Raw genomic sequence first — 60,948 nt, forward strand, 5'->3', positions numbered from 1 at the left:
TTTCCTGGGCTTGATGTTAGAAGTTCTCCTTGTGAAAGTGGAACCGAGTACTGGTCTCATGGCTGAATTCCACTGAAAGGTCTCTTAATTGTTTTGTAAGAGTTGGAGGTCCGCAGTAGAAGACACCTGCAGCTTCAGAAATTAGTGATATATATATGTACCACTTGTAAAAAAACATGATATTTGAACTAGTAGTGTACCTATCCGGGCGGATTTGTGAGCATTTGCCAGGTCAGTATATACTTTCCTCCAGTTTGGCCTAGCGAAATGTGTCCGAATCTGTCACTCATGAGTCAGTTAACAATATTTTTTTCCCCAAGAGGCAATGATACAACATATAAGACAGATGATTACCCGACTTCCTGAGACAATATCTAGTCCATTTTTGGCATGCTGTAGTGACTGGACCATTGCAATAAGAGCTGATCTTGCATCACCCTCTTCATACACACTGGTCAGGTAGTTGTGCATCTCTATGACATTCTGCAATGAACATTCACTTTTAGTTGATCTGTTACGTGCTGTAGTGCAAGAACTGAAGCCTACTAAAAGTAGCAAGTTTATGCAAAGTACATTATGATCACTCTCCCCAACATCATTCATGACACCTTTGAACCATTCAAAGGAGCCTTGTTCTCTAGTAACCCAGTAGAAGTAAGCCCTTCCTGGACCTTTGGCTTTGATGAGGTCTGCATCTGTTGCATGCGTTCTTTGCAGTTCCTGGATTAATTTCACATTCATGTTAGATGTTCCTTCAAAAATGCCTAGTCATAACTCAAACATGTGTATCTAACTAATTTTACTTCATTTGCTTTTATGTCATTCAGGAGATCTCGCAGTATACTGATAAATGGAGTTGCACCAATGCCAAGTCCGATAAGCAAGAGAATGTCATATTTCTTGTAATTTTGAGCTGGTGCACCATAAGGCCCATCAATCAGGAGTTTTGGGAAGCTGTAAAAAGAGCAATATAACTTGCAATGGTAAATGCTTCTGAAAAGAAATACCTTGTGAGAATTAGAGGAGTTTCTACTACTAGACATGCTTTTGATTACCTAGTTGGTTGAACTTGTGCATCCGCTATTACTGTTGTTTCTTGCCTAACTAGGTTAACCTTTTTCGCAACAACTTCAACCTCACAAGCCTGCATGAGATTGAGTGCATTTTGTGATGCGATATTCTTATATTTGAACATTTCATGGCAGTGATCCTGTATTCAAATCCATAATTATGTAGCATTCAGATTAAATCAACCTTTGCAAATAAATTTCTGAGCTCTGTTGTCCAATCTCCCAAGGTTCGAATGTGGACACTCAAGAAGGGATCTCCTGGGGCAGAAGTGATGGAGAAGGGATGCCTGTTGACATTGCAAAAATATCTTAGCATATTAGGATCAGAGAGAAGAAATACCTTTGCTGAACTGAACAAACCATTCAAAAGGTGAGACATCTGGACACTTGAGAAACAAGTACATTCCACTCTTGTATCTGAATCCCGGCGGCTTTCTCATCTGTATTGAAAGAACATTTCCTGGATATATTGCTGCCTGTGTGACATATTGCAAGATCAGTTAGTTTTCTTCATCTGATAATTGCTAGATATGGCTGATGTCAACCAAGATCATGAAATATCTGACCTTGATAATATTCACATGATAGTTTTTCTCACGAAGTACTCGGGTTAATCTCTCACTAATGTATATTGTTAGTGGGATTGATATGTACATCCATGCCTGCAAAAACCAAAGGAAATGTTAATTGCTGAACCTAGTGTCATTGTGCAAGTATTGTTTTATCTTGAGGTGGGGAGTTGGCTCACCGTCTTCTTGTACCATGTCGTGGTGAGATAAATAAAACAGGAGTGCAAAACAAGGAGGGCATAAATTAGCACCAGCAGGTGGTGTGCATACCAGAATGCGTTGAAACCAGCCAAGTGGTGAAGGGGGGATGGCAACTTTACAACACTCCTCCTAAAAGAATGGGTAGCTAATGTATAAGAGAATACCATTACAATGATCATGATAATGCCAGTAACCCCAGCTATACTGGATATCAGGCTTGGGTAAGTCGGTTGCTTGTAATTGAAATTGGGGCCAAGTGTTCTCATAAATTTTGGATATGGGCATGCAATCAGTCTTGGAAAATCACAGGCCAGATGGGCAACGGTGTGTGAGAAAGTCCCTATTGCAATTGCTATTGCCATGAGCTGCAGAATTTAATAGCAATAGAGATGTTACAGCTACTGCAATATGCTCTGTGATATTTTTACCGAAAGATTGGTTGTATGAGATAATTAATTACCTTGTGGAAGTTGATATTGTCATCAAACGGAATGATTCTACTCAAAGCTGTTGATCTAAGCCTTGTAATGGTGTTCCTGCAAACTGGGAATAGTATCAGTGCCATGTTCAATTTCAAGGTCTCGGCACTGCCCTTGGCTACAGAGACACAATAACCCATCACTTCATATGCTGTTTTTCTCCTGAACTCAATAAACTTCCATGTAAACAAGCCTATATTCAGCATTAACCAAAATGAAAGAATCCATATTCTTTTCCAGTGCTCGAGAGTGAAATCTGCAGCCATGGTTACAAACTTATTGATCGGGCTTCTGTATCGTTTAGGGATCATTGTCTTTGCAAGGGTTTGTGTATTTTTCAAGTTACTCTCATGTCCTTGTGTGCTGCTGCTGACCATCCCTCGGAGTAAGGTTTCAAGTTGCCAAATCTGGATAGTTTGTCAGATGTGAGTGCTATTTCTTTTTACAGGTTGGAAATCAAGCAGGTATTTCGGTACCTCAATGTAGCCATGATGGTCAGGATCAAGTTCTTCCATGATAAGCGCAGCATAGGTTGCGGCATTCGCCTTTAACTTTGCCAGTTTGTTAGCTGATGCACTCAAGATGATCACCTATTGGTCAGAAGACAATGGGCTCTATCCATTAGTATTCAGTTTTCAAAGAGAAAAAACAGATACAATTGGCTAAGAGTTTTGGGTATCAGACCTCTTTCACTTCATCTTCAGTGAGCTTTCCATCGCCATTCTTGTCGCACCTAGCTCAATTGAACAACTTGTATCATGTCAGTATCCTCTAATTATACTGTGAAAGAAGTGGGAATTGAAGATGAGTACATGTCAAAGAATATCTGAAGCCTCGAATCGAAGTTTTGGTCTGACATTTCTTCCCAGAACCCCTTAAGCTGGTCTTTCGTCACTCCATTGTCCGGGTCCAGCATTCTCCGCCTCGCCAACGCATCAAATAGTTCACCGGCGAACTCCTTACTATCAGCCATGCCTGCGAAATACAAAACAGAATCTCAATCTGTATCTGTTACAGTGTCATTTAAACTTAAATCTCATGTGATTGCAGTTAAATTGGTCTTGAGTTTACAGCAGATTGAGCAAAATTATGTGATACATTCATGCTCTCATTTTGTATTTTTGTCACAGAATGCAAACACTTTTGATTACATTGATTACAGAAACAAAACAAATTTCTCTCCGATCTTATTGGTGTCACCAAACAACATTATTAATTTATCAGCATCTCTCTCCATTATCTCTATGTCTACAATAATTAATCCAGTTTTGTTTTCTTTACCTACCACCCTCTCCCTCAATTTTCAATCATCATTAATCCTTTTCTTTAATTTTATTTTACTTACCACCTCTAGAATAATCTTTCATGTTTTTAACCATGAGCTAAAAACAAGCTCTTTTTTTTTTCTTATTAGATATCAGATACATTGTAACTTTGAATTTTGGTAGAATATATCATAAGCTCAACAACTCAAACTAAGAACCAATTAATACTCTCTTCATTGCATAATCTATCTGCTTAACTATCTACAATCACATAAATACATATTTCATCAAAGGATTTGATTAATGCCAGTACTCATTTTACTACCTGCAGATCTACCACTTTTCCTAAAACAATTAACATCAAATTCATCCAAAAACTTCATGAATAATTGATTAAAAAATAAAAAAGAAAACATAAAGAAAGAAGAACACACCAATGCAACGTCCAAAATTCTCTCTTGGAAGCCTTCCATCAACAGCAAGCTGCTCAAACCTCCTCTCAACAGACTTCCATCCACTCCCATCCTTCCCACTATTCTTATCCAAGAACCTCAACCCTTTCAATCCAAGCTCAGCACTTGATCTCAATCTCTTGATCACCGCCGGCACCGCCCGGGCATTCATTGACAAAACTCTCATTGAAGCTCTCAACTTCGAAGGTTGTCTCAAAATCCTGTTTGCAAAGCTCGGAGACGCCTGAACACTTGCCCGCTGCTGCCCGGCCATTGACGTCTCCGGCGGCGAACTCTTCAACTCTCTTGAGAAACATTGCTCTCTGTTGTCCATTTGTGCACTATTAATGTAGTCATTGCTTGTTGCCATTGATATTGCTTGTTTTGCTTCTTCTTCTTCTTTTACTTTTTTTACGTAGTTTGCATGGAATGAAGTGGTCAAATGGAGGTGAAGGGCAAGTGTTATGGGTCTAGGGTGATGCGAAATTATAGATGATGAAAGGTTGGTGGAACTCCATTTAAATCTCTTTTATTTATTAGTTAGTTTGTTAGTTTATTTATTTAAGTTTTAAATATATATATATATATATATTTGTTGAATTATTTTGGAGGAGTATTGGAGATCACGTAGTGGTTGAATTGGCGTTTTCAATTAATCAATCTGAATGTTTTGGACTTAGTTTGAGGTTTTGAATAATGAAGTTGAAGATGTGGTGCAATTATAGTTGAGTACCTAACACATGGTTGGATTCCCATTTGAGCATATAAAGATCAATTTGGCTATTATTTTGCTTTGTCTTTTTTCTTTTGATGTGTTGGCATTCTAATCATTTATGTATTTATGGGGTTGGTTTTTCATTAGCTTCTTCCAATTCTATCTTTTTGTTGATTATATATATATATATATATATATTGTGACAAGTTTGTGGTGGTATAAACATGTCCATTTTTTTTTTTCAATAATATGGATGAGCTATCACTCAATCATGTATTATAATACATGATAGAATTGAAGTTATTGAACCATTGAAATTTAAAATGGGAGTCAAATTGCTTGGGCATTGAGAGGGTGGTACATCTCTATTCTTTTGATACATGTGTGATTTTATTTATTTATTTGTGGGATAGAGGATGGGGACAATGTGGACAATTCCATGCTTTGAAATGATTAATAATACTATTTCCACTTTCATGTTGTGGCAATCAAAGTTGTCAGACCCCGCTCGGGCATTGACCCGGTTAAGGTAAGGGGTCAGGGGTCAATGGGTTCGACCGGATCGAATCGGGGTTGAACCGGAGTCACTAATAAAATATAAAAAAAATATTATAATAATTAATAATGAACAAATATAATATTAAAACTATAATTATAAGTGTTAATTGCCAAATACCCCTTGAAAGTTTCGTTTATATACATTTTCCCCTCTCTAATTTTGGTATCCCCAAAAACACCCTCTTTTTCTCTCCACTTATTTTTAAACCCTTCAAGTCGTTAAGGTGACTAAACGGAGTTGGGTGGGAATTTTTTTGACAACAATGACCTTCATCTACTAACGCAACTTTTTTTTTAATACGGGCTTTTATCTACTTGTAAGAAAGGTCTTCTTCTAACCAAGTCTCGGTTGTCCTTTTTTGGCATGTTTGCTCGTTCCATTTGGAATTTGTGAAATCTCGGGTTGGGTTGGTAGATCCGATCTGGAGATCGGAGTCACGGTGGAGACACCTAGATCCGCCGGCGACAGCGTGGGAGTTCGACGGAAGTGCACCATCGCCGGAGCGGACCTCAATCGTTTCTTGGATTTATGGGTGTTTGCCCTGTTGTTTTATTTTCTTGGCGGCAATAAACGATAGACACAAAGATCAATGGTTTGAAGTCGGAGAACCCTTTAGAGGACTCCGTTGGTGGAGAGTTGGATCTGTAGACAAGCTCTGCTGGTGTTGGGGTTGAGGAGAAAGAGGTCGTGGAGATCGTTGGAGAGGTTGAGGAGCTAGTAGCATTGGAAGAGGAGAAGGAGAAGAGTGAGGAAGATGAGAACTTGGAGAATCATACTAAGTTTCTGGTTGAAGAGACAAAGGAGAGGGAGAATGTAGTTGCGGAGGAGGTAGACAGAGATGAATTAGGAGAAAACTTTAGATTAAAGTATGTTTCTGTTTAAATATATGTGTTTTTGTGTAACTTAGGTATTTTCTGTTTAAAAAAAAATTGTTTATGTTTAATAATATTGGTTCATGTTTAAGTTACTGAGTAGCGTTTAACACAAACATACAATTTTAAACTGAGCTGGGTTACTTTAGCGAAACCGAGTTATTTAAGCTGAAACTAGGTTAATTCATCGTCACACCCACCCCTTCTACCGAGGTAAATGTGGCACCCATCGCTAAAAATTCCTTTTTAACTGGAAACCCGACTACCTCTCGAAAACCAAATCGGACTTACAAATTACAATTTATAACTTTTACACCAATCTGCAGGGATTCAAATACATAAATACAACAAATATAATAACTCAAATTTGTGGAGTACAACCGCTACAAGATCACGATACCAACAAATATAAAGAAAAGTATGGGACCCACTGCAGTCTTGGACTTAACCCCGACTAGCTCTAAATTTGAACAGTCAATCTAGGGTCTTGCTCCCTGCGATTCTAAAGACATTCAGTTGGTCGGTAGTGGCTTAATAATTTCAAATACTCAAATACAGTATATATATAAAGTATATAAATATCAATTTCTCAAATACCATAATTCTAGCAAAATACGTCTTTAAAAGAACTTTTGAAACATAAACTCATCATAAATCAATATCAAATCAATTTTCTAAGAAAATCCAAATCGCTGTGAGAGATCGCCTCCTAAGAGCGACAATGGGCTTCGCCCTCATCACAAACCCAAAAATAACAAGTAATATAAAAACCATTCTCAAATCCACGACCGAAAACTCTTTCCCCACTTAGCCGTCAGCGACTAGGTTTGGGAGCCGCCAAGGTCTTCATAACTCGACGTTGGCCCATCGGTCCCCATGTGGTGACTCGGGATCCCGATGTATAATCCAATCGTGGCTCTACGCTCCCACTCGATCCGGACAAATCAACACTCGAGTCCACCACGCCACCTCTAAAGGTCGGCCCGTGGGGACCCACTATCGCAGAGGTCGGGCCTTAGCCCGCCGTCACCATCCAAACCAACATGTAGATGCAGCAACAATACAAACTGTATAAATCACATCATAGGATCCTTATCCAGGACAAGCATTCACATCACGAAAATAAACATCATTTCCACAAAGCCAATGTCAAAAGTATAACAATGCATAAAACCAGTAAAATCCAGATCCATGATACCATTCCTATTCCAGGAATGAAAACCAATTCCACAAATATTGTTGGTAAAACATTTTAAAATGCTCACATGATTTCACAAATCATTCCAAATCAAAGCATATATAACCATCAAAAATAAATACATGAATTGAATAATTAAATCACATATACATGTATTTTCACTATTCACAAATACGTATAATTATACGAAACTGATGTATCAATACGATTGTCAGGAACATCAACGGCAAGTAAATATACGTATATTTTAACCTTATACGCAAATTAAACATGATAAAATAAAATACTTAAATAATTATTTCCAAAATACTAGCCATTAAACAGTTATTTCAAAATAATAATAATTAATTAATTTTTTTAAAATAATAGCCACTACCAACTCACCTGGTGTCCTTAGGTTCCTTGCTAGACCTGGAATTCCCTCCCAAGACTGAACAACACCTAACAAGAATAATATAATAAAAATAAATAACATATTTAAACTCAAAGAAAATACAAAAATAATAATAGACTCTTTATTGGACCCACTCACTCCAATCGGTTAAAATCCGACCTTGCATAATCCAACTGGCTTTCAATTGTATTTAAACAAACTCGCTAGGCTAAACATCTCTGAATCAATCTGAACCAATCTTAATCTGCACCGAACCAAACTTAATTTCACTCGAACCAGCTTGAACCAACTCAATTCTTATTCAAAAATCCATTGAACCAACTTGGTTCAGCCCAAAACCCTTAGCCCAAATCAACTGAACCCAAACCCAAACCATCTCAACTTGATTTGATCAAGCCCAACTTAACCAAATCAATTCAACTCAACCAAATCAATTTCAACTTGGTTTGATCCAACCAAATCAATTTGGTTAAACCCAACAAATCAATTCAACCATCTTCATTAACACCTTAATCATCATCATCATCAACTTAATTAATCAAACCAAACCCACCAAATACACACACACATACATTCAAGTATACCAATAAATAAATCATCACAATACTTACCAAACAATACTTCATCCTATTCTCCCTCCATCAAGCACAAAGCTCCATCACTCCCATTTTTTTTTTCTTTTTTTTTTAACTCACGGTTTACTGTAGCAGGAAAGAATGAGAAGGAGATGAAGAAGATGAACACTCAAGAGTCTAGATTTTTCTCCCAATGAAGTTTTCAGCCAAAATTTACATTTAGTCCCTCAAAACTTAACTTCTTACAAGTCAGTCCCTGCAAAACTCACAAATGGTCCCTGAATTATGAAATAGTATTCTCAAAAGGTCCTTGGAAACTATCAAATGGTCCCTGAAGTATAACACAATATTTCAAAAAGGTCCCTACCGCCTTACCTTTCAGTCCTTGGTTTCCAGAAATATTTTATATCAATCCTTTTTTCTATTACTCTTTAACCCAAAAATCTTTTTAAAAAAACTTTTTACACTTAAGTCCTCGTTCTCGTCCCACTTGGGGTTTCTCAACAAGATTACTCGTAGAAAATTTCTATCTGAATCGTAGTAATACCCTGAATATATTTTCCAACAGATATGTAAAGGTTCAGGGTATTACAGTTACACACAAACATACACTATTAAGTGGAAGCAGACTAAGTTAAGCTACTAGTACAATAATACATTATATTTTGATTAATTTAGATCCCAAAACTCTTTAGAAATTATTGGATTAAAAATTAAAATTAAAATTAAACTCAAATTCAATTGGTCTTTTTAAATAAATGCTTAAAATAATGTTTAAAAAAAAATATCTTGGAATAAGAACTTTAGGGAATTAGAACATAAAAGAATCGACTTTTTATGGATATATGGATAAATCAGAGACTATTTTTACCATGGATTAATTCTTGTTCTATAAACTTTAGGCTATTTTTACCAAGATCTTTTTAAATCTTGTAAATTCCAATCAATATTCTCTTCCGAAATTAGAAGTACATTAAACATAAAGATAAATTTTAACGTTTTACATTTAATAATAGTTGTTTTTGTTTAAGTTATTTTTATTTCCGCTTATCAATCCGGGTTTTTGTTGAAGCTAACACGCTTTTCGCTTTAATAGCCTCTTGCTATTATTTAATTTACTCGTTTTTGTTTATCCGATTATGTTAGAGTGCATTGTTAAATGTTTTACTTTTAATTTGTTGGGTTTCAATAGTTTTACATTATATGTTAATGCGATCTCGATTAAGTTTACTAATTTTTGTTTAATAGTTTTTGGTTTTTTGTTTCATGAATACACTTTTTATGTTTAACAATAGGTTTTTTTGTTTAAGTTATCTTATTTCGCTTTAATAATTCGGGTTTCGCTTAAGGTATCGCGCTTTCCGCTTTAATAGTCTTGGTTTCGCTTTAACAATAGTTATTTTTTTGTTTAAATTACCTTGTTTTTCTTTTATCAATCCCGGTTTGTGCAAGCAACCCCATAATAAACATTCCGACAATTTCAAATTTATCCATACAAAAAAAGAATCGACATAAATCGGATGAATTTGAATTAAAAACACACACACACATACCTAAGTTAATCCGAAACACATATATTTAAACGTAAACACACCGAAAAGCCACATCCGGACATAAGTTCTAAATCGCTCCTTCCTCTCTTACAAAACAACGAATACCCTCCCCTCCTCATCCTCCTTCCGTTAATCCGATTTCTTCGGGTTCTCTAAAAAGTACAACACATCTCTCATTAGTATATCGATTCTCGCCTACTCTTCCTTTTCAAGGCCGAGCCTTTCCCACCGACTTCATCGCCAAGGCAAACCCAAGAACCCATAGCAATGTAAGGTGGTGATGAAAATGGTCAAGGCCACTAGAGATCCGTGGTGAGGTCTCAAGGTCTTTCAAAAAAATATTTGAAAGATGAGAAAAACCTGGGTTATTTTTAAAAAAAGATGATGTGCTTTTTATCCACCATCGTTGAGGGTAAAAATGGAATTCAATCAAATGAATTAGACGGAATTAGCTGAAAGGGGAAAAAATGAAGTGAAACAAAAAAGGAAGGGCTGTCCGACAAATTCAAAAGTCAGAGGGGTTGTATGTGAATTTTTTAAACTGTTAGGGGGTAAAAAATAATTTTCCCTAATTATAATATAAAAAATTACTCAAATTTGATATTTAAATTGATAAATGACCTTATATGCACTAGTGTTTTCTAATTATGTCATTTATTTTTAAATTTTTTTAAACATTTACAAATTTAATATATTAATATATAATTATTCAACTTCTCTCGGTGTTTTTTATTTATTTGTTTGTTTTTTTGGTTGATTTTATCAGAATAGATAAGAAATTTATTTTACTAATTCTTATCTTTTATATGGATGATACATTTTATCAATAAATTAATTAACTTACCCAAATTCAATTGAGATTTTATTTTGTTTTAAATTTTTTTATATTTTATATTTAGTTAGAATATTTTATTTTTATATTTATAATAAAATTACACTCATTTATTATTTTATTTTTTAAAAAAATTAAATTTTAGAAAGTATTTAGTATTTACATAACATATTAATAAATTTTATTTTTAAATGCTAATTTTTTTGTTGATATGTTTATGATATATATATATATATATTGTAATTCCATTTATTGATTATAAATTAAAAAATAATATTAATAAATATACATGATTTTTTAGTTTCTAATGAGAAAATAATAATAAATTATTAAATATCAGAAAAAAACTCTATTATCGTGACTCGATTGACTCGGCCGGGTCAACCGGCTCCCTGTTGAACTCGCCCAGGGTTATCGGGTTAACACCGGGTTTTTTCCATACCCGGCTCATAGAGATACCCCGGCTGGCCACATGGCTTCCCTCGGTTTTTCGATTGAACCCGACGGGTCTGGTCCCAGTCCGACAACATTGGTGGCAATGGTTATGTTACTTATGTATACTGTTTTGTTTGTTTTTTTTTTTTTTAGAATTAATTGAGAAAAAAAATTCAGTGGGGTTGTAAAAACAAGTTATCAAAATAAGATATTTTAAATAATAGAAGGTTAGGTCATTTCAACTAGTGATTTAAAATTTAAATATTTCTATATATAAGAAACACCCATTAAAAGAGGTCTATTCTTTTATAGAATTTTCAATAACTCAACTGACTGATATGTTTGAAGTTTATAATTTTTAAAAAATAGATAAGTTTAAATAAAAAATTAAACAAGTTAATATTTTAAATTTATATCACATCAAATTAAATTTTGACATGACCTATTTAATAATTCAAGCTATTTAAATTAAAAAAATCCACATATTGAAAAAGAAACTGATTTTTTATTCAATCCATCACTATATATACTTTATAATATATTTCAACTTAACCCATTTCAACCCGGTAACATGTTTGACTTCTATAACCCATCTAACTCAATTTAATTAGTATAAAATAAATAATAAATACATAAATAATTATATATGATCTAACACGGTTTGCAATTTAATAGTTTAAAATGTATTTATTTACAAATTACTCATGATTAAAAAATTTTATTACATAGATAACATGCACATTATATCTTAACCCGGTTATAAATTTTACACTTTCACTGTAAATTTTTACATAGCAATATAAGGGACAATGTAGCACAATGGAGGTTTAATTTTTTGAATAATCACTAAAGTTTTGTAAAATTGCAGTTTGCTCACTCAAGTTTGATTTGTTTATAAATAATCACTGAAGTTACTAATTATTTCAAATAACAGTCACCCGAATGATTACCAGCTTCATTAGCTGACGTGAACACTGTCAAAAGTCCAATCAACATTTAGAAAATTGTGTCCACATCAATTAATGAAGCCTATAATCGTTCGGTGACTGGCATTTGAAATAATTAGTAACTTCAGTGATTATTTAGAAACAAATCAAACTTGAGTGAACAAACTGTAATTTTACCAAACTTTAGTGATTATTCAAAAAATTAAACCCACAATGGAAGGCTGGATCAAGTTAATCAACTTAGCCCATTGGATCAAATAGGCCCCCAAAAAGCCCAAAATTGAAAGAGAGGTATGGGCCTAGCCCAAGCCCAGAACAACCCATAAAAGGCCCTTCTTCTCTTCTCCTTCTCCTAATCCCACTCGTCTTCTCTTTCCATACGTCTTCGTTCTCTTACCCGCGTCTTTCCTTATCTTCACATCCGACCGTTCAATGCCTCTCTCCTCTCTCCATCCGACGCTTGAGAACTCTCCACGTCATACTCCTTCCTCCCTTCTCCCCATCCTATATATACGACCCTTTCCTCGTCCCTCTCGTTCTCGTTGTCGTTCTCGTTCTAGGGTTTTCTGGTATGTTTTTTTTCTCTCGCTCTTCGTTTCATCGATTCTAGGGTTTAGTTTTTCTTTTTTTGTTTGTTTTTGTTTGTTTTTGCCTCTTTTTCGATCTTTTTTTTCTTGGATTTTTAGGTTTCTCTTGCTATTTCATGGCGATTGTGAGGAGTGATCGGGTTGATGTTTCGAGATTGGATTCCTTTGGTCTGATGTCTGATGATGCGGGGACGAGTGGCTCGGAGGATTGTGATGTCTCGGAGCTTGGAGAAGTTGGGACGGAGCTCTGTCAGGTTGGAGACCAAGGGTTCAACATCCCGTTTGAGCTCTGCGATCTTGAGGATTTGGGTTCTGTGCTCTCCGTTGAGACTTGGAACGATTGCCTCTCCGAGGAGGAGAGGTTCCGGCTTGCGGAGTTTTTACCGGATATGGAGCAGGAGACGCTCTGGCAAACCCTAGCGGAGCTTTTTGAAGGTAAAGATTTTCACTTTGGTAGCCCGATGGCGAGTTTCTTTTTTTGTTTGAAAAGTGGGGGTTTTGAGCCAAAGGTCGAGGTTTATCATCGCGGGCTTATCGCCTTTCAGAGGCGACAACATTATTTTTTATTGAAGGATTATCAGGATTCCATGGTGAAGCGTCTTGTTGACATGAGGGATGTTTGGGAACAATATGAAGCATATGCCATTGAAGACAGAGTGCGGCTTTTGAATTCTGTGTGCAATCAGAGGCGTTTGAATGGTGCTGTGGATTTGAAAAAGGGTTTCTTGAAGCAGAGGGTCAAGAAAAGGTCAATGAAAACAGCAAGGGGTGATAGTCCCAAGTGCTATGAACTCGGTTTTGACGTAAATGCTAAGCAACGCAAGTTGCTAATGGGTAGTCATTGGTTGAGTTTGGATCAGATAGATGGTGGTGGTAGTGATTCAGAGGATCTGGATTACAAAGCTGGCATGTATGGAGTTCAGAGCACGTCTCGTGACAGTGCAATTGTTAGGCCCAAGCGGAGCAAATCGGGAAAGAAGGAAGAGTTTTTGAGACATTATGATGCACCTATGCGGCTTGGGATTCATTATGAAGATCACGAAGGCTATGCTCAGTTGGCTCATTATCATGGTGGCAGCAAGAAGCATAGGGATGTTACTGTAGCATCTTATGATGATGAACTCCTTTACAAAAGGAAGAGGGTTAAGCATAGTGAGAATGCTCAGGTGTACTCTGGTGGAGAAGTGGTTTCTGTGGAGCATCCAATTAAATTTGCTGACTTGAACATTAGAAGCCAGAAACCCATGGGAGATGAAGAATTTGGCAATCACCAAAGAAGAATTGGTTCTCATTCAGCTCTTGCATATGGTACAACACCTCAAATACAGATGGCTGACTTATATTCCTATCCTGATCATCAGAGGTCAAAAACATCTCAGGAGCAGTGCAGAAGTAAACTTGCTCGAAAGTGGGAGATGCCCCAGATGCGCATGGATTACTCAAGAAACAGTAGTTTGTTTGATCAGCAAGAGGATGTTCAATATGGTGTATCTGATCTGGCTGGAGAAAATAAACATGTTAATCTTCTTGTGGACCAATATGCATATTCAAGCGAGAAAATGGAGGAGGGCCATTTGGTTGGTAGAATGACGTGTGATCCTAGAAAGGCTGACAAACTCATGAAGAAAAACAAGAAGTTGAATAGAGGCAGCAGCAAACATGCACCAGATGCAGGACCCTATTTTGCTGAAAGCAGGCATCAAAAAGGTGAGAAGCATAACCATTGTTACCAGAGTAAATCCAAATCTAGAGGCAGATCTTTTCTTCTCAGCAGAAAATTGGGTACACTGCCATCAGACATTTACACCCCAGAGATAAAATGGAAGGCTACAACTGAATCAGATCATCCTTGGTCAGTATTGGACAATGAGAAGGGTAGCTTGAATGCAGGAACTCATAATTACATGCCATATGCTCAATCCCGTGTGGCTAGTCACCGTGTGAGGTCAAGTATGCCACTTGCTGTCTGCAATTCTACAAGGAAAGAGGAAAAGGTTAACTTACATAGTATTTGTCCAAATGAGCTAAATGAATCTGTTCATTTCCAATCTACTTCGAATGATGAAGCCGAGCAGAATTTTTTGAAAGATGATGGTAAAAGGAAAATGGACTCCGGATTTGTTTCTTTGGCTGCTATGACTCCTCCATTGGTTACTTCAGATAAAGAGGCAATGGAAACACAGGCTGAATTAGGGTCAGAAAACATGCCCTTTACTCTAATCACCCCTACAGTTTACAACTGCTTTTCATTCTCCATCATACACCTCCTTTCAGCTGTTCAAAGGGCGCTGATTGCTGACACGAAAGATGAATTGGAGTTTTGCGTTCCTCTGCAGAACAATGATAGCCCAATCCATCCTCAAAGAAACATTACTGTCAATACTCCAGACAATTTAGTACTAAAGAGTCTACCTGTTCTAAATGTCTCAGAGATTGTCAGTCGAGTTAAATCAGATCCAGGGGATCCTTGTATTCTTGAGACACAAGAACCTCTTCAAGAATTGGTCAGAGGAGTGCTGAAGATATTTTCGTCAAAGACAGCACCATTAGGTGCAGAGGATTGGAAGGCACTTGTATCATATGAGAAGTCAAATAGAAGCTGGTCCTGGGTTGGTCCGCTGCCTTCGATTTTGTCTGACGAGGAAAGTGATGAAGAGAGAACTTCTTCAGAGGCATGGGGCATTCCTCATAAGCTGCTTGTGAAGTTAGTTGATGCATTTGCTAATTGGCTTAAAAGTGTCCAAGATACACTTCAGCAAATAGGATGCCTTCAATCCCTGCCCTTATCTATGTTTCCGACTTTGGATGAGAAGGAACGATTCAGAGACCTTAAATCTCACAAGAATCCAAATACCATCAGCCCCAGCTCTAGTGAAGTAAGGGCACATTTTCAGAGAGAGGAAGTTTTAAGATATTCAGTTTCAGATAGGGCCTTTTTCTACACTGCTGCTGATGGAAAAAAGTCTAGTGTTGCTCCTTTAAAAAATGGTGGCAGCAAGCCAAATTCAAGAGCCCGTGAACATTTCATGCTTAAAGTTGATCGACCAGCACATGTTTCTATACTATGTCTTGTAAGAGATGCAGCTGCCAGGCTTCCTGGAAGTATTGGTACCAGAGCTGATATTTCTACATTATTAAGAGACTCAAAGTACATTGTTGATGATGTCTCTGATTCACAAATTAACCAAGTTGTCAGTGGGGCCTTAGATAGATTACATTCTCAACGGGATCCTTGTGTTCAGTTTGATAATGAACGGAAATTGTGGGTTTATCTGCACAGGGAGAGGGAGGAGGAAGATTTTGAGGATGATGGCACCTCCTCGACAAAGAAGTGGAAAAGGCCTAAGAAAAACCTTCCTGGAAATTCTTACCCAGAAGCAATAAATGATTACGACAACCATGCCACTCGAAATCCAACCTCAAGTGGTTCTCCGGGAGATTTCATTTGAATCCTGATCTCAATTATGATACTTTTAAGGTATGCTCAGGTGCAGAAAACATCATATTTCACATCTGCTACATTATATACGACTTGTTCTTGATATACCTACTTATCCGTGAATTGTTAGGCCTTTCTATTTAACCTCATGGAATTTTTTGCTTTTCATAATAAACTTGCTAATAAATTCAGAATTTCTTGGCAAATTTGCACGCAAGTATTAAAAGTTCCTGTGTAAATGTATCTGAATGATGCTTGGTTTAGAATTAGGGAAATCCAGAGCTTGCACTACATATGTTGTTCTCTCACATCTTCAATCCATCTTTTTATGACAAACTCTAACACTGTTGTTTATATGTACTCCTCGTTTGGTAACAATCTGATGATTGCTTTGTTTTGCAGTGTCTGGTGGCCAGTCAAACTTTATACTGTAATTTTATCATATACAGTGCATTGTCATCAACATGTACAGTTAGCTGATTCACTGTTGAAGCCCAAAAAAGTAAATTGATGAATTCTTTTACCTCTTAGTGACTCCTTCTCGCATTACGAATTTTTACACTTTTTCCTTTTATTTTTATTGATTTTTTAGGGAAACTATCAATTTTTTGTGTACTGAATAGTAATGCTATTACATGCATTTGTGCAAGAGAATAAGCTTTGTCTAGTGGATTGGAGTATATATTTAGCAAATAATAGTTAATTTGTGCTGATTTCTTTGTCAATTTTGGAAAAGCCCTTATTTCCACTTAACTCTTAGCACGGAATAATGAATTGATAGAACTTGATAATCCATATTTGTTTTTTCCTTAGTCTTTTATCTTGTAAATCTCATGAGAATTAAAGGTGTAAAATATAACATAGTTGAGTGATAGAAACAAATCAAGAAAGTCAATCCACACAATCCTTTTTGAGTATGAATGACATCTGAATGACAAGTTGTTAACATTGAGAACACTACACTCAGAGGTGTACTTATAGCCTAATTTTTTTGGGTAACAGGTACTCTTGATTGGGCCTCATGTGCTCCTGATAAGTGTTTTACCTCTCCATTTACTTGCTTAGAAGCCCAAAACAACTTAAGTATCTCCTCAAAAGCTGGAGTTTTTAGCTCTTCAATGGATGCAATGCTTGGCAAATTTATCAATCTCCTTGGTGTTGAACAACTAGGTTCTTCTACCTATTAAAATAATTAAAAAAATAGAAATTCTGTATGAGCTCCAAATAGTCACAAAAAAGTTATCATCCTGGAACTAAGGTTTCTCACCCTGTATTCATCTTCCAAGCACTTCTCTGTATTTCCTGTGATTTCTGCAACCCTGTGAGAGTGCCTATTCCTTAATTGCCTTAGCTCATCTTGAAAGGCACTGGTCATGTTATCAATTTTCTCATATGTATCCCTGTCTAGTTTCAAAGAGCCTGCCATTTCAAGTTTATCATAAGCCAAAAGGGCAGATTATAGAATTATGATTACCGACAAGATGAAGAAAGTATTACTGTCAATCGAGGAATGGAAACCCTTTTGCTCCATATTGATTTTTTGGAGGGATGTTGAAGTAACACAAGATAACCTATCACATAACATCTGATTGGCTTCCATTCCTCTCCTGCAAAATTGTGAGCAGATAGAGTATTATGTAGTGCTGTTTTTTGTGAATGATATTATATCAAGTCACTGTTACCTGACAACCGAATCCACTGATGATACATTTCCATCTTCAAGTTTCATCAGTGTATTGTGAGCATCTCTCCATTGTTGTGAACCAAGTTGTATCTTTCCCTTGCTGCATGTTTATGGGAAACATATCAGAATCCTAACATTTTATTTGATTCAGCACATAGATCATTAGTTTGACATTTTTACCACTGTTGGAAGCCTTCTTCCAAGCCACCTCTTGCTATTTCTACAGAAGTGGCACCCTCATAATATTGATTTTCAGCTTCTTCTACATAGGCTTTCCATTGGTTTTTGTACGAAGAAGTGCAAATACGAGCTATTGACAATTCATTGTGTAGATTATTGGTCATACTAGTTGAACTCTTGCGTAGACTATCAACTGTAGTTTGAACCTAACAACACAATGCATTTCTCCTTCAAAATTCAGGCATTAAGATGAGAAATTCTGTCTTTGTAGAATTTGGAACTAGCAATTATTTCTGCTACCTTTTCTAGCAATTGCTTTTCTTCATTAAGAGTACTTTCCTGAAGATTTAAATTATGTTAACACTGGACATGATATAATGCAGAGTATATACCCGAGTAACTGAACATGATGATACATAATCAAATAAAGTCACCTCAAACTTCTCTGTAAACTCAATGAATTTATGGTCTTGTACCATTTTTGTTTCTTCTAAATTGTCACTTATTTTGGATACTAGAATATCTAGGGTGCTGAAGAAATCAGTATTGAGCTTTGAAATTGATTGTGTTGCCTTGATAGCTCTAAGATGTGCCTGTTCATAACTAGATGAGAAAAGATGATGGATAACACAATAATAGCATGATGGATAGCACACAGCCAGCTTAGTACTTGCAAACCTCATGCTGCAAGTGGGTGAATGCCACTAGTTTATCCTCTTGTTCAGTTAAGCTACTCTGAAGCTCTATAAACACCTTATCAACTTCTGATACAATGCCTATGAAACACTGATTATGAGGATTGTGGTACTCAATACTTGATAAGACAAAGCTTATTAAAAAAATGAATCTATTTGAACAGTAGAGCGCAATGTTTACATCTTCAAGAGCTATAGCATGTGAGGATACTTGTGAGCTCAACTTCTCAATAGTTGATTGATAGTCCACTTGGAGCTCACCTGCAACATCTTCTAATGTTTTCATCCCATAACAATATAAATCTTTTAGTTTCCCAGCGTGAATGTTTAAATCTTCAGTAGACTGTAAAATTGCAGCGGAAATAAGGCCAAATTCAAGATATCAATTGCATCCATGAAAACTCTTTTTTTTTTTTTTTTGATGATAGCATTCACATTCACATACCTGGACCTTCTTGGAGACAAAAGCATGCATGTCTGCTTCCATTTCTTTGAGTTGCTTTTCTTGTTGAATTACAGAAGCTGACAGGATTCCGTGCAATATATCTAGGTTCCCAGTCAGTTGAGTAAGAAATCTCTGGACAAGAGTTCTATTGTAATCTGCTGTCTTATTTTTAGTTTCTGAGAAGCAACACAGAAAATTTATTTCTGCAGTGAAAATGGGATTCTTTATCTGATGTTACATGCTCAGACCATCAATAACACACCTATTTTAGAAAACAAGCCAGACACATCAGCTGTTGTGTTCTCTAGCTCAGATCTAAGCTCATGAGCACAATCCATCAGCGCCTTTTCTATACGAGGCATGGTAGATTGTGTAAGTGAAAACATTGAAAGGAACATCTTAGTATTTCAATATTGAAAGATTTCACCTGATTTGAGGAGATGAACAATCATATATTCCTTTTCTTTGTTTGAGGTGTTAGCTTGTTTATTCCTATACTCCAGGTCATATATTGTACTCACAGTATCCTCCAATTTCCTCTAATAGCAACAAAATTGAGGTAGTATTTAAGCAACAAATTTATTTAGGTGATGAAAATGAAATAATGAAGACACCTGACCTGGGTCTTTTCAAGGGTTTTACTCAATTCGGTGTTCGATAGTTGCTGAGAAGTGTAAAGTTCTTGAAGGCTATCTGCTTGCTATTCAGAGAATGAACACAATTGAGTCAAGCCACTGCTAACATTTTTATGATAGGAATCATCATGCTAAGTGATGAAACATACCTTATTCTTTGATTCCAGATCAATTGCCATCTGCTCAATTTTCTCAGCCATTGCCTAAAACAAAACTATCAGTACACCATATTGAATCAATCATACCTTACCAGCTTAACTTTTTCTGAGCTTCAATACAACAGTGTGAACAAAAAGGCTAACCTTTTTCTGAGCTTCTTCATACAAGTAACGATCTTGAGGCAAGTATACGCCGTTCTTCTCCCTTGCAGCATATACTTCTGATTGGAGATAAAGATTTATATTAAAGTTTTCGTCTAGTTGAGGTTAACTAAATAAGTTTTGACTATATAGTGAAACACTCATAAATTCAGTGTTCTGAACCTTGTCTAAGACGACTAATTTCAGAGTACAAGTCCTTGATCAATGCAGATTTCATCAGCTTCTGATTAATCTGGAAACATCACAATGCAGTAATTAGAGTTCATGTTTAAGGAAGACAATTATTAGTATAATTCAAAATAAGCAAAATGACCTCAGGCTTGTTTTTGATACTCTTCGCACGGTGTGCATATTCCAAGGTGCTTAATGTCTCTTCTAAGCAATTGATAGCTGGTGATATAGTAGCAATAATACAAGTTTTTGTTTTCCCTCCCAGTGAATCCCTTAACAATCTTGTCAATTTACTCTCTCTGAAAAACCACAGAAACTAAACCTCATCTAATAAATGGAGCAATTTATCATAAGAAACCAAGAATTTGATACCTGTATGGAATATGACCAGAATGCTCTACAAGAGCATTAATAACTCGTCCAAGAGTAAGCAAGCTTTTATTAATCTCACCGGCTTCCCTTGCTCTACCCTGCCATGCAAAGAAGAATAATATTGTTGAGGTTCGAAAGAGATATACCACTGCAAATTCTGAAAATAAACCCACCTCTCTTGCACCTGATCTCATAACATTTTCAGAACCAGCAAGATCAACAAGATTTAGTTTTCAACATTTGATCATCTCTTCCCCCTCATGAGTACTCTCTTTCATATATATCGTTATGGAAAAAATGGAGTGCGATCGGCTACTTTGCTTATTAAGCAGAGTTTCTGCTGTCCGCCTCTTCGACGACCCTCGATCTAATATCTTATATATCTCGCTAGCAGAACAAACCACTTCCTCTTCCAAACCTCGCACGAAAACACCTCCTTTTCCATTTTCCATCAAAGCGATAGGTCTCTTCGACCTTTCATCAGAGAATTTCGATTCTTCGGGTGCCAAAAGATCAGTTAAATCCTCATTATACAACTCAAGGAAAGTTACTTTCATGCTGTAATCAGTGGCTTGCATTTCAAGCATATCAGAAATTTGTTTCACAGCCCTAGGGATAACACCAGCATCACTAGGAAATTCTCCATTCTGAAATTTAATTCACACCAATGCATCAATGTAATACCAAATTTGTCAGAAAAGAAATCAATTCAAGGAATCAAAAACCCTACCTTTGTTTTCCTCTCTCCTTCCATTGTAAAAGTCTTTCCAGTTCCAGTCTGACCATAAGCAAAGATTGTGCAATTATATCCTTCAAGAACTTCATTGACAATTGGAGAGATTGCTTGATCATACAATTCCTTTTGCTTTGATGATGGCCCAAAAACCTAAATCCAATCAAAACAATTGCACATCAATTCACCATTGTCTTCAATTCAAGAAATTGAGACAATTAGAAACCCTTGATCCTCTAAACCTTGTCAAATGTGAAGGTTTTATCAATCTGTTTGTTGGCCATGCTTAGAAATGCAGAAACTTCTCTCCGGATCTCCTCACAAGCTATGCCCATTGGAACGTTTGCCCTAATTTCCTCCTCGCTTAAAGGCCTGAGAAGAAATTTAAAAATTTTGAAAACCAAAACCTAGAATTCAATGAAAACATCTCCATGATTTCTCTTTGCTTACCTGCATCGAAGGAGGACTTGAACATTGAGACCCTTATCTCTATCATGATGCTTGCCATTTGAACTCCCATTTCCGAGCTTCTCGCTTGGCCTAGGAGCATGCGAGGGCGATAAAGGAACCATCCCCGCTCTCCTCTGCGAGCTCTCCATCCCCGGAACTCGAATCCAAGATAAAGGAGAATGAAAGCTTGGATCTTTTTGGGAAGGAACGAAGAGATCAAAGAAGAAGAGGAGAAGAAGAAGAAGGCGCGAATGGAAGGAGAGGAGACAAAGCGGGAGAATGTATTCGCCCGTTAGGGCTTCTCTATATATATATATATATATATATATATATATATATATATATTTCTTTTATTTTTTCTCTTTTAAATTTATTGTTTTATTTATTTAAAAAATATGGAAAATTATTATTATTATTATTGTTATTATTATTCGCTTCTTAATTTTTTTTATTATATTAATTATTAAAAAAATTCAAAAATTGTACATACATGTATATAGAGGTATTTATATTCAACTAAATAGTCTAAATTAAATTAAAAATTGTTCTAATTCCCTCCTCTTTTTCTATTCTTCTTTGTTTTTAATAAATATTTAATCAAATATTTTTCTCTGTTTTTTTTTTAATTTTTAATTTAGATAGTCATGCTGCCAAAAGCCATTTTCCTCCGTACCAAATCTTCATTTTCATACCAAAGTAATTAAAAAAAACAAAGATTAAATATATAAAAAAAATTAAAGAAAATAAAGGAAAATGATAGAAATAACAGAAAAGACAAGGTCCTCTCCCTTATTTGCTTATCAATCTATACATGCAGTTATGTTATATGTAACTCTTGAAATTCATTTATACTATAAAATTCATTATAAGAGTCACAAGACTGAAGTATTCCTGTTGAGCCAATACTATATATATTAATATATATATATATATATATATATATACTTTCATGTGAGGTTGAAGCTGTTTTCCATTTGGTTTATATTGTCATTTCCTTTTCGATCATTATTATTAGCATTGAAGTCAACTTTAAAATATTATATATTCTCATGTGAATAAAGTTCTAGTTGATAGATACTTGATACATGCATGATCCCTTTAATTATTCAACTGAAAATTAATTAAGTTTTAATCAAATCTTGAAGTTCATTACCAACCATAGATTCAGAAATGATCTTGCCTCTCATTATTGGTACCACTTCACCAATTAATAAAAACAATGAAAATTATTGTACTTATTAGATATACTAGTTCCTTGATCATGAGTTAGCCAAGAGTACTTACATGAGTTCTTGATCATTGATATATAATTCTGAACTACGTACAATATTAAGATATATAAATCCTAATAATAACAAAGTCATCAAAACCAGTACATTTTACTAATATTAAATCTTGCAAAACTTTATCAAGTATCAAAAGAACATAGTATGTACATAGGAAATGGAAAGAGACAATTAATACAATTAATATATAAATAAAAGATGATATTTTTCTTCATCTATCTTCTCATATAATCAAAATTCAGAAACTCAATCTGCTACAGTTACCAAAAATTAACATAAAACGAATCTATCCATTAGATCTCAGACAAAATTCACATGCAGTTTATGACCACTAAGAAAGCAGATTTGATTGATCAATCACACCATGACTGATAACTTTCAGACTCATACATATATATATATATGGTTGATTGCTAGTACTAGTTAATTAATAATTTTAAGATATATATATATATATATAGCAACAATAAAATGCTTCCATTTAGAGTAATCTTCTTCTTTAAGTGAAATCAAGAAAACTAAGACTAGCTTTCTGATATCATCCCATGCATCATGCATGTACAAGTGGGCACCATAATGTTTAATATCCACCAGCATACACAAAAGGTAAGAAAACAATGGGCAAGATAGATGTGTTTTTGGCTTGAAGGACCACTGCACCTTGAATGGATAAGCCAAACACTAGGACAAAACTTCACATGGTTCTGGGACCTTTGGAATCCAACTTGATTGATATATCTTTAAGATCCATTATATTTATCTTCATTTTCCATTACTTGAGCTTTTATACTGCACTGCTAGCTGTTCCTTTCAGAGTTCATAAGGTATCCAGGAAGGGAAACTTTATCTTATGATGATGAATAACTTTGAATCAGTACTGTGTTATCTGATTATATATATATATATATATATATATATTCTCCCTGCTTTTCATGATCTGATAGAGCAGTCATTGAATGAGAGTGTACATATTATTCTATCATGGAGAGGTGCAGTATCACACGTGTCGATGATTGGAAGCAGACAATAGAAACAGCTAAACCAGTGTATTTATGTGATCTTGTTCTTCTATTAATAAGCCATGGCCATGTGCTCTTGCTCCAATTCACTAGACTAATTGATCCTTGTCCTAGACTCTCTCTCTATTTCTATATATAGTTATGTATATTTATATAGATATACTTAAGGTTAAAACTAGCCAGGTAGCTACTTGTTAAACATGCACTTGTTCATTTATAGATTTAACTATATATATATATATATAACTTGCTAGTAAAAATTGGAGAACATTACCACATCTCTGTAGAAGGATAGCTGGGCTTTCACTTTCACTTTCTTTGTTAGTTAGACTTTGTACTACATCAAACCAATTTGTCGCCATGCATGACATCGATCGGCAAAGTATAAAATGTAAAATTAAAGAGTAACAAGAACAACAAGCTATCTTAATCTTCAGTAAAGTTGTGAATAAACTATCATTCATTGATCAATGAATTATATTAATTAAACTTCTCTTGATTATTTAAACGAACTGATTAATTAATTAACTCTTGATACAAAAAAAAAAAATAGTAATTACCTATGAATGAGAATTGAACAAGTGGGGGGAGCAGTTTGGAAAACAGGTGGATAAAGAATTAAAACAAAAGAAAGATCAAAGAAAAAGAAAAGAAGGAAAAAGGCAAGAGATCGATTGCTTTGAAGAAAAGGTAATGCATGCATGAATGAGAAAGAAAGACTAAATAATTGTTTCATACTGAAATTAATATCTCTTTATTAGTTCTAAATTGGAAACTAATTAAATGTTTAATAATGCAAAATCATTTGAGTTGCCATTCAAGCTCAAAGACAACCTTTTTGTTTTTGATGTTAAAAGAGAAGTGTGTATGTTTATATATATATATTTGTATGAATGAAGACAAGGAGAGCACGTGCTTTGTTAGTGACTCTTTCTTTCTCTTTGGTTTCTTGTTAAGTCACACTCTCTTTTCCTCTCCATTTGTGTCTCTTTACTTTGGACCAGCTCTCTCAACCTCTTTGATGTCTTTGACATTGAATGCTACACACATTAATGTGTTCTTCATGAGATATCTACAAGCTTGATGTTTCTCTTTGCAAGTTAAGCTGTCTGTGTCTTGTGAATGCAGCTGAACTTGTTATAAATCTTATTTTTTTTTTTAAATTTCTGGCTATCAAAATTCCAACTCTAGAAGTTTTTCATGCATGCCATACCATGTACTTAATTAATCAGCATGCATGTACATTTATTTATTATATATTCATAATATGTGAGTTAATTAATTAATCATGGGAGTCAAAAACTATGTTTAATTTTCATGTTTCATGCATAACATAATCAAGATGAATGGATAGAAAACAGCCACATAAGTATAAGCCTAAACAATAAGCTAAACATTCCAATTCCTTTACATATAAATATAAACATAAATAAAAAAACAAGTTCACGCTCATCCTTCAACTTCATTCCCAACAAAGGACTATAAATTATTCAGTGTGTCCCACTTCTTCTTATAGAGCATCAGGTACCCTGTCGGACAACTCAATCATAAAGAAAGAAAGAAAGAAAGAAAGAAAGAAAGAGCCCCTTCTTTTGTGATTCACCTTCTTTGATTCCAATCCCCATAACTTCCTTTTTTTCTTTTATTTTTTCTTTTTATTTCCTCTTAAATCATTGTTAACTTATTTATATACAAATTCTAAGATAAATAGAGCTCCCATATCTCCAGCGGTGCCATGTCTCCCTTCTCTCCTTACATGCAGACGTGCACCTCCATGTGAACCAATCTCTCAGCATGGCTTCTCTTCTCTCCTCTCCCTCTTTAAATCAACCTCTCTGAAACATTCTCCACCTTCAAAGAAAGAAAGAAAGAAAGAAAGAAAGAAAGAAAGAAAGAAAGAAGAAGAAGAAGAAGAAGTTTAGTGAAGTAGATCACAACACAAGCTCAAGGTACTTGACTCATTGTTATTGTGATTAGTTTTTTCTTTGTTTTCGATGAAGAGAGTGTTTGGAGATTTTCTGTTCTTTGGATGCTTATCTTCTCATCTTCTCTACCACAAAAAATATAATTTTTTTTTTCATTTTTTTTTTTGATTATTTTGATCTGGGTTGGGAAAATGGTTTGGTTTCTAATGTTCATGTGGGTCTCATCTGTTGACAGAACAACGTCTCTTTCTACTTCAATTGTTTTGTCCGACAAAGGGTATTACCGTAATTTTGTTGCTTCTTAGGACTGTTTGGTTAGATCTTTGTTGATAAGAGGTTAGATTTATCTATGTTTTACTTGATTGAGTGGTCTCTGAGCTTAGTAGCTACTTTTATGGACTAAAATGCCCCTTCTGTTCTCTTAAAAGTAGTTCAGCTTTCTTTTTCCCCCCCATTTTTTTGGCACTAGGCCTCCCATGCTGCTGTTCTTTTCCTTAACAAGGATATATTTAAATCTTTATATATATATATATATATATTTATTTATTTATATAAATTATAAGTTTTATTCTCAGGATATTGTTATCCAATTAATTAGTAATTCATCACACGATCAAAGTACTTAATTAGTGAATGTTTCTCTATATTTAAATACTAGCTTGAAGGACAAGTTAGTCCTGAGATCTTGAGCTTCGTTTGTTGGAAAGCGTATTAGTACTTAATTAACGAGAGATTAATCACGTGATCAAGCTCTTTAAATCACTTTCTTACTTGTCAACCAAAGTTCTTACGAAAAGTTTTTTTTTATTGTGACGTGCTCGTAATTAATGCATATATATATATACTTTTTAATTTATTGCTCTTCCCAATATATGTTGGGGGTTCTAAATATTTAAATCTGTTAAGAATATATATGTTATAAATGTAAAGATAGTAATAAGAATAGAGAGCCAGAGTATTTACCAAACACCCAAAAACCCTGAAGAATTAGTTTCTTCTTCTTTCTTCTTTTATTTCTCTCTTTTCTTTCTCTTCTCTTTTCTATCTTCAAAGTATACAAAATGAGGGGGTATTTATAGGGTTACAAGAGTTGAATGAACGGCCAGGATCGATTCGATCCGACGGTCCAAAATACCCTGGTTGGTGGAATAGTAACAGTACCGGCGGCTGCTACAGTACCACATGGGCGGCTGCTACAGTGTTGCGGCTGCTACAGTGATATCTAGAAGTTACTATAGTAATGCCGGCTGCTACAGTGAAATTGCTACAGTAGGCATCCATTAAAAATATTTGTTTATAACAAAATCAATCTATTTTATAATTTATCAGTTATAAACCAGCAAAGAACTTGGCTCAAATATTTATATTAATTTAAATTTGATGAGGCGTGATCTAATGAATAGTTTATAGTTTAATTAAATATATTATTATTTATTAAAATTTTAAATTTAGTGAATGCTTTTTTTTTTTTGAGAAAAAAACTAATAAGTGAATGCTCTAGCCTCTACATATGTTTCTTATTTTTTTAAAAATATTTATTAATAATTTAAAATTAATTTTTTTTGGGGGGAAAAAGGTTTAATATATAAATGGAAGAACGGACTCAAAAGCCGACCTCACTGATCCCGTCTCTTCCACGCGATTCACGAGGTTCTCTCGAGGTCTTCAATCCTTCCACCTTCTCCTCCGCCTCCTCCGCCGCGTCCCGGGCCCTCAGCTCCGCTCCGTTCGCCACGTGGAGCTCCCGTCCCGATCCACGTGTCACCTCGTCGGGCCCACCACCGGAAGACGCCGCCACAACATGGATGGCCATCTCCAGGAACACTCCGGCGGCGCCGGCGCCGACGCCGACGTCCTTCTCCGATCCCATCTCGATCTCCAAGAAATCCTTGGGAGAGGGGTCGATGGGAGACGTCGGCGCCGCAGCGCAGCGGGCGGCGGAGTGGGGACTGGTGCTGAAGACGGACGAGGAGACGGGACGGCCGCAGGGTGTGGCGGTGAGGAAGTCTAGGGAAGAAGTTGGGAAGGGCGGCGGGAGGGAGTCGGGAACTTCGTATAGGAGCTCTGAGGACTCCGATGCAGGACCGAAGGAGCGGGGCGCTGGCGGGCTGCCGAGGGTTTCGGAGGAGCTCCGAGATGCTCTCTCGGCTTTCCAGCAGACCTTCGTCGTCTCCGATGCCACCAAGCCCGATCATCCCATCATGTACGCCAGCGCTGGGTTCTTCAAGATGACTGGGTACCTTTCCAAGGAAGTCATCGGTCGGAATTGGTACGCCTTTTTTCCGATTATCGAATGAATTTATCAGGGTTTAGGTTTAGGGTTTAAATCCAAGCAAGATGATGAATTGCTAATTTTGTATTGGGTAATGGATTTTTATTATGCAGCCGGTTCTTGCAAGGATCTGGAACTGATCCGGCTGAAATTTCGAAAATTAGAGAAACACTACAATCTGGAGGGAGCTATTGTGGTCGCATTTTGAATTATAAGAAGGATGGAACACCCTTTTGGAATCTTTTAACTATTGCGCCCATCAAAGATGAGAACGGCGATGTTTTGAAGTACATTGGGTGAGGATGGAACACCCTTGAATTTTTATATTTTATTTTATTTTATTATTTTTTATTCTGTTTGTTGGTATTAATGCATTATCAGTTTTATTAATCTTTGCAGTAATATTGTTTCAATTACTTTTATGTTTATATAATTTGAATCTTGTATTATGGCATTATGTATTCCTTTTGATTTTCAGCATGCAAGTGGAAGTTAGCAAGCACACTGAAGGAACTAAAGAGACGATTGTCCGTCCCAATGGATTACCAGAGTCTTTGATTCGATATGATGGTACTTTTTGTGTTTGTGTGTGTGTGTGTGTCTGTTTTATTAGTTTGACATCTCAAAAGGTTTGGAATTTATATATTTAAAGTAATTTCTGTTTGGTTAGATTCATAGATAAATTTCTCATACCCATAAGTGGCCTACAGATAGGCAAAAGGAAAGGGCCCGAAGCTCACTCTCTGAGCTTGTAATGGCTGTGAAAGATCCCCGTGCATCAGAATCTGGAAATCGCCATTTCATGAGGAAATCAGAAGGCACTGGAGAGGTTTTCAGAGCTGAAGCAGCTGGAAGGAGAAACTCAGAGAATGCCAATACAGCTAGGCGCAATTCACGTAGTGGGATGAGAAGTTCTATGCAGAAGATTAGTGAGGTGCCTGAGGGGGGGAAAAGAAAATCAGGCATTCGATCTTTCATGGGGTAGGCATTAAACATCACCATCGTCACCTTCATATTTCTGATTTTCATTGCGATTATTTTGTCATCTTAGCAATGCTTGTCATCATCGTATTTGTCAATAATCGCTGGTTATCTACTATCATCTTGCGACAGTATTATATAAATTATAAATATATGACCTCGAGAATCTAGCTGCAACCTAATTTTAATCAGCAAATCTTGAAATATGGATTGTACCTGCTCTACTACACAAAATATTACTACCACATCTGCATTTCTCAACTCGTGGTTTATGAACAATAAGTTCTTGAGCTTTTCCCTTTTGTTTGTTTGAAAGGCTCGGTTTTTTTTTTTTGTTAATGTTTATAAACTACCCCGTTGTAAGACCACTGTAAGCTGCTTAATTCTGCCATTGACCCTTCTTTCTGTTGGCATATCCTCAAATATTTTGTCGATAGAGAAGGGAATGAAAAACAACCTGGAAACAAACTGATTTAGGTGAATGTTTGTATTTATTTTATTTTTCCTTTTTGCTCTAGGCTTATTGGATTAGGTCAAGCACATGTGGAGAAACAAGGCATGGATGTTCCTATGGAAGAAGATATCCTGCTGGAAAGTGATGATGATGAGAGACCTGAAAGCTTTGATGATCAAATACGAAGGAAAGAAATGAGAAAGGGTATTGACCTTGCTACAACATTGGAACGTATTGAGAAGAACTTTGTCATCACTGACCCAAGGCTGCCTGATAATCCCATCGTAAGAATAGAAAACTCATCTGATCGATTTATGTTTTTATGTTGATGATAGCTTGTGTTTCAAATGGATAAATTATTATAATGTGATTATTACTATTGCTTTTCGCAATCCCAGATATTTGCATCAGACAGTTTCCTAGAATTGACAGAATACACACGTGAAGAGATATTAGGAAGAAATTGCAGGTATGTCGTTATGAATCTTAATGTTGCAATATTTGCCTAGTATTTGTATTATTGATTGTTTATTGCAGCAAATTTGCATATGCAATCCCCATTCTTAGCCCACTTAGTGTGTTAACAGATTCCTCCAAGGCCCTGAAACTGATCCAGCTACTGTAAGAAAAATAAGAGAGGCTATTGACAACCAGAGGGATGTCACCGTGCAATTAATAAACTATACAAAAAGTGGTATGCTTAGGTTTTTACTTTGGCTACAAATTCTATTTCTAGGAAAAGCTGATACTTTTGCAAAGTCTAATTTTTTTTTTATTTTCAACAAATGTTAATTATTTTAAAATAATGGATAGTTATTTATTATATGAACGGCTTCATTTTAGCTCTACACTTCTATGGAGTGTATTTGTACTCTTGCAATGGCTAAATCCTTTTGTTGTCACTTCCATTGCACTTATAAAATCCTTATCACTTGTATGTTGTTCTTATTTAGTTTTGACTGGTGAAGCCTGCAACTTTGCCTTTATGAGAAGCTAAAATATGCAAGAACCTAAGGCATGCTATAATCTTGATTGAATGAAAGATGTACATGGGGGGCTAAACTCAAACCTTATTACTCTATCTCCCTTTGTATATTTAAGACAGGCTTGTGATTTACCTCTGACAATTGTTAATTTTATGTTCTTCACAAATAAACATGACTTTATTTCATGTTTGATACATTTTGATGTGTTATAATTTCTTTGGTGCAGGGAGAAAGTTCTGGAATCTTTTTCACCTGCAACCTATGCGCGATCAAAAGGTAGTACCATAAAATATTTGATGATATTCTGCATGGCTACCCAGCTTTATTATTGATGTGCTGTTTCACATGTTTTGTCTTTGATCTTTACTGTGCTTTGCAAACAGGGAGAGGTCCAGTACTTTATTGGGGTTCAGTTGGATGGTAGTGAGCATGTTGAGCCACTTCATAACTGTATTCCTGAGGTTACAGCAAAAGAAAGTGCAAAGCTGGTATGTAATCCTTTTCACTCTTCAAATCTTTTTAAAAAGAGTGTTGGAATAGATCAGAAAGCTTCTTTCTTGTCTTTTCAATTGCACAATCATCTCTACATTGATTACAGAATTAATGCATGTGTTTCATCTCTGCAACATGTCTAATAAAGCACATGAATAAATTAGGCAATCGTTCTTGCCCTTTAGTTGACTCTGCTATGCATTCAAAATTTCTATTGAAAAAATTAAATTTTATCTTCGTATTGAATATTTCTGTCTCATATCCATAAGGCCGTTTTTTAATACAATTTCCCAGGATAGCGGTCTTGAATGAAAAATAATGCATGACCTATGCTCTTTAGTCCATGACTCCACCATGCTTGTCAAGTGGCATAATTGCTCAAAACATTAAATATGTTTCAGGTGAAAGAAACTGCAGAAAATGTTGATGAAGCTGTTAGAGAGCTTCCAGATGCTAATTTGGTGAGCTCCTTAAACTGCTTTTTTTTTTAAAAAAAAAAAGAAAAAGAAATACATGCTTCAAATTTTACATCTTATTATGAGACTACTGGATAATTACATGCAGAAACCGGAGGACCTGTGGGCCAACCATTCAAAAGTTGTTCTTCCAAAGCCCCATGGAAAGAATAATGCATCATGGATTGCAATCCAAAAAGTATGTTGCTCTAAAAATTGAATATGTTTAATCAGCCATTATTTCAGAAAGATATTAAACATGTTGGAAAAGAATTTAGGCTCATAGATCCCATTGACTTCAAAATGAATATTCATATCTTTTTATGCCATTGTTGATAATATTTTATGAATTAAACCTGTTACATGTGATGGTGAATTCTGTAGCATTTTTTTCTTCTTCATTTTTTAGTAAAATGTTCTGTAAAGAAGGCTAACTTATTGGTGTAATTATATAAGTTTGCTTGATGAGGTCACTTTGTATTTCAAATTGTTTTTATTTAACGTTTGTTTTTGGGGATTTAATTTGTTCACTGTGTGTAAGGAATATGTCTTAAAAGAACTATCTTGACTGCTTCATTTGGGTAATCTTTGTATATGCTAACTTATATTATCGTTGTATAAACATGTAATCCAAGGCTAGCAAAATGAACATATAAAAGCTTCTTATTGTAGACCATTGATGTACGACCCCCTTTTTTCTTGTCAAATCCTTTCTTATACTTAGGTGTATATGGCGTATACTATATTTAAATGAAGTCTTGTGCCGTAATCTCTGCTTTTAAATGTTATAAGTAATTGATGTTACTGTTTCAGAGTTGATGGTATGGTTGGAATGTAATTGATAAACAAAATTTCGGCATTTTTTTTTTTGGTAGCAGAACAATTAAGTGTTCATCTTTTCTTGTTTGAAACTTTCTTCATTAGTCAATAACCTATTTGATCCTCAGGTTCTTGAGAGTGGAGAGCAGATTGGTCTCAAACATTTTAGACCTGTTAAACCTTTGGGCTCTGGTGACACTGGCAGGTTAGTGAACAGAATTTTCTTTTTGGTCTTCAAAAGTTTCTTCAACATGTATGCTTGCTTTATAGTTCCAAAATACATCAATAGTCAAGGCAGCTTACATATTTGATTATCTTTTCGATGGATATCCATTTGTTCTTTATCATTATGAGTGACCAATTCTTAATATAAACACAAACAAATTTAGCACATGGGATTGCCTGTCAATATTTTCTTTGTTTCTCACATGTTTTGCTCAATATTGTAGTGTCCACTTGGTGGAATTTATGGAGACAGGAGAGTACTTTGCAATGAAAGCTATGGATAAAAATGTGATGCTTAACCGCAACAAGGTATGGATATTAGGTTTTGGCGTCTAATTACTTTGATGTTTGAAGTTTTGCCAGAATTGTTGTTTTATAAGCATTAGCACAACATAAGAATATATGAAGGTTATAACATCTTTTGTGTAAAAATGCACTCAATCTTCTGTGCAATCTTTCTTGTGTTAGATTAATCAAGGATGGAGCTGTTTTAAATGTCTAAAAGTTGGGTTAATAATTTTCACCCTCATCTATATGATGACATTAGATTGAAGAATTGTGTTAATCATCATGCATGTGACTGCACCAAGAGCTTGTCCTATATTTGTTAAGTTGGTGTATGAGTGTCACAGCTTTCACTTTCTGTAAGAAATGGTCAGAAATAATGCTATTATACAGTTTTATACTTTATCCTCATTACCTGTTTCTGTTATCACTTCAGGTGCATAGAGCTTGTGCAGAGAGAGACATTCTTGATGTTCTAGATCATCCATTTCTTCCCACGTTATATGCTTCATTTCAGGTTTGTTATCCCATTGTTAACTTTTATGAAAACCATCTAAGTTGCTAAATCAGTTGCAGATTCCTGAATTAGTTAGTGTGATTTAATTGCTTTTACCTTGCCACACATGGGGCTTCTGATATTGGTCCAGTTGTAAGATTGTCTACATTAAGCTGCAACATATCTCGTCTTTTATGCAAACTTCACTTAAGTGTAAAAAAAACTTATTGGTGGTTTTAGATGTTGTGATATATTACCTACTCCAAGATTCTGAAGTTCTAAAATGCAGTAGTTTAAATGGGCCTCACAGCTACCAAGTTCAACATATGGCTGGTAGTATCAATTCCTTGCTAATTGATCTGAAAGGTTATTTTGGTTTGGAAGTTTGAAGCTTACCTTCCCCTGAGTTCAAATTGATGATGAGTCATAATTTTAGAATTATTTCGATGTTATCTTTGATTGTTGAGCTATTCAATGTCACCTGAACTTCTCTATTTACAGTTTAGAAAAGAAAGGCATTATTTATTCTTCTGATCCTTGTGTTTACCCATCCAATCCATCTGTGTGTTTCTGTCAAAGTCAATTAAAAGCCCACTTTAACTTTTTTTGCAGACAAAGACGCATGTCTGTCTAATTACTGATTACTGCCCTGGAGGAGAGCTCTTTATGCTCCTAGACAGCCAACCTCTGAAGGTCCTCAAGGAAGATGCTGTCAGGTAATGCTTGTTCTTTTACATGAGGGATATAATATTAACCACAAAAATTTTATACATTGTTGATTTTTTTTTTCGCATCTGTATGTTTGCTGTTGCAGTTTTCTTTTAAGAATGCTCTGTTGTCTCTCCCAGTAGACCATACATCCTTTACAGTAATCTGTCTGCTCCAGTTTAACCTAATGGTCCATCTTTACTCAATCAGCATTGTGATGTCTTTTTTGCCTTTTACCATTTCTACCTCTCATTTTTATTTTCATTTGTTGCTTTACGGCTGGATTTAACGTTTTCTCTGATATTTTTCTTTGTGAAAATTGGAATTTTGCCTTCCCTTTCTTAATGACAGGTGAATTTAGGTCTTCAAGTTATATGCTTGATCCTTAATGATAATACTAGGGCAAAATATGTATTTTTTGGTTCTCTAGCTTTGATATGCCCAGGGCCAACCTTTGTTGAAATCTGTTTGTGGACATGGTTCATAGTGTGTTCCTTGGCCAAACATGATTTCATCCTGTATTAAAATAATATCTGATCCACCTTCAAATTTTGCTAATCAATTTTCCAACTCTGTTTAATGAACTTTGTCACTTAACAGAAATTTAATGGAGATGGTATTTTTTAAGAAAAACTACGATACATATGTTGCCAGACCCATCTTTCTTAGTTTTATATAATAACACTTAATTCATTGATGCATGCCAGGTTCTATGCTGCTGAAGTTGTCATTGCACTTGAGTACCTTCACTGCCAAGGTATGGGGCTAGCACTAATATTATGTTGATGTATACACTATTTTCTTTGCTTTGCTATTTGATACTTCTCACGGATTTAACTTCTTACTAGGCTTGTAAGCCTAACTGTACAATTGCAATAATGGTTACTGCACATTTGACCTTAATCATCCAGCTGACGACCATTAACTGCTCTAGTTGTCATATAATGATTTTCTAAATGTACTGACCAATGCTTTCTGCAGGTATAATATACAGAGACCTGAAACCAGAAAATATCTTGCTTCAAAGAGATGGTCATGTATCTCTGACGGATTTTGATTTGTCATGTTTGACATCTTGCAAACCACAGGTTGTTTTAATATCTGTTGTCAGCACACATACATAACTGGCTCTAGAGTTAGCCTTTTCTAGAAAGATGTTAAAATTAGCTCATTAATCAATAAGGTGGTTTACATTTATCATTTTTGAATGTTCTTGCATATGCTTGTTCTAGCTCCTCCTTCCAAACACACAAGATAAGAAAAAGCAGCCCAAAGGAAGAGTGCCTCCAGTTTTCATAGCTGAACCAATCAGGGCATCAAATTCTTTCGTTGGGACTGAAGAGTACATTGCACCTGTATGTGTTCCCTTTGCTAAAGCCAAAAACTTAAATTTTGTCTACTTTCATATATTTCTTGACTCTGGTATGGTTTGTCTACTCACATGCTTATTTGACATTGTAGTTAGCTACATTTCTTTTCTTGTTGACTTTGTTTTTCTTTTCTTACAAAGTGCCATTTCTACTTTTTGAGTAAAAATGACAGATAGAATTAACACCACAATGCAAAAGTTATATGAAACCCAAGGTTTAAAAAAGTCACCCTTCGATGTTTTGCTCTGGATCATATAAATGGCATAATTATTACTAATTTCCAATAGTGACTTATTGGGTTATAGAGGAAGATTGCCACGGAGCCTGTCTTATTTTCAACTTACATGTTGTTACAACTTTTGTATTTAACTGGCAACTCTATAATTGATCAAACTTAGCAAAATAGAATTTACACAAATCCATGTAATTTTATCTGAAACAAACTTCAAATGCATTGCATATAAAGGGTAGCATTATATTTTTGCCCCATTTTAACTACACTGCCATAGTTCAGTTCAAATATAATCAATAAATAGAAGCCTGTTGTGTTGTTATGAATTCTCCTTATTTTATTTTAATTTTTAAAATATTGTCTGGGCCGTATTGCTAGCACGCATGCACTGCCAAATCCTAACTTTCATTTCTTCTAAGTAAATGATTGTGTTAAAATTTTGTGAAAAATATTATAATTCCCAATTAGCTTCTTGTTTTACTGGACCTGGTATAATTTTCCCTTGGTGTTTATATCCATGTCATTCAATTCTCCAAGTAGTTTAACAAACTGCAAAAATTAAATGGTGAAGTAGAGTACATTTGATCTATTTCAGTCTGTTTAATGCTAAGATTTCACAATGCAATGTTTTTATAGTGAATGGTTGTGATCCTTGTGTTAATGTACTATAGCTATCATTTCATTTTCCACAGATATCTGACCTTATAGAATTTCTTGGTTACATTTGTGATGCAATTACAACCGTTGATACTGTTGTATGAAAACAGTATTTCTGTACTATCTAAGCCTTGATAATAATTGCAGGAGATTATAACTGGCGCTGGACACACTAGTGCTGTAGATTGGTGGGCACTTGGTATGTTACTGCTTTCCCCGCAAAAATAAAAATAAAAAATAAAAAATCACCGGCAAAACAAGTGAATATCTTATGTGCTAAAATTTTCGAAGCATTGGATAACTCAAAAGATATCTAAATAAAACATTGCTGATTGAAGCAAAAACTACCATAGTATACCAATAGAAAGTTTTTATGGCACTTCATTGTTTATTACTTAATGCTTAGAAAGGGTACAGAAAACATTGAAAGTTGATAAGTTTTTATATGAGGATTGCATCAATCCCGAGGCCTACAACTTGAGCTTGTAAAAAAAGGGTAGACAGAATATTAATAGTTATAGCCAAAAGCCTTGTAGGATGAATATAGGATGAGAACAAAATAACAGAATATTAAATAAACAAACTGGGATATGATGAGTCTTTCTTGAGCCTGATGTGCGCTGGAAGGCATTTTGTGCGACAAATGTTATTGCAAGCAGCTGGAATCAGTAATCTACTGTTATCATCCTAATGGTTGTCTGAACTAATTTTAGAAAGTAATCTCTTAACTTGTCTCCTAGCATCAGCAGGTAAAGATTAAAGAAGGTTTTGTCCATATGCTTTGTGCAACCAGCTCATGCATCTAAATTTTGAATCATGAGACTTTCCTTCACACTTGTGGTTACTCATATATATGCTAAAATTTCTAGGCATCCTTCTTTATGAGATGCTTTATGGATATACCCCATTCAGGGGCAAGACAAGGCAAAAGACTTTTGCTAACATTCTTCACAAAGATCTCAAATTTCCTGGGAGTAACTCGGTGAGTCCTATCCTACCATCTTGTTATATATTTGTTTTTTAGAATTACTTAATATTTTTGTATGTTCACTGCTATGATTTTTCGTCAAAGCTGAAACCTGTTTTATTATTTATGTTCCCACCATAAAATTTTCCTTGAAAAACAAGCTGTTTGTTGATTTTTGTGTATACCTGTTTATTACTCTGCTTGGAAGGTGGATTGCACAAATTTATATTTTGGTCAATTAACGAAAATTCTCAACAGAAAAGGAATAATCTCATGCATGATGAAATTCCCATTAGATTAAATAATGACAAAGGGGTGTCCTCTTTGTGTAAGATGAGTATCCAGTTAAGTAGACAATGATGTAAATGGTGAGAGAAACAGATGATTTGGATTGCCATTAAGCCAAAAGGAAGTGAACCATCAGAGTTTAAATTATAACTAATTTCCAAACATTAGTGAATCATCTTGAAAGATGGATTCAAAAGTTTTGTTTCTGGTGAATGTGGGTATAAGCATGATCCAAATATATGCACAGTACATTTCAAGTATGATCATGATCGAATTATTGCCATGTATATTGATTGGTGAATTTAATCTTGTGCAACGATTAAACTCTCAATTTCTTAAAATTTTTAAGCCGGAAGGGTGTTTGGGAGTCTACTTAATTACAAATAGGTCCATTTCCATTGAAACTACCTAAAATATCTTGACTCAAAACAAAATAAGTAGAACAGTAATGAATCTCTATTTATCTTTAGATTTTATGCTACCAACGCTGCTTATCTCAATGCTAATGGATTTTAGGCATTATGAGCACATTCTCCATTTTAGCTATATCTATCATCTAGATCTCTAATGTAGCTAAATTACTGACCTTGCATATTACCTTTTGTTTGTGTATTATGAAATCTGATAAAGATTTTCTTCACTTGTTATCTTTGTTTAATGTAGTTTATTGCTTTTTCACCTGTGCAATGCCTATATATATATATATATATATATATATATGATATGCAATGCCTATATTTAAGGCTAGCAGTATCAGTGTTCTATTTGTGCCCTGCAGCCAGTGGCATATACGAACTAATATATGTTATGCTTGTGTAGGTGAGTCTCCATGGTAAGCAGCTGATGTATCGCTTATTACATCGGGATCCTAGAAACAGATTGGGTTCTTCTGAGGGAGCAAATGAAATTAAACGCCATCCATTCTTCCGTGGTATTAATTGGGCTCTTGTACGATGCATGGTCAGATTCTCACTCTCCTTCTTATGCCTAGTTTACTCATCTTTCTCAAGAAAGCCTTTTAGTTACTGTGCTGAGATTGATTGGATAGCATTGACTTAGTCTCCTTTTGATGGTCAGATTCTCACTCTCCTTCTTATGCCTAGTTTACTCATCTTGTACATAGCATTGACTTAGTCATAAGCATGTTGGATTTTATGAATCTATCTACTGGATGTTATTTTATTTATTATTTTTCTTTTGAAAATTTTTGTTTAAGCGCCAACAGATGGCTAGTGGATTGCATTATTCTAAGCTTCTTCTTGAGTAACACTGACTAAAACTGCAGTCATAATAAGAGAATAGTTAATCAAGAGTATGATTTTGTCAGTGTTATCTTTTTCTTTTCCTGATATCCTTCTTGAAAAGATCTTCTTGTAGACGTAAACATGAAAATTATCATAATAATCTTTGTAATTATAATATTATGCAAAAGCTAGTCATGAATACCGTAGAAGTCATCTAATATGACCTTTCCCTTTACCATGTCGACAAAGAATGCAAAGAGCTTTGATGACCTAAAACTTTGAGCAGTTGTGCTTCACTTATTTCTGAGTTCTGGTTCTAATGGATTCATATGCATGCAGGCTCCTCCGAAGCTGGATGTGCCATTATTTGGCGCCGAGACGGGGAAGGAAACAAAATTGGTTGATGCTCAACTTGCTGACCTCCAAGCAAATTTCTGAAAGGTACTTTCAAGTGCATTCTTTTGGATAAGTTATACCCCAGTCAGTTTCCTATCATCCTCAAATCATTTTTGCTTTCTTATTTATGGCAATTGATTACTTTCATGTTCAATTACCACCTTTAACATGTAATATTTCATTCTTTCATTCAGCTTTATGCTCAACTTAGCCGCGCGGCATGCATATTCATTGGTGATTTTTTTTGGCGAGCATTATTATAATTGAAGAAAATAAAGAGGAGCTTCAGATTTTCCTTGTATTCCGGTATCTAGTGTCATCTATACTGTCTCCTGTGCGGTATCATGCCCATCATCCTGGACAACAATTATCATTTTCTTTTATTCTGAATGTAAATCTAGGAACACCAATATTTTGTTTTATGATATCTATATTTGTGCATCTTTTCTTTGAAATCTCTACTCTTTTTTCCGATAATAAATTTCTAAGATAAATATGTAATCAATGTATATGAATAATATAAGATATAGTTAAGTATGACAGGTCTCCATTTTTTTAGTTCTCATCAATCTTACAAAAAGATACATCTTGGGAAGTTTTCAACATTATTTTCCAGTATTCATGCATAACAAAATGAGCTCAAAAATAACACAATCAATGTCACTTAAGTTTTTGTATCTTGAATCACTAAAATTAAACAATAAATTGACTCAGTTCACAAGTATCTACAATACAACCCATCCTACCAAGACATTCCACAAGCACTGTATACACAAAACCATCAGGCTTGATTCCATCAGCTAACATCCTATCATACAACATAACTGCTTCAATTACCTTGCCAGCAACACAGTGCCCACGTATCAATATTCCATAAGCCACAACATCAGGCAACAAACCCCTACCAACAGCACTCTCAAATGCCACTGATGCCTCCTCCATTCTCCCTTCCTTGCAGAGACCATCAATAAGAACACTATAACTAACAATGTTCGGCTCAACACTTTTCCTTAGCATCTCCTCATGGAGTGCGATCGCATTCTCCGTCTTATTTGCTTGAAAATTGCCATCTATCAAACAAGTATATGTCACGATATTTGGCACCGGGCCCTTATCGAGCATTTCATTGAACAACTGCATTGCATCATCCAGTCTCCCTTCTTTACAGAAAGCGTGTATAAGTATTGTGTAAGTAATGGCATTCGGTCGAACATCACCTTTAACCATTCGCTTAAGAAATCCTACGGCTTTGTCTAATCGTCTCATAGAACAGAAGCCGCAAATCATAGTGTTGTAGCTCACAATGTCAGGCTCTATTAGCTCATCGAACAATGCCTGTGCATCTTCGGCATGGCCTTCCTTGAACAAACCATTGATAAGCACATTATATACATAAACATCAGCATCAATTCCATTTCTAATCATCAAATCATAAACCTTCAATCCATAAACCACACTCTTGTGCTTGCACAAGCCATCAATCAAACTGCAGTATGTCACAACATCAGGCACAGAGCTCATCTTCAGCATCCTAAAGAACAACATCACTGATTCAATCACCATTCCTTTCTCAATCATTCCTCTGATAAATACAGTAAAAGTGATCACATCAGGCACAATATCGTTTAATTGCCGAAAAACCTTCAACGCATCTGCTAATCTTTCAGCTCTACACCATCCATTCATCACTTCATTATAGACGACAATGTTCGGCTTTATACTCGACTTGAGAATAAACCGAAAGGCATCACGCATTCTTCCAGCGTCGCAGAGACCTTTAACAAGCACACCAAGAACAACCTCATCAGGGGCACAACCATTGCTCACCATGCACTCATAAACCTCAAACGCATCTACCAACCTCCCAATAATGCAGAAACCTCTGATCAAACTACTATAAACCATAACATTCGGCTTAATCCCTCGTTTCACAATCATCGAAAGCACGCAAAATGCTTCGAGAATTCGATCATTTCGACATAAAAAATCAATCATTATACTGAAAGTGATCAAATTGGGTCTCAAATTCATTTCTAGCATTGCAGTCAATAAAGCAAACACCTTGTGCGCATGACCAACTCTGGCATACCCATCCATGAGTGAACTGAAAAGCACCACGTCCGGCTTGATGCCATTACCCAAAGCCTTGTGAAGCAGAGAATGAGCTTCATCAAGCCTTCCTTTTTTGGAAAATCCATCAACAAGAATGCTGTAAACGATCAGGTCTGGAGTTATGCAGTTGTTTACCATCAATTGATAGAGTTGCAAAGCGTCATTGAGGCGACCATTGGAGCAGCAAGCACGGATCATGGTGCTGTAAGTGGCCACATTGGGTTCTAGGGTTTTGTCACGAATGGCGTCGTAGAACAAAATGAAAGCTTGGCTGATTCGGTTCTCCTTGCAGAGAGTGTTGAGATGCTTATTGAAATAGTAAATCCTCGGATGAGCAGCAAGGTCTGGTGAAAATCCCAGGCGCTTCGGCAATGGTACTGGGAGCGGTGGTCGGCGGTGGCCGGAGGTTTGAGAGGGAGGTGGGAATGGGACGATACCAGGAGGGAGAGAGGAGAGGAGCCGAACGCGGTGGCGGAGGAGCTCTCGAATGGCAGCAGAGGCGGAGATCATGAGAGCGTTTCTTGAGAGAAAGCATGCTGCTTGATAGCGTGTCTGGCTTTCGCCATTGATGCGAGCTTCATGTGCTCGGAAAAATGCGTGAATGAACGATGGATTTTTTCCATATCAAACACTGGAAAAATTAATATTTGCATGTGTATAATTTTTTTTTTTTTTAAATGCTAAGATGAACGTCTAAGCCGTTAAAAAAACAGAGGTTTATACAAATCTTGGATCGGACAGGCACACACGTTAGTGTTGGGATTATCCGTACACAATTTCGCTTTCATAAATACGCGAAGAGGGAACAGTACACATGAGTGTTAGGACCATTCGTACACAATCACAACTCATTTTCACAAATACATCTTTACGGGTGATCGAACTTTCACCATTTATGAAGAAGAGCTCAAACAAATTTCAGGTGCCAATAAACCACTTGGTCATTAATTAGGAGGGATTTTGCAGACGTACCCCCAAAAAATAAATATTTGCATGTGTATTGTTAATGCCGATCAGAGTGTTTAGAGAAAGATGAAGTGTGCATATTAGACCACTCTTTTAATCTTTTTCTTTCAAATCCAGAAATTTTTTAGTTGAAAAATATAAATAAAAATAACTTCGAAATTCTATGAGAACAATTAAACATATGCATTGAAACTGGAACACAGTTGTTAAGAGTAAAAATGTCATTTTACATGTTAAACAATATAAGAACATGGAATGTGTTATTGCAATCAATAGAGGCTGAGATCTTCGTTCGCAAAGTTTGTTTAACAAGGCTGTACATAGCTTATTAATCAACAGAGAAATGCAAGATCAGAACTATATATAACATTCGAGTGAAATGGATCGACAACAATGTTTCAAGGAGCTGGAACACGGCTTTTGTCATCGGTCACTGACCGTATAACTCTTTCGGAGAGGAAACAACAGCTCTTCTTTGGTCTACTGAGTTTTGTAGTTGCTGTTTGACACGCCGGAGAGCTCTGAGTACCTCCTGTGCATCGTTTCTCATTTCCGGTTTCTTTGCATTTGTGTTGATCCACATGTTTGATGGAACTAATGCTAGTGAATCATCTTCGTATTTAGTCTGATCTTCTGCTGCTTTTAGCTCTTTCACACTGTCATGTTGTTGTCTGATTGAAGATGTGAAAAAATAAAAATCAAGGAAACACTTTCATGAGTTAATGCCGAAGAAAATTTAAAGAAACATATGCACATAGCTTTCGGTGGAAACTAAATGTTTTCTTAGATGAACAAAGATTATCAAATTATTGACAGATTCATAAAGTAATAGCAATAGAGACAAGCAACTTCACATCATTTAAGGAGTAAAAGACATCACAATGTCGCCTGATTGAAGATCTACAAAGAAAATCAATAATACATCTTCATGAGTTAATGCTAAAGAAAATCGAATGAAACATATGAACATTGATTCTGTGGACACTGAATATTTTCTGAGTTGAATGACGATAATCAAATTACTCGGAAATGCATAATGCAAACATTGGCAGACTCTTTGTATATGTCTGGACTTTTTGTATATGTCCGAGCTTGGTTTATCTATCAAGAATAAGGTAGAAGGGGAGGATTCATGTGGCCGATCCCAAATAGGTGTATTCAAGACACCATTCTTGCAAATATTAGAATCAAAGAAATCACAATGCCCTCAGTATTGGATTAGATGCTAGAGGGAGTAACCATGAGACATTGTCCTGATAAATATATATCATTGTTCCTTAGGCATCATCTGCTTATTTTCGATCTAAACTGCATATAATCCGTGAAAGGTGGAGAACACAAACATAAACAAAACCAAAAGAAAACCCCTCTAATTATAAACACTATTATCAGTGAACGATAACAATCAGACAGACAATGTCTTGTATGATTTCTTCAATACATCCAAACACTCGAGATTCAGAAAATGAAACCATTGTGAATGAATCAACTAAAAGTTCTTAAAATCATACCTTGAAACATGAGAATGCTCTTCCTTGGTATGAGAATGCCCAGTGCCCACTGAGCTCCAACTCCCTTCCTGAGAACCTGATTGAATAGAGGAATCAATTGAGGAAATACCTGAAACCTCCTCACCATCTGATTGTCTGGTTTCCAGCTTTCCCAAATCATGTTTCATCAAGGAAACACATTCAGAAGAAGAGCTCACAGAACTTCCAGAAACATCAAAAAGCTTCAAAGATTCCAACTTCTTCAGAGCATTCTTCAACCTCCTTTCAGCTCTGTCCCTGCTCTCAATCTCTTTAGCAATGAGCTTCTCCAATTCATCCAACTGTTCACAACAACAGTGAAAAAGATTTGAGGTAACAAAGAAAGTAAAAAAAAAACCACAAAATGTAGAAATTTTTTCAGATCAAAAAGAGACCTTTGTGGACAGTTGCTCCACTTGAGCCTTGGCAGCTTTGGATGCCACTCTCTCAGCAAGCAACCTCCCTCTCAAACACTCCACTGTTCTCCACCCACCATTTCCTTCATTCCTCATCAAATCACTTCCCATTTCAAAACAAAACCACAAAAAACATTAAAGAAATGATATCAAGAACAAGAAACAAATAGAAAGGCACCACCTTTTCCCTTGTTTTTCTATTTATAACTAAGTCTAAGATTCAATGGCTCAACAATGCCTATTCCTCTTTACCTCCATTTCTTGTGAGATTGCATTCTTTCACTGTGTGCTTCTCTCTCTCTCTCTCTCTCTCTCTCTCTCTCACACGCACACTCTCACTATATAATATCTATGAGTGTCACTCTTTCTCTCCGTGAGCTTGTTCCCCATCAAATCAAAGCAAACATTTATAAAAGCAAAAGAAAAGTTAAGTTTTTGGACAAGTGTGTGGCTTTACAACATCACATTAAAAAAGAAGATGGAGCCATGCCCGGGTGGTTATGCAATTTGAAAATTTTACTGGGGATTTATGCTTTCATTTTATTTTATTTTTTACTGTTTTGGAACTTTGTTATTCACGTGAGACATTGTTTTGTTTGCTCTTATTGTTGGTTCTGTCTGCATTATTTGTTTTTATCCAACCTTTCTTATCAGTAACAATAATGATTTTTATTTATTATTTATTTCATTTGTTTTTTCTTTTTTTTCTTTTTTTTTTTTACTTGAAATGATGAGAAGTTTAATTTTAATAGAGAGAGTGGATGACCAATGTGGTACATCTTCATGATGTTTGGTTTAGCTTGGCTTGCAATCAAGGTTTCAGTAGTCAATGGACCACACACACACACACAGATCCATTTTGAAAAGGCAAAATTCATTATAATAATTAATTTGAATTTTTAACTGTATAAGAATCTAGCAACAAGCTCATTTGCTAATCAGTATAATTAATTTATATAATATATATATAAGAGAGGAAAGGAAGTGATGATAGGATGAATATTGAAAAGATTAATTCAGGGATCATGATGCCTAAGTCAAGAATATTCAAAGGTGAATAATATAAATACCTTTGAAATACATTTTAATTTCAATATAAATAATATTATTGATAATGAAAATATAAAATAACAACTTTTTAAAAATTTACTTTTTGACAAATGTAAGATTCAATCCAAAAAGAATCACTCTCAATAGACAAAATCCACGAGTCTCTCGAGCATTTGGATGAGACTTTTTAAAAGCTCGAAGTGTTTTTTATAAGTTAAGACTTCCGGGTTCAAAAAATTGTTTGTATTGATTTTTTCGTAAGCAGGTGTAAAAAAAGCGAAAAACGTTTTTAAGAAAGTTTGAGTCATAGCGAAACACGAAAAAACTGCATTTTTAGCTTTATTTTTACAACAGCTTTCTAAAAACTAATACAAATATAAAATATAAAAAAAATGTTTAACTTATTTTGGAAAAGCACTTTTTCCAAAAACTAAACTTAAAAACATTTTTTGAGAAACCAACTCAAACAAGATCTTAGTTCCATGCCTGGTCAAGCACTTGCAATATAGCAATTGAACCTCGGGGATATCACCAACTACTTTCATTGGTTCAATCCCAAAATTAAAAATAAATAAATAAATAAACAGAAACAATGGATTTCTTTTGGAAAGACTATAAACACTACCAGAGAGTATGACAAGAAAGGAACAAAATATCCTCATGAGTTCTTCTATTTACCAGGGTACCACTAATCTTACTTTTTGATAATTGTGCCACTTGTCTTTCATGCTGTACTTTACCGCAGAAAAAAAAAAAGAGTATTTGAAAGAGAATGTCCAATAATAATAATAAGATGAACTTTTACATCTATTTCAAGTTTTCAACTCAGGTAGCATGATTTTTCTAAATCTCAACTATGACTGGTAATTCAAATTTATACGTACTGCTATTCAATATTATCAGCGTAGCATCATACAAGATTAATAACTGGTTCGCAGAAATACAGGCATTACATTTTTTTTTTCTAATTTTCACAATAACAAATAATTCAAAGTTATGTAGGTATAGAATACTATTAGCATAACATAATATACATAAACGAAGTTAGTTCAAAGAATAGCTTTACAATTGGTTCCATAATCATTAAAAATAGAGTGAGCTACAGTTATGCTGATAGATAAGATTGTAAAAACATCTCATAAGAAGATAATTCTGTCCAAACAGAGAAATTAAAATGAAGAGATGAACAAACAACAAGAACATGGTCATGATAATAGTATGTGTGTACACACAAGGATGCCAATTCTAGCATTCAAGAAGTTTTTTTTCAGAATAAATGAAAAGCTTCTCAGTAATCTAATTTCTGAAAAAAAAAATAGTTACTTCTGTCCAAACAGAGAAATTAAAATGAAGAGATGAACAAACAACAAGAACATGGTCATGATAATAGTATGTATGTACACACAAGGATGCCAATTCTAGCAGTCAAGAAAAAGCTTTTCAGTAATCTAATTTCTGAAAAAAAATCAAGGAGATGAACAGCAGTGATGCCTCCTAAAAACAACACACCTTGTTGGTTTACATTCCATGCCAGATAGTGCAATTTCATGTACTTATACAATGAAAATTTGAGAACTTAAGAACTTTGCACTCATATGGAAATTTGTCATTTTGATCAAATCTCTAAAACCTCCCAACCATCAGAACAATCTCAAAAGCCTTATCATGTTAAACAGCTCAAGCAAAAATAAGAAAGAAAAATTCTTCATCAGAACTGATAATGAAAATTTCATAGATTAACCAAGTTGATATGAGCACACACTCATAAAATTTACTTAAAAACCACAATAAATAGAAGTCCTAAACACCAAAAGAAGCTTGTGCATCATGAACCATCTTTTCTCCCACTTCCATTTCCAGCTCAATCATCCTCATCAAGCCTATTAATCAACTCTTCCACAAAGTGTGGCACTCACAGCATGTCATATTATTTGAGCAACAAGAAGACATCCATGCAAAGTCTATAAAAGAAATAAACAAGTAATCATTCATATCAATCAAACAAGATCACTAGCACCATAAAAATCACAACAGTAAAAGCAAAGAGTGAAAAACAACAGTATTAGCAAGAGCATTAGTACCATAAAAATCAGAACAGTATCAGCAAGGGTTTAGTTTACCTATTGAGATCAAACAGTATACTCTTGCTCCAAAAATCAAAACTTTTTTTTTTCCAATCACTTGCTCTTCTTCATGAATCCCAGAATGAGCTCCAGAACCGCATTGCGGAGATTAGCCACAACCACAGTATCCACCTCCTCATTCAATTCAGAAAACCATAAATCAATCCCTCTATCACACTGACCTTCAAACCAATCACACACCACTCTTCCGATCCTCATCACATAGAGCCCACAATCATAAGCATTGGTCTGCTGTGGCGTCTGCCCTTCTATGAATCTCACCTCCTCTGAACCATCTCCGAGAAACCCCTTCACAGCCTTGAAGAACCGTCTCGCCTGCGATCGATTCATCGGTGTCAAGCTATCGTGATGCACAACCACATTATTCGCTCGCTCATACACCAACAAGCTCCAGTGCGCGCCGCCCTCGGCCTGAGTGAAATCCGAGCTGTCATTGACTGTGAAGACCACCAAATCCCTAGAAAGGAAATTGAGGGGATTGACAGCCTCGCGGAGAGATTGGGAATCGGGGCAATTGGCGATCCAGAAGGAGATGGAAGGCGGGACGAAGAGGATGCGGTCGGAGATGGTGGTGGAGAGGTAGCTCCAGTAGAACTCAATGATGCGATCGTTGATGTAGTGAGGACCTTGAAGGATCTCGAGGTCCGATCCCCGGAGAACCACATCGTTGTAGCTGAGGACCTTCTCCTCCGCCATTGTTGCGTTGTCGATGTTCCAAAAATTAAATAAAAATGTAATTATATTTTTCTCGAATAGTTTCTCGAATAATTTTTTGAATAATGTGCCATATCAGCATTCATGTCATTCAATCTTTATTTATTTTAAAAAAAAATTAATTTTTTTATTATCTAAATCCTAAATTTAAATATTTAATCATAAATGTGTAAATGATAAATCGAAAACCCCTCCCTAAACCCTAAAGTGTGATTTCTTGTTTAGGATTTAGGGCATAGGATTTAAGGTTTAGAGCTCAGGATTTAGAGTTTGGTATTTATTATTTAGGGTTTAAATTTTTAGATTTTTAGGGTATAGATTTTGTAGTATTTGGGTTTATGATTTTAGATATAATTTTATAATTTTTTAAAATTTTAAGTATTTAAAAAATTTTAAGGTTCAAATTTAAAGTTTATATAAAAAAAATATTGACGTGGATGAGGATGACAAGTTGGGTATCCACGTCATTCGGAAAATCCGGTAAATCTATTTAGTAAAAATATCATCACTCTTAAAAAAAATAGTTATTTACTGACATTCACATGTGCAAGGCACGTGTCATTGAAATAATAATTAATAAACTAAATAAGATAAATAAATAAATATAAACAGTCTCCAATCCAAAATAACAATGTTAAATTTATTATTTATGAGAAAGATAAGGTTATATATAATTATTATACTTTTTTGGGTTATTGTAAAAAAAATTTTAGTATATTTTTTTAATCAATTATTTTTCATGTAATGGTTATGGTATATAGAACCTTTCTTTAAGTGGGTTTAAAAAGTTTAAAAATGTATTTATTAAAAAAACACATTTAACAGAATGGTATGTTAGCAATGATGTATATATATATATATATATACAAAATAAGGTTAAAATTGTAGTATAAAAGACAAGCCAAAAGTATGAGAGTTCAATTTTCAAAGAAATAAATATATAAAACAAAGGAATGTTATCTGATAACCCCAAAGAAAAAAAAAATCAGGGATAAAATTTAAAAATCTCATCAAATATTAAAACTTATCTCAAAATATCTAATCCATTCTTCATGCATGTAATTATGTAAAGCAAGAAAATATAATGAAATAAAAAAAATAGAAAATCATGTAAAGCAAGTCACAAACAATTAACTGCAGAAATGAGTATTGAAACTGAAGTATTGCTTTGATGTACTCTATAATGAGAGATCCTTACAAGCAAACAGTTCCTATGATAAAAATCCACCACTAGTTTCACTAACATTTCTGAAACAAAATGTAGTCAATTGGTATCACTCTGATCCAGCTGAAAATCAAAGCAAGTTACTTGTCATCTGATGATAGACCTCAAATGTTTTCATTGAAGATGAAAACAATGGAGATTAGTACTGCTTAACAACTAATTGTATTTGTATACATAATGGTGGTTGCACCATCCCTCCAATTTGAAAGAAAATCACAAAAGGTGGAGATGCTGCTTGTTCCATTGCTTGATGAATCATAAACTGAAGAAAAAATTTCGATCAATCTACATATAACGCTGATAATGTGATGTAGGTTTTGAGTTTAGTTTTGAGCTTGCCTACTCTGCCACTACTTCAACAAGACTCTCCATATTTTCTTCATGTAAACTGCTAATGACCAGATGGCGAGGCCGGCCGAAATATACAGCAGTGTCACACCAGAACCAATTAATAGTCCAGGTGCTGCTAAACTGTATGATTCATGAAAGAAATGTGATTAGCATAAACAAACATGTTTATGTGATTTTAACTCCAATTTGAGGTTGTAGGGAAGTGGTAAACCTGGGATCTCTGGTACCAAGGAGAATTGTTATTGCCACCATTTGTGTTGCAGTTTTCCACTTTCCCAAATTGTTTACAGCCACAGCCTGTGAACATGAACAAGAAGTCTAAGTTCTGGATTTAAAAATGCGGAGATGGTTCAATAGTGATATCATTTAGGTAGTGAAAAGAGACAGAAAGAAAAAAACCTCGAGCACTTTAGTATTCTGAGATGCTGCCCATTCTCTTACTGCTGACATGGTTATCTACAAGTGAAAAAGAAGGCTGAATTAATTCCCATTAAGTAATAACATGAAGCACTTCTGACAAAATGGAAGATTAACGAGGGTGAAAGTGATGAAGTTATGTTATTAACATATTACACAAGTGGGCATTAACAATAATCATTTAGGACATGCAAAATATGTGTCCAAAGTTAGTTAACAACTTTGTAACTCATTTTGAACACAAGAGAAAAGGAAAGGTCTCCGGACGCCATAGTAATTTATCATGTCCTATAACATCTCACACAATAGGTATAGCATAAATCAATGAAACGGTTAAGTTGAAATGGTTAGACAAATACAAAATCAAACTGTTGTAGAAAAAGATGAAGGAATATATAATTTACAACATCTCTCTACTGATTTGTTTCTCTATCAAAGAAAAATATGGAGTTTAAAACAATGTTTACCTCTCTACCAATGATTGCAATTGAAGGCACCGTCAAAAGCCATGATACATCTCCATTCATACCAGTATGATGAGGTTTGGTGCACAATAATACTAATGCGGCAGCAACCATTAACTGCACTCAATAGTCAAAGAGTTATTCTTAGGAGAACATATACAGCAGAAGGAAAATTGCCGCAGGGCAAGCAGACTATATGAGGAAAAAAAAAAGCATTTAAACAAGTAAACACCTTATCAGCTACAGGATCAAGAAATGCCCCAAAAGCTGTTCCAAGTTGCATCTGGAAAAAAAAAAACACATACAAGAATTTAGACTAAAATACTTGTCACGACGTGATATATATGATCATGGTCAACAGAAACAAACCTTTCGAGCAAGATAACCATCAAGCCAATCTGTGATTGCTGCACCAACAAAGATGCTTGTGGTCACAGTTGTTGCCCACCGGCCATCCATGTAAAATGCTAGAACAAAAGTGCACATGAAAATCATCAAATGCATAAACTTACTGAGACCACTCATCACTAGATGACAACGATACTGGTAAAAAGTTCTGCTCTTGTTCATAAAAATCAAATAAGATGAACATTTGACAAATAATAACACCATTTAAGAAACACCACAAGCTTAAAACACATATACTCGCCAGTTATTGAAAAGAGCTGATCATATAAGCATCTTCACCGACAAATCTATTCCCTTGTTTAGCCCAAGATGGATTTAGATATAGTCAAGATTATAAGAGTTAAGGTACTCCATAAACAAAGATATTGTATGCATGGCTGATCCAGATGTCCACGAACAAAAGATAAAGTTTAATAGCGTAAATCACAAGCAAATTGGAAAAAAATAAATGCCCAAAGGATGTCCTAGATGATAGATAATATATATATATGACAACAAATGAAATCGATCCTTAAACAAGATTAAGGAATAAAAACGATAGATTTTCAAGAAAAATCATATGAACATAGTCTCTCCCTACGAAAATTCAGAACACCTGCCAGTAGATCTCAATCCATATTTACAAAACACTTTTTTTCTCCCAATTTGAAAGGCTGAAGATTCACGGTGATAATTTCAACAAAATCCCACCTTTACCTAAAATTTAACGCAAAAAACACAATAAAAAATAAAAGAAAAGAAAGAAGACCTACTGCCGATGAGAAGCGGAACAGCAGCGACCCGGCCAAGCGTGAGCAGTGTTGGCAAGGTGAGCAGCCTGTTCTCCTTACCCTCCTCCTTGCCCTCTTTCCTAAACCCGCCATCAATCCCCTCCACCTCCGGCGGCGAACCCATTGTGCCGCTCCTCCCCGTGGCCTCCCACTTCCCGGGTCCGACTGAAGGGGGCCCATCCCCCGCGACAGCCGCGGCCGCATATGGCGCACGCGCAGATCGGAGCCCCATCAACGCCGCGAATCGCGCAACCCTGCTTGCTCCTCGTTGCCCCTTGATCCCAATCCCAAGAGAAGCAGTGCCAAAAAAACAAGTGCAAATCGTTGAAGAGGAGGAGAAATAGTTAGGATCCGCAAAGCGAGGCACTAATCGAAGATGCCTTGGATTGTTGGCATAAATGAGAAGATTGGGAGATGAGGTAACGCACTTTAGAAGGGTTGGAGAGATGAACGAAGTGGAAGGCATCGAATAGATATATGTAATTTCCAAATCGAATGGAACGGAAAGGAAAGAGAGAGAGAGAGAGAGAGAGAGAGAAACCAAAGGGTCGACGTTCGCTCGCTGTCGGCCTTTATGTTAGGAAAGGTTTTTTTTATTTATTTATTTATTTAAATGAGTTATATCAATATTTTTAATTAATTTGTAAAAAAATTATTATATGGTGATTATTTAAAAATAAAAATTAACCATGTAAATTGCACCATATTTTTTTTTAAAAAAAAATAGATAAACCATCCATGCATTATGAAAAGCGGAAACCAAGTAAAAGTGAAGCACGAACAACATACTATGTTACACCAATTGGTTTAATAGATTAAAGAGAGTTATTTTTTGTTAATGAGTTATACTATATAATTTAATCAATATTTTAATTAAATCAAATTAATAGGTTTTTTTTATTTTAATTAATTAGTGATAATAAATGCTTATTAATTTAAAACTTAACATTTAGTATGTATATAATTAAATAAGAAGTTTCTTAGAAGATTGTTTGAGAAATGGGTTTTATCCCAAAGAAAGTACACTTGTAATTTTGGAATTTTACCCAAAATCGAACATGCAATCTGTCAGTGTATTGCTTAGTCTTTTGAAATGTGAACCCAGCTCTCTTGAACAACCCATACATAAACATCATTTGTTGGAGTAAAAAATAAAAATTAGAAAGAAAAACACAACTAAGGTAATTCCCAACAATGCAAAGAAACGGAAAACGGTGGAGAAAAAGCTAAAAGTAATTCAGGAATGTAAACATAAGAAAGAGAAGGGTATTAGCGAACAAACAGAGTGGCTAATTAAGAGTAGAGAAACTAGATATCCCAGCAATAAGCAACAAGCATTAGACAGAGGAGTACTACTTTTTATTGTTACAACTGAAAGCTGCCCAACTCCCAGGGCCACATAGTATAGCACCTTCTTGCACTACTACCAACTCAAGAAATCAAACCAGAAAACACTACCCAAGTCTTGTTCAAGATTATTTCTCAAAACTAAATATGACGAGCATTTTGCATCCTAACTGTCTGCTATGCATTTGATGATCTCCTCATGTTGTCACCAAGTTTTAATCTCCTACGTGATGAATTTTTTATGTACCCGATTAAACAGCCAATGGGTAATCGTCAGCTGTCTGCTTCCCGGCGTTTGTCATCATAAACGATCTGTCTCACAAACTGTCCACGAACTCGCGGCCGCTGCTCTGCCAGTCTCTTCCTGCTTTGGTAACGCACCTGAAAACAAAAGACAGCACAGAAAGACCACTTCTCTCCAAATCTGCAATGAACTTAAAAAATAAAATGCAGAGAAGCGAAACATGGCGAATGGAATAGTGCATGGTTTTAGGCAAAATGGTTGTGTAATTTGTTTGAATTTCATAACCCAGTTACCAGTGATGGTTTCACTGTTTGGAAATTTTGAGTATTAACTGAGATTGCTGCTGCTTCACCATGCAACTTTCAATGCCATGTTAGTGTAATCACTCAACCATGAGTTTTAAAGAACACATGAGAAATGCAGAAAACACCACAGCTTGTGAATGAGAATCTAGACATAAACCAATATCATAAAGGCCATTACCTTCTTCTCAAAATTCCGCTCTTTCCTTTTCTGCCGGAATTTGTTCAAAGCGGCCTCTCTCTGTGAGGAAGCGTTCTGATCGGCTCCACTTCCGTTCCTGCCCCACCCCCCACCACCATTGCCACAACCACTCCCACTTTCTCCTGCAAATGGGTTATAGTTATTCATGTTAATTCCTGCATGATTATGCATGTGGTTAATGCCTGATATAATTTTATTTAAGCTGAAATCTGTACCTTCAATTGGCATGACAAACACATTGGATGATCCACACTGCAGAGCAGCAGCTACCATGTTCTTAAGCGGCAAGTCATCATGTTCTGGAGGTTGCTGCATTTGCTGTTGCTGTTGCTGCTGTTGCTGTTGCTGTTGTTGTTGCTGCTGTTGCTGTTGCATGCCGTGGACAAGGTGATGATGATGATGATAATGATGATGGTGGTACAGTACTTGAAGCTGAGGGGACGTTCTAGAATGTCCAGATATTCCAGAGGCTCCAGCTTCATCAACTTTTTCTGGCGCCACTTGCTGAGTAGTAGGAGTCTGATGTTGAACTGGATGGAAGGCTGATGTGGGGCTGGCACATTTGATTGCCAGTGTAGATGGTAACTTCTCCTTAGTGGCTACAATTTTAGTGAAGGCAATTTTAGTGGAAGACCCCATGTCATTGTTGTTACTACTGCCATTTGAACCCTGCTTCAGAGGAGCGCCATTTGAATTAGATGTCATATTGTATGTAGAATCTGTCTTCACTGCATCAGAGCTGTTATCAAGCGGAAGAGAACAGCTTCCTTTGTATCCATTGGGAGCTTGGACAGAAGCAACAGAAATATTGTATCTGCACGTAAGTAGAGCTGCAGTAAGGTTTAATCTTTTCCAAATTCAACTTAAAATGAAATTAATATTTTTCACTCTCCACCTGGAAAATGCTGACTGATTTGAATGTCTCAATATATTGCGCTCATCATAAGTGGCAGTTCCATCCTCATCACTTGATCTCAACCTCTTCAAACTTAGCTCTAGGTATGGCAAATCATTAGAGCCAACAACAGTGCTTTCTGAGATTTTGGGGAAGCCAATGGGATCATTGACAGATCCAGTAACCATTACAACTTCAGAAGTTTTGGCTATTCCACCAATCAGATCAGCAGCTTGTGTGCTTCGTTCACCAGTATTATCACTGTTATCTAGTTCCATTGGATTACCATTTACTCCCCTCTCTGTGTTATTATCATGCACTTTATTCACATTTGGGTCAGACTGATTTATAGCAACCTTCTCACCCTGATGAGATTCAGTTCGTACATCTGTTCTCGGAACCCCGAGTTCCAAGTCCTTGCCCATGGAATTGTTGTCTAGAATACAAGTCAATTACAGTTATATCACGAAATGCAATGGGGACAGAAATGAACTTGCTGGTTTGCATATCTACATACCAGAAAGTTGCTTTTGTTGTTGGCCGTCCTTGGTGGTAGGAAAAGGCACCCAACCATTGCAGAATGATTCAGGCTTTGGATGGATGACCTGCGCACATGTACTATCATGTGGATCAGCCAACTGATCTGATGGAGACATTGGTTGGGGACTGTCAACTTCAACAGCGCATTTTGTCCATGAGTTCTGCAAAACAAACTTGATGTCTTTACGTATATACATTTTGTCCATGACCAATTTGAAGTTTGAACATGAAGAAGCTTAGAAGAGTCCTACCTTAACATTGATGTTATTTTTTTTTTAATACACAGCTACAGAAGCAAAATCTTCTAAAGGAATGCATAAAGTGGAAGGACTATATACTAAAAAATAAAACATCACTACAACAAAGGCATTTCTTCTCTTTATGCTTGATTGATATAATCTAACAAGTAAAGAAGGTCCAAAAGTTCCATAAATAACAAGATGAGGTATGTCGACATGGTGATAGACATGCACCTGCGCAATAAATGTAAACAGATATAGGACTCAATACAATTGACAAACCTGCGTCCCACTTCCATTATCACTTCCATCCCTCGCATTCAAGCCAATACTTCCATTATCATCCTCATCATTGCTGCCAGTATGGTTGTCTGAATCACCAACACACTTTTTGGCAGATTTTTGAGTTTGTATGCCACTTTCACTTCCACTGCCACTAGACTGGAAAACAATAATAAATGAATGAAAAAGAACCTAAGTAATTCAAACTACATAGGCAGCACAAGAGGAAATAAAAGAGAATGATGAAACAATAATGATATATTGATGGACAGTCAATGTTATATGTAACTGAGCCACTCCACTAACAGAAACTTTACCCTATGCTATTACATAATTGCATTAGAAAATAACAGCATGATCTTTGTAGAGGAAAACAAAACAGGTTGGCAAAAAATAACAACGTACACTGCGGCATCTCCTCCAGACATGTTGCCAAAGGTTTTTTAGCTCATTCTTACGAATAGGTTTAACTAAAAAGTCAACTGCACCTTTTGACAAGCATTTAAAGACTGTTCCCATAGAATCATTTGATGACATCACTGCAGACAAATCTCACCAGGTGTAGCAGTTAAAAGTATCAAAAGAAAAAAATAGAAAATCCACAACTAAAAAGTTTTGTTATAGTGCAGGAAGGATACTCACTAATCACAGGAATTGTCTTGCAGGTTTTATGGTTCATTATCTTACACAGAAGATCAATGCCAGACAAACAAGGCATTACTACCTCAGTCAAGACAAGATCAACATGATTTGTCAGATCTTCCAATAGTTTCCAAGCTTGCAGACCATTTTCAGCAGCAGTAACTGCAAGGCATTGACTAGCATCAGGCATGTGTATGATGTGAATAATGTGACCATGGTCATATTCTTCCATGTAATGGAAAGTAAAGAAACTGTTACTTTTAAATATAGGAAAATCATTCACTTTATTAAAATTTGCCTAATTTATTAAAAAAATCTATAAGTTAGAAAAGAATTGGCGAGTGGCTCACATATGCCACTACCATAAAGGCTAACCGGTACAAACATAAGCACAACAAGGCACAATGAGTAATATAATTGTAGCTAAACCACTGAACACATGATTCTTTCCATCATACTTATGGAACTGAAACATAAGCACAAATGTACAGGCACAAATCAAAAATAGAAAATAGAGATAGATCAACCAAGAACCAATAGAAAGCAAGTAGCAGATGGCTGTATTCTAAAGTTTATGGTCCTTACAGCAGAATGTATGTTGAGCTGTCAATTTTACGACCAATAACCACTGATTTACCTTAGCATTCTACAACAGGGGGTCAAGAATTTCAAGTTTATCCCATGCATACCCTTCTTCTATTTATTTATTTATTTTTATTTTACTATAGGAAGAGAACAAGCATAATCATAAACATAACAAATCCAATGTTCATTAGCAAGGAAATTAGCTTCATTAAACATTAAACAAAAATTGTTAGCAAAACACATCCTTTTGACATTAATCAATAGATTGACTAATTAGCAAAATCACAATGCACTTCTGACCAACTCAAGATGAACGGATAAAAGGGATGATTAGACAAGGAACAAAGGCTGATATAAATGGTTGAACTAAACTAAATTGTTCCTACAATCACCAGCATGAACAAATTAAAATCCGTGATTTATCTGATGAACAACATGGTAAATTAAGTATAGTTTAACAAGCACATGTGAGAATGGGATAGGATTAAATGTACATACGACATTAAATCAGGAGATAGTGTTAAATTCTGCTGTAATTAAAAAAAAAAAAAACTTGTAAAGCAATTTGTTGGATGTTCTATGATACCAATTGTTAACAATTCCAAGCTAAATAAAATAAAACCAGGATGAAAAAAATTTTAGAAGTCCATCTTATCACGCAAAGCTTAAAGACAACCTATCTTGTAAGCAACCATAGCCAAAAAACAGAAGACAGAAAATTTAGATCTACAATGCATACTCAGCTGGATTTTGCGATAAAATTTTTGGCAGGTCAGCTTTTGTAATTAGAAGTAGAAATGGAAACCTTGCAAGTACAGAGAATTAGAATATGACATACCTTCATAGCTACAATTGCGAAGTAAGGCACACAGAACTTGACGAGTGGAATCATCATTTTCCACAAGCAGAACCTTGAGAGTTCTGACTGGCAGGAACCTCTCCCAACGGACAAGTGGCCCCTGTGGCTGCTGCTGTTGCTGCTGCTGCTGCTTCTGAGCTCTACACTGATGGGCCACCTTGGCTGCCACATCTTCTTCACTTCCTTCAGTCTCATCATCAGCTAATTCATTGATCTTGGATTCATCCTCCTCCGAAAGTCCTTGTTCCTCCCCTGTGATGACATCCTGAACCTTGGGTTGATCCCGGATATGGAAGTTAAGTTCTACCAGCCCCTCCTTGCCAACCACAGCAGGGTTCAGCTGACTGATGGTTCCCATTAGCCGGATTCAAATAAGCCAGCAATTACAAAGACGCTTGATTGAACTTCTATCCAACTGGAGAACTCGCACATTCCGATGCCTTCAAGAACTCCCAGCTTTCAATCCAACCACTCCCAATCAATCCCAACTACGTTAAAACGCCACGAATGTCAAGGAAACACCCAGAAGTCGATCTCGCCCATCGTTTTATCAGCGATGCAGACCAACGGTGACATGATTAAAACCACAAATCACCACCAAACACCAACAATATTTAGACTAAAAAACAGATCGAGAAGAACTGAAAACCGATCAAAAAAATTTACAAAAAAAAAAAACAAAGAAATCACAAAGGGAACAAAACCATCTGCAAACCCTTCATCCCAAAAACGACTTTCCAATTCATAACCAGAAGCAAAAAATTACCAACCAATAAACCACTCAAAAATCAAAATAAAAGGCTTTTCATCCATGAAACAAAGATATACGACTAAAACCCTAACCTCAAACCAAATCAAGGGTCAATAAACCAATCAATTGATCCATAAACACCAGGAAACAAAACAACAGATCCAGAAACAACTAATGTTACTATTCCAAACTCAAAAACCAATAATCCAAACAAACCTTCCATTAATTGAACAAAAAAAAAGCCAAAGAAAAACAACAAGAAATGAAAGTCCAAACACCATACCTCCCGTGGCCGTGAGTAATGGCTCCAAGAGCTACAAATCCGTCTCAAAACGCTACAGAGAAGGTAATCAAAGCAAGAAACCTAGATTTCAGCTCATTCTAGTCAATCAAAGAACTAGGGTTTCAGAGTGGAGAAGGAGAAGGAGGAGGAGCAGGGTTCGTCCGGGGGGATTGGGAGGACCATCGGAAATATATCCACTGAGAGGGAATGAACATGGTCCGTGTTGGCGGTGCCTTCATAATGACGTGGATCGAAGGGAGGCGCAGGGACATCCACGTGGCGTAAGATCAGAAGGTGGGGCCAATCCGAGGTGGACGAGATCTAAAGCCCGAAGCTTACGAGCCGGTGCCGCATCGGAGAGGATCCATTGAGATTGGGAATCATGCCCACGTGGAGCCTTTACCTTTGTTTTCGTGGTGGGGACCACCATTAGATGCTCTCCTCTCTTAACTTATGTTTAGTTTTTTTGTAATAATAATAATATTATTATTATTATTATTATTAGAAGGAAGGATAAATAAATTATGTGAATTTTTCTTGGATTTTTGATAATTTATTCTTCAGAATAATGATACTAGTAACGAACGGTCTTGATTTCGTCTCAAGCTCTGATGAGTTTAGTGACCACATGACGTCAGCATCTCCATGCTATTGAATCCTAACCATTTTTTTTATTATTATTTTTATTAAGAAATACTTCATTTATAATATTTTTTTTTACCTGGCCATTAGCACTAAATTAGTTTGGTTCACCCATATTTTTCAAAAAAAAAAAAAAGTCTAGATCAAGGTACTAGAAGGAGTATAAAAATATTAATTTTTCTTAATTATCATTTTTTTATATACACAGTGATTCGAGCCGGAAACCACTCGATTCAAAATTTTTTTTATTTGGAATCAATCCTATTGGTAAGTTTTTCTTTTAAAATATAAATATAAATATGTATATATATATATATATATGTGTGTGTATATTACAATAGGTGGATATTCATTGTATGATAAAAGTAGATACGAAGAGAAAGAATCCGAAAAAGGTAGGAAAAAAACTAATAAGAAGAAATTGATTCCAATCCCATGGATGGAGGGGTTACAACCAAAGATCATCACGTGGACTCAAAAACTTTGCATCTTCTTTTACTTGTATGTGGCTTCTTTTCACCTTCTTTCATTCCTAAACTTTATGTTCATGGTTTGCTTCATAGTATGAGGATTCTTATCTCTTTTGACTTTTCATTTTCTAGTGAACCATCTCCACTATCTATCTATTTATCTTTGTGTGGTACCTTTTTTTTCCCCTCTTTCTATCCATTGTTTTGATATTCCATATCCAATAATTGAGCAAATTTGTTGTTTAGATATACCAGGTGCCTTCATTTGTCCCAGAGAAAATTCGATTCAAATACTCTTTCATCTGCACATAGAGTGCCAGTATGCTATGAATGTCGTTGGTTAATTGAACAAATTTTAGTATGAATATATATAATTTTTATGAAACCGTTTTTATGTTATTTTGAAGTCGGAGTTTTTAGATATACCACACGTATTCACTTGTAACATTGAAAAAGATTCGACTCTAGTCTTCTCCATAACATAAGGTGCTAATATACTATAAATATCATTGGCTAATTAAGAAAATTTTAATACGAATATATATAATTCTCATGAAATCTTTTTTGTTATTTTGAAGTAATATTTATAAGGTTTTTTTTTCATTTCCCCAGCGTATCGTAATATATATATATATCTTCTCATTATTAGTAAATTTTGATTAACTTAAAGGACAATATTGCTTGTATTGTTTTAATTTGATAAATATTTTGTGAT

The 60,948-nt window shown here is 35.5% G+C and overlaps 9 protein-coding genes across 13 annotated transcripts in view; 2 read left to right on the forward strand and 7 right to left on the reverse strand.

Annotated features, from left to right (window-relative positions):
- The window catches only part of LOC120282010 (putative respiratory burst oxidase homolog protein H), a 4,447-nt gene extending 13 nt beyond the window's left edge, over positions 1 to 4,434 (reverse strand). Inside the window, exons 1-15 of one of the 4 annotated variants that reach the window (XM_039288719.1) lie at positions 4,019 to 4,434; positions 3,132 to 3,294; positions 3,004 to 3,052; positions 2,796 to 2,909; positions 2,301 to 2,726; positions 1,819 to 2,205; positions 1,637 to 1,732; positions 1,431 to 1,546; positions 1,255 to 1,357; positions 1,056 to 1,144; positions 804 to 954; positions 574 to 720; positions 355 to 483; positions 201 to 279; positions 1 to 126 (exon numbers count right to left, since the gene is read on the reverse strand). The exon at positions 1 to 126 is cut by the window's left edge and continues 13 nt beyond it. In XM_039288719.1, coding sequence (XP_039144653.1) covers positions 17 to 126; positions 201 to 279; positions 355 to 483; positions 574 to 720; positions 804 to 954; positions 1,056 to 1,144; positions 1,255 to 1,357; positions 1,431 to 1,546; positions 1,637 to 1,732; positions 1,819 to 2,205; positions 2,301 to 2,726; positions 2,796 to 2,909; positions 3,004 to 3,052; positions 3,132 to 3,294; positions 4,019 to 4,406 — 2,547 coding nt within the window. In that variant the 5' untranslated portion in view covers positions 4,407 to 4,434 and the 3' untranslated portion in view covers positions 1 to 16. Of the gene's footprint in view, positions 127 to 200; positions 280 to 354; positions 721 to 803; positions 955 to 1,055; positions 1,145 to 1,254; positions 1,358 to 1,430; positions 1,547 to 1,636; positions 1,733 to 1,818; positions 2,206 to 2,300; positions 2,727 to 2,795; positions 2,910 to 3,003; positions 3,053 to 3,131; positions 3,295 to 3,390; positions 3,491 to 4,018 lie in introns of those variants that run through there. The other 3 variants (XM_039288718.1, XM_039288721.1, XM_039288720.1) reach the window with 3 other exon arrangements.
- Positions 4,435 to 12,488: 8,054 nt separating this feature from the next.
- Positions 12,489 to 16,867, forward strand: LOC120282050. Its single transcript, XM_039288773.1, has 3 exons — positions 12,489 to 12,685; positions 12,803 to 16,181; positions 16,545 to 16,867. Exon 2 carries the CDS (start codon positions 12,820 to 12,822, stop codon positions 16,150 to 16,152), a length of 3,333 nt encoding a protein of 1,110 aa, XP_039144707.1. The 5' UTR covers positions 12,489 to 12,685; positions 12,803 to 12,819; the 3' UTR covers positions 16,153 to 16,181; positions 16,545 to 16,867.
- A 116-nt stretch (positions 16,868 to 16,983) lies between these two features.
- Positions 16,984 to 22,083, reverse strand: LOC120282697 (kinesin-like protein KIN-5D). The gene is given in 20 exon segments (XM_039289549.1): positions 16,984 to 17,322; positions 17,410 to 17,561; positions 17,640 to 17,749; positions 17,825 to 17,926; positions 18,007 to 18,212; positions 18,307 to 18,345; positions 18,883 to 19,044; positions 19,147 to 19,322; positions 19,409 to 19,495; positions 19,574 to 19,685; positions 19,766 to 19,846; positions 19,931 to 19,984; positions 20,084 to 20,160; positions 20,264 to 20,333; positions 20,415 to 20,571; positions 20,645 to 20,742; positions 20,818 to 21,291; positions 21,375 to 21,530; positions 21,620 to 21,749; positions 21,828 to 22,083. Coding segments are annotated over 20 exon segments (2,790 nt in total). The 5' UTR covers positions 21,977 to 22,083; the 3' UTR covers positions 16,984 to 17,124.
- A 3,431-nt stretch (positions 22,084 to 25,514) lies between these two features.
- LOC120282571 (phototropin-1A) lies at positions 25,515 to 39,839 on the forward strand. The gene is made up of 24 exons (XM_039289410.1): positions 25,515 to 26,081; positions 27,634 to 28,326; positions 28,443 to 28,625; positions 28,808 to 28,899; positions 29,040 to 29,310; positions 29,829 to 30,048; positions 30,163 to 30,233; positions 30,352 to 30,458; positions 30,977 to 31,026; positions 31,134 to 31,238; positions 31,644 to 31,703; positions 31,807 to 31,896; positions 32,645 to 32,721; positions 32,966 to 33,050; positions 33,463 to 33,543; positions 34,135 to 34,238; positions 34,938 to 34,987; positions 35,212 to 35,318; positions 35,463 to 35,585; positions 36,637 to 36,688; positions 37,359 to 37,471; positions 38,564 to 38,704; positions 39,328 to 39,429; positions 39,579 to 39,839. The coding sequence occupies exons 2-23, from the start codon at positions 27,647 to 27,649 to the stop codon at positions 39,424 to 39,426; spliced, it is 2,961 nt and encodes a 986-aa protein (XP_039145344.1). The 5' UTR covers positions 25,515 to 26,081; positions 27,634 to 27,646; the 3' UTR covers positions 39,427 to 39,429; positions 39,579 to 39,839.
- Positions 39,840 to 39,942: 103 nt separating this feature from the next.
- LOC120282572 (putative pentatricopeptide repeat-containing protein At1g31840) lies at positions 39,943 to 42,111 on the reverse strand. The gene has a single exon (XM_039289411.1). The coding sequence runs from the start codon at positions 42,004 to 42,006 to the stop codon at positions 40,078 to 40,080; it is 1,929 nt and encodes a 642-aa protein (XP_039145345.1). The 5' UTR covers positions 42,007 to 42,111; the 3' UTR covers positions 39,943 to 40,077.
- Positions 42,112 to 42,664: 553 nt separating this feature from the next.
- LOC120281948 lies at positions 42,665 to 44,837 on the reverse strand. The gene is made up of 4 exons (XM_039288641.1): positions 44,660 to 44,837; positions 44,387 to 44,510; positions 43,974 to 44,293; positions 42,665 to 43,133 (listed from the first exon to the last, which is right to left on the reverse strand). Exons 1-4 carry the CDS (start codon positions 44,680 to 44,682, stop codon positions 42,893 to 42,895), a joined length of 708 nt encoding a protein of 235 aa, XP_039144575.1. The 5' UTR covers positions 44,683 to 44,837; the 3' UTR covers positions 42,665 to 42,892.
- A 2,331-nt stretch (positions 44,838 to 47,168) lies between these two features.
- LOC120282363 (NEDD8-specific protease 1) lies at positions 47,169 to 48,324 on the reverse strand. The gene is made up of 2 exons (XM_039289169.1): positions 47,578 to 48,324; positions 47,169 to 47,418 (listed from the first exon to the last, which is right to left on the reverse strand). The coding sequence occupies exon 1, from the start codon at positions 48,295 to 48,297 to the stop codon at positions 47,635 to 47,637; it is 663 nt and encodes a 220-aa protein (XP_039145103.1). The 5' UTR covers positions 48,298 to 48,324; the 3' UTR covers positions 47,169 to 47,418; positions 47,578 to 47,634.
- Positions 48,325 to 49,751: 1,427 nt separating this feature from the next.
- On the reverse strand, positions 49,752 to 52,489 carry LOC120281646 (CDP-diacylglycerol--glycerol-3-phosphate 3-phosphatidyltransferase 2-like). Of its 2 annotated transcripts, XM_039288338.1 has the most exons (8): positions 51,933 to 52,489; positions 51,142 to 51,239; positions 51,005 to 51,055; positions 50,776 to 50,889; positions 50,291 to 50,347; positions 50,103 to 50,188; positions 49,880 to 50,011; positions 49,758 to 49,802 (listed from the first exon to the last, which is right to left on the reverse strand). In XM_039288338.1, the coding sequence occupies exons 1-7, from the start codon at positions 52,414 to 52,416 to the stop codon at positions 49,891 to 49,893; spliced, it is 1,011 nt and encodes a 336-aa protein (XP_039144272.1). In that variant the 5' UTR covers positions 52,417 to 52,489; the 3' UTR covers positions 49,758 to 49,802; positions 49,880 to 49,890. The 2 variants fall into 2 exon arrangements, with proteins under 2 accessions (XP_039144271.1, XP_039144272.1); XM_039288337.1 differs by having other exon boundaries at positions 49,752 to 50,011.
- A 688-nt stretch (positions 52,490 to 53,177) lies between these two features.
- On the reverse strand, positions 53,178 to 59,313 carry LOC120281816 (two-component response regulator-like PRR73). The gene is made up of 10 exons (XM_039288509.1): positions 59,122 to 59,313; positions 58,067 to 58,575; positions 56,644 to 56,805; positions 56,407 to 56,540; positions 56,002 to 56,160; positions 55,458 to 55,641; positions 54,941 to 55,376; positions 54,261 to 54,859; positions 54,025 to 54,167; positions 53,178 to 53,678 (listed from the first exon to the last, which is right to left on the reverse strand). The coding sequence occupies exons 2-10, from the start codon at positions 58,443 to 58,445 to the stop codon at positions 53,571 to 53,573; spliced, it is 2,304 nt and encodes a 767-aa protein (XP_039144443.1). The 5' UTR covers positions 58,446 to 58,575; positions 59,122 to 59,313; the 3' UTR covers positions 53,178 to 53,570.
- Positions 59,314 to 60,948: the final 1,635 nt, after the last annotated feature.

Source organism: Dioscorea cayenensis, chromosome 18, assembly GCF_009730915.1.
Source record: "Dioscorea cayenensis subsp. rotundata cultivar TDr96_F1 chromosome 18, TDr96_F1_v2_PseudoChromosome.rev07_lg8_w22 25.fasta, whole genome shotgun sequence".
In the NCBI taxonomy this organism is placed as follows: domain Eukaryota; kingdom Viridiplantae; phylum Streptophyta; class Magnoliopsida; order Dioscoreales; family Dioscoreaceae; genus Dioscorea; species Dioscorea cayenensis.

Bases quoted from the DNA above. Each gene is read 5' to 3' on its own strand.
- LOC120282571 (XM_039289410.1), top strand. From the start codon at position 27,647: ATGGAAGAACGGACTCAAAAGCCGACCTCACTGATCCCGTCTCTTCCA. The intron at 28,327-28,442 runs GTACGCCTTTTT...TTTATTATGCAG, and splicing joins GAAGTCATCGGTCGGAATTG to CCGGTTCTTGCAAGGATCTG. The intron at 35,319-35,462 runs GTTGTTTTAATA...TGCTTGTTCTAG, and splicing joins TGACATCTTGCAAACCACAG to CTCCTCCTTCCAAACACACA.
- LOC120282050 (XM_039288773.1), top strand. From the start codon at position 12,820: ATGGCGATTGTGAGGAGTGATCGGGTTGATGTTTCGAGATTGGATTCC.
- LOC120281816 (XM_039288509.1), bottom strand. From the start codon at position 58,445: ATGGGAACCATCAGTCAGCTGAACCCTGCTGTGGTTGGCAAGGAGGGG. The intron at 55,377-55,457 runs GTATGTAGATAT...CTTGTATTCTAG, and splicing joins ACAACAAAAGCAACTTTCTG to ACAACAATTCCATGGGCAAG. The intron at 54,860-54,940 runs GTGGAGAGTGAA...ACTTACGTGCAG, and splicing joins AATCAGTCAGCATTTTCCAG to ATACAATATTTCTGTTGCTT.
- LOC120281646 (XM_039288337.1), bottom strand. From the start codon at position 52,416: ATGCCTTCCACTTCGTTCATCTCTCCAACCCTTCTAAAGTGCGTTACC. The intron at 50,348-50,775 runs GTAAACATTGTT...TTTCACTTGTAG, and splicing joins TTGCAATCATTGGTAGAGAG to ATAACCATGTCAGCAGTAAG. The intron at 50,189-50,290 runs GTTTTTTTCTTT...TCATGTTCACAG, and splicing joins AGAATACTAAAGTGCTCGAG to GCTGTGGCTGTAAACAATTT.
- LOC120282363 (XM_039289169.1), bottom strand. From the start codon at position 48,297: ATGGCGGAGGAGAAGGTCCTCAGCTACAACGATGTGGTTCTCCGGGGA.
- LOC120282572 (XM_039289411.1), bottom strand. From the start codon at position 42,006: ATGATCTCCGCCTCTGCTGCCATTCGAGAGCTCCTCCGCCACCGCGTT.
- LOC120281948 (XM_039288641.1), bottom strand. From the start codon at position 44,682: ATGCAATCTCACAAGAAATGGAG. The intron at 44,511-44,659 runs GTAAAGAGGAAT...TGAAATGGGAAG, and splicing joins CAATCTCACAAGAAATGGAG to TGATTTGATGAGGAATGAAG. The intron at 44,294-44,386 runs GTCTCTTTTTGA...TGTTGTGAACAG, and splicing joins TGGAGCAACTGTCCACAAAG to TTGGATGAATTGGAGAAGCT.